At 35.9% G+C, this 72089-nt stretch overlaps 1 protein-coding gene and 1 long non-coding RNA gene across 8 annotated transcripts; one reads left to right on the top strand and one right to left on the bottom strand.

Annotated features, from left to right (window-relative positions):
- Positions 1-29092: 29092 nt before the first annotated feature.
- On the bottom strand, positions 29093-34362 carry LOC114396055 (protein SULFUR DEFICIENCY-INDUCED 1-like). 2 transcript variants are annotated; one of them, XM_028357950.1, is made up of 4 exons: positions 34109-34362; positions 32895-33107; positions 31784-31939; positions 29093-29700 (listed from the first exon to the last, which is right to left on the bottom strand). In XM_028357950.1, exons 1-4 carry the CDS (start codon positions 34226-34228, stop codon positions 29299-29301), a joined length of 891 nt encoding a protein of 296 aa, XP_028213751.1. In that variant the 5' UTR covers positions 34229-34362; the 3' UTR covers positions 29093-29298. The 2 variants fall into 2 exon arrangements, with proteins under 2 accessions (XP_028213751.1, XP_028213752.1); XM_028357951.1 differs by lacking the exon at positions 31784-31939.
- A 1169-nt stretch (positions 34363-35531) lies between these two features.
- On the top strand, positions 35532-52760 carry LOC114394562. 6 transcript variants are annotated; one of them, XR_003662790.1, is made up of 7 exons: positions 35532-36008; positions 38639-38744; positions 39931-40336; positions 40748-40791; positions 41538-41607; positions 41852-43983; positions 45359-45554. It is a non-coding gene; the product is annotated as an uncharacterized LOC114394562 (long non-coding RNA). The 6 variants fall into 6 exon arrangements; XR_003662791.1 differs by having other exon boundaries at positions 35549-36008; positions 41852-41928; XR_003662793.1 differs by lacking the exons at positions 41852-43983; positions 45359-45554 and adding an exon at positions 51143-52760 and having other exon boundaries at positions 35551-36008.
- The last annotated feature ends 19329 nt before the right edge of the window (positions 52761-72089 follow it).

Genomic DNA, 72089 nt, shown 5'->3' on the forward strand with positions numbered 1-72089 from the left:
CATATAATATCATATCATATCTTCCATATCTTTTCCTTTCTCCCTTTTGGCATCTATCAAAAGGGGGGATGCATGAGTCATGAGACTTATAATTAACTCACTCTCTTTTTATCCATAGAGAACTAAGGATCTATACAACTTAGGAGTCTTCCTAACAAGGGAAATAATAACACAATCCAGGGGTTTTGACATGTATAAACAAAAGGTTTGTTACCTATGATTCCCAAGTTTTCTTCCCTATTTTTAAATGCACATAAATACACTAAGCATAATGCAATGAATGAGTTTTCTAAAAAAACAAGAGATACCGAGTGCACATGAGCCTCTTTCTTGCTAAGAATAACAAGGGTTCCATTCTAGGAACATGCCTAAAGAATTTATGCACTTTCTTGGATTATTCTAACCTAAGGATTTATAAGAAATAAAGGATTTCCACATATGAAGCTTTGTAGAAAGATCCTTCATGAAGGGGTAAGGAATGTGTAAACTAAGAATTTCTTAGCATTTCACAGTAAAGATATAATAATGTTCACATCCTTATCAAAACTCCCTCTCATTTGGAAGCAAGAAAGACATACTTATGTTATCCATATTTTTCTAAAAGCTAAAGTGCAGACCAAAATGCTTTAATTTCACGCTTCTATATTTCTTGATCACTCTTAGTGAACAATTTCACTTCAATGAGTGTTTCCACAAACTCATATTACTCCCCTTAAGTTTTCTGAGAAAGTGCCTCTTTCTCTCAGTTTTCTGAACATCAGAAAGTGGTTCCCAATGACTCGGTTTGAATAACATGTGTTTCGAACATCTGAGCAAATGGTCATATATGGACATTTTGTTCTAGAGGTCATGTATGAGAACAATTTCACATGCTATAAGTATATGTAAATAATCTTGAACAAAGTCAAGGATATAGATATGTTCTAGCATATATGCACACTATAATCCTGATTGTTCCAAACTCAAATGATAGACATGGAAAACAACTATGAAACATCTTAATGCAGTCATGTATGATATGGTCCAATATTAAAAAATGAAGTGGTTCAAAATATATGCACGCAAGTCATAGAGAAAGACTTCAAGACCAAAACATGATGTGCACATTTAAGAGATGTAGCATTTTAAACACATACAGTAGCAACAAGAACAAGTACTACAGAATCTCAGTTTTCATGTAATTTATGTTTCACAAACACATCAAAGATGCCAATCTCGCCATGAATTGTCCACACACAATGCAAACTTTGCTTAGTCTTTTTCAAAAAGGAGTTCAAGCTTTAGATTCACTTTCACAAACAAGTTTGAAAACAAGTAACTTGAAAAACATGACAACTTGTATGTTTGCAAATCAGTTTTTCTCTTCCCAGATAGGATGCCAACTTCTCTCACTAGAATAAGAATGTGCATAACGAAGGGTCTTGTTTATGCAGCAAATAGAAACACCTTTGAATAAGCTTTTGACAAACAAGTCTTAAAAACCAATGAAGTTTTAGTTGCCCAAGGAGAATGACCTCACCAAAAAATTTTCAAAACCTTTTTCTTCTTTTTGGACCAAAACCAAGCTATATGAATATGCACTTTCAGAAACTAGTTAAAATAGCATATTCACATACAAGCTAATTCAAACAAATAGAAATGAGAGAAGCATTATATTTATCAAAAGATAAACTATATTCTTAGCACCCAACCCTCATCAAACAAGTAAATATTCAAGAGATGTTAAGTTTATAGGGTATCTCATTGAGTATTGAACCTATCCTTACCATTTATGAGTAGTGCACTATAACTGATGTAAGTTCAGCTTCTATAGTTGAGGTTTGAGTTCATAACCCTTTTTGTAGAATCTCCATGAGCCTTTGCAACTTCCAGCCATGCTCTATATCTTTAACTTCCCATTTTATCTTCTTGGTTGAGGATCTTCATATCTTCTCATTCATGCCTCCAAGTATGATGTCACACATAGGATTTCATAATCAGAAGATGTTTCTTCTGAACCTTTTTGGACAATGTAGTGACCATCTTTTTCTCTTAAGCACAGGATCAAAATGATTTTAAATGAATCTATGTGGTTGAGAAATATAGATTATTTCATTCATATGGCTATACATGAAAGCATTCTTGATCTTCAAATGGAGGATCTTGATGCATTCATAGTGACCTATTCTTCAAAATATAGAAGCTTTTCCATGTAGTCATTCATGGAATTTTACATTAGCTATAACTTAGTAGGAATGGGCTTTCAATCAATTTTGTTGTGGAAGTGAGTTTTTGTTCAAAGGACTTTTGGTTGATGCATGAGTCAGTTTCTTAGCTTGGCAAGAACATTAGCTATGATTTCCACATTGAGATTCTTTTGTGGAGGGTCAAGAACAACAAGATTCTGAACTTTAGTAGCCTCCACACCTTCATATAAGGATGGATGTCTTCATTCTGATCATCATCCTTTTGAACATCAGCTATCTGACCTTCTTTCTCTCCATTCTGAGCAGTTTGACTACCTTCATCAGCTGCCTATTCCTTATTTTGATTCTCGGAATGGGCTTTCTCTTCATGTTTCTCTTCCTTAGAATGATTTTCTGACAAATCATGGTAAGAACCATAATCTAATGTTTCCTTAGAGGCTTGTCTTCAAACTCTTCAACCTCTTCTAGTGGGATTTCCTACTTGGTTTCCTTATTTTGAACTGGCTCAGAATGGATTTCTTCAGTTGTATTCTGAGCATCCTCAGAATACACCTTGTCATCATATTTTCGAATCTAATTAGAGATCTCATTTTCTAGTACAAATGCTTCAACAACAAGTGGGGGAATATGATTTTCCTCAAAAGACTCCTTATTCTCTACCACCACTTGTATTTAGCATATAGTCCAACTCAGCATCATAAGACTAACAATTTTGGTACCCATATCTTATTGGCTCCTTAAGGGTTATTACACCTTCTTCTTAGGATAAATGTTCTTATAATAACATTCAGAGATTTCAAAATCCCATAGCTATATCATGAACATTTATCCTAAGCCTTTTGAGCACAAATAGAAAACTATGATGTTTTCTCTAACTCTTTGTTTTTAAAACAATAGATTATTTACCACTAGATTTGTTACAAACACCATTTTAATCTTCAAACAACTTTTCTAAAAACGGTGTTATAACAAACTTTGATCAACTAAACTCATTTAACCCCTTTTTGGTTTAAACAAAACATTTTCCTTTTCATCTTATAAGATATAAATGAGTTGTCTTTTAAAGCTTTTGATTTTAACAACATAATAAAATCAAACAGAAATGCTTGAAGGAAGAAATCTATCATACACACTTTCTCAAATACATATAAAAAAAGATGTTCTTTCAAAATGAATTTCACATGAAACTAATATCTGAAAGGTGTAGATAAATCTCAAACCATTTCATGAGATGGTTCAAAAAAATACCTTATCTTCCTGTTATGGTTAGACATGGCAAACAAACTCATACCCATGGGCACTTCCTTGCACCCACCCCGACTTTGATGGGGAATCCCCGCTTAGACCGGGTACGGTTATAGGTAATACCAATTTTTTTTAAACAGGTATGGGTATGTACCTACCCGTCTCGTATTTGACAATATAATTACTAAATTACCCTTAATTTATATTATGTATATTACATAATTATTATTAAACTTTTATAGTATTTAATCATTGTCTATTTTTTCTATTTTTTTAAGACTCAAACTAAAACTCTAAGGCAAACATATGTCATAAGGGATTACGATCTCTCTCTCAAGTCTCATGTTTCAAGATAGTTTTTAGGTGATAGGAATATGATTTTTATAGGAAATTTTTTATTGTGATAGGATTTTATATTGGGTTATGGCAAGTTGGATGTCTAAGCTTGAATCCTTGAATAAATAACATATTCAATTTTGTTTTAAAAAATTATATTATTTTTATGGTTTTTTTTTTGCAATTTTTTTAATTATTAGGTAGAGACGGGTATAGGGTGGGTATACCCAATCCCCAATGGAGATAGGGATGGAAAAAAAAATCCACCCGTCGAGGATGGGGATGGGGATGGGTTTGGGGAAACAGGGATAGGGAAGGGGAACCACATACCTACCTCTGCCCCGCCTCTTTGCCATGTCTAGTTATGGTTCATCATGATATACCTTCTTTTTTTGTATGAAGAATCTCCCAAGAGACTTTCTGTAGCTGCATACGTTCTGTCTTCTATCTTCTAAGCTTTTTTTTTAGTTCTAGATTGGCCACCACTTCTTCCAAGATCTTTTCCTTTCACATTGTTAAGTGTGTTCATCCCAAGAGGTATGACTCTGATACCAATTGAAGTGATTAGAACGTCACAAGAAGGGGGTTGAATTTTGACTTTGCCAACTTTTCCTAAAACTTTACTTGTCACATACATAGTCTTCGGACCCTAGTTTGGGCATGACCATGTTGAACATAAAGTTGTTGATAAGTTTGCACATATAGGTCAAGTTTGTTTTCCTTATGAAGCTTATCATCTATTTCCTATTGTCTATTTCTGGCCTCGATTTGCCATATACCATCAAATCCACATTTTTATGAGAGATATCCTCCTCCTAGTCTTTTTCAAAAATAGGACCCTCTTCAAGACATCCAGATGTATCGACGATGGTTGTTAGAGAAATCACTACATTTGTTGCTTTGACGGTGCTCCTAATACTCTTTACAAGCAATCCCCCAGAATAAAGCATAGGGACCATAGTGCCAAGCACTGAACTTTTGCAAAAAGTTCATCCATCCAATGCGATCAAAGAGACCCTTAACAAGAAAACCCTTTTTTTCAAGACTTTGGAAGTTCATCCATCGTCCAGGGATGAAAGAGTCTTCTAAAAATGCATTCTTGATATCCTTTTTTTATTGTTGGAAACACAACAACTTTGTTCCTCTTGGGTGTCATTGTTCAAAAAGATTGAAACTTTTTAATTGAAAAGATGAGATTTTTGAATTTTGACTTCTCAGATGCAAACAAAAAAGCACAAAGAGTTATGAGAATTCAAAATTTCAAAAAAAGTCTCACTAATACCCTTCTTTGCCTTTTATATGTTTTGAAAACATAGAAAGAGAAATGAACAGTGACGGTTCAAATCCCATTAAAAACTTTTCAAAAATAGTTTTCAATCATGGAAAAAAAAGGCAATGCACGTCTTAAAAAAACACTTTTCAGTTATAATTTTTGAGAACATGTGTTCCGCTTCTGTTTGTAGACTTGAACGCCCATTAGTCCAAATAGGTTAATGAAAATATATAAGATGGTACAATCTTCTTAGAATAATAATGTTGTATCATTAATTTGATAGACCAACCATATTTAAATGTTCCCTAATATAGACGAATTGATCTTTAGACAAAAGGCTTAGTGAAGATATTAGCACAATCATGATCTATGTCTACAAACTTCATATCAAAAACACCTTTTTACACATAATCATGAATGAAATAATATCTTATCTCAATATGCTTAGCCTTTGAACGTTATATGGGACTTTTAGACATATTGATTTGTCACAATATACTAGTATATTGTTCTCAAAACTAAAGTAATCTTCTAGCTGATACTTTACTCATAGCAGTTGTGAACCACAACTTTTAGTTGACACATATTCAATTTTTATTGTAGACAAAGCAATGGAGTTCTTCTTCTTACTTGCCCAAGATATCAAACAAGGTCCAATATAGTGGCGTCCACCACTTGTGCTACATCACAATATCCTACCAACATGAAAAGTTGATTCTTCTTATAGAAAAAAATTTGGTTAATAGTGCCTTCTAGATAGCGTGAGATCCTCTTAGCATATTTAAGATGTGACTTTCTAGGATCAGACTGAAATCTAGCACACATACATACATTATACATAATATCAAGTCTAATAGTAGTCAGATACAAAAGTGAGCCAATTATACCTTTGTAGATCATAAGATCTACTAGTTTATCTGATTCGTCTTTGCCCATAAGTGAGGCAATCATACCTTTGTAGATCATAATATCTACAAGTTTATCTAATTCATCTTTGCTCAGAGGATTGAAAGCATGCATAGGTGTTTTAATTGGTTTGGCACCTTCCATCTTGAACTTCGTCAAAAGTTCTTTAGTGTATTTCTATTGATGAATATATATACCTTTGTTGTCTTTATTGATCTGAAGCCCCAGAAAGAACGTAAGTTCTCCCATCATGCTCATTCCAAACTCACTTTTCATCATATTAGAGAAATCCTTGCACAGAGACTCATTAGTAGCTCCAAAGATGATATCATCTACATTTATTTGAATTATAATGAAATCCAAAGATGATATCGTCTACATTTTTTAGTTTTAACATCCATTTGAAAAAGCTTTATGTTTTATGAGCAACAAAGGAATCATGTAGTGGTGCATTACTTGATCGCACAAATAATTTAAGTCTATGATAGGGACCTTAGAATTAATTCCCTTGTTAATTATTACCTTCAATTAAGATAAGTTAAACATCATATATTAAAAACTTCAAGTTTAATATATTTGCTACATATTTAAAATATACATTTTTAGATTGAAATAAACTTATGAAGCACTTGTGTATTACATCTAATATAATCCTGATTATAAACGAATTTTGACATTTTGGTCCCCCTAAAGGTGTGTTTGATACAAGATAAATTTTTTCATGCACGTGACTTGATAACCATGATTTTTTTTTACTGCAATAATCATGATTATTAAGAATAACTAAAATCTATTTAGTTGATTATAAATATTCTTGAAAATACTTATATGTCTCTTAGGAATCAAAGATTTCTATATTATATGATCTAATAAGAGTAATAATGTATTTTTATGGCACTAAATTTTTCTTTCTCAACATGGGAAAGTTAGAAATGGGAACAATTTTGTCAAAAGCATAGGTAAAAGCATTATTGAACATGTTATTTTCTACAAAATAAAGTAAAGATGAGAAACAAATATTTTCAACTTCAAATTCTTGAGAAACTAAAAAAATCTTGTAATGAAGGATCATATTCAATATATCACTTTGAATCCCTTAATAGTTGGCACCACATACCTAAATCCGTTTATATAAAATTAAAATAAAAACACACAACTCTGTTAAAGAAAAGTTTGGAATAGAAAGTGTAAAGGAGATCTATCTTATTCTTTAGTTTTCCGATGGTGCATTACTTAATAATCGCACAAATAATTTAAAAATTGTGTTAAGGGCACTTAAAATTAATTTCATTGTTCAATGGTCTATGGCATTTTGTACCCCCTGAAATGGAAGACTCTATTTAATATAGCACCTTGAATCCTCTAATTAATAATAAGGACCGCATGTCTAACTCCATTTATATAATACTGAAAACACTAAACTCTATTAAAGAAGAGTTTGGAATAGAAAGTATATAAGATATCTAACCTACTATTTAAATTTGCGGTGGTGTGTTAGACACAAATAATTTAAATGTTGTAATAGGGATCCTAAGAATAAATTTCATCGTTAATTATTACTTCTATTAAAGTAAATCGAACATAACTCCAAAGGGATTGGTGGAGTGAAGCAAGATATGATCTCGCACCTGAGAGGTCACATGTTCTAACCCTTAGTGACTCCTTGGGTGACATAAATGTAAGTACATTTGTAAATACTTTTTTGAGTCAGGAGGCTTTTCCTACCTTGGATTGAAACACCACCCATTTCCCTAAATTTTCTTAATAAAGAAAAGCTAAATGAAACATCATTTAAAAAAACTTCATTTTTAATTTTTCTTAGATATTTAAATTATAATTGTTTAGATTTAAATAAATATTATATTTAGTATAATAACATAATGCATGTTTACATTTTGGACCATGTTAAAATGAAAGACTTCATTCAATATATCACCTTGAATCTCGTAATTAATAGTCAACACTGCTACATAAATGCATTAATATTAAATTGAAAACTCCTACCTCTATTAAAGGAAACTTCAAAATAGAAATTGTATAAGAGACCTAGCCTTTTTTTTTTTTTTAGCGGTGTGCTACTCGTAGGGGTATTTATGAGTTGGATTGGTTTGGATTTGTGGTAAAATTGAATTTGAACCAATTATATTTGATTGGATTGATTTGGTTTGGTTAGGGTTTAAAAAAATGATCAATCCAAACTGAATCTAACCGATTAAATTCAAGTGGTTTTGGTTTGGGTGATCGGGTTATGACAAAAAAAATTAAATTATTATATTTTCAAGTTTTTATTTCCACTTATTATCTATTTATACAAATATTAAGTTTTATATTAATGCAAGGTAAAAATATTCTTTGATTTGAACAACTATTTATTTATTTAAAATATTTAATTTTTCTATAGTTGCCACTTTACATATATCATTATTATTTTTTACCTACAATATACTAAAAAATTATTAAATGAACATGATCAAATAAAAATATTTGATAATATTAAATAAAATCATAAGAAAAATAAAATAAATTAAAAAGAAAGAAAATACAAAAAAATGAAGCAAAATTTAAGTTTTAAATTTAAAATATATTATTTTAAAAGTTAAAAATAATTATTGGAATGGTTTGGGTTGCTTTGGGTTGTAAGAAGCTAAATCCAATAACCAAAACAATTATAATTAGTTTGGTACAAATTTGAAGTGAAAAGAACCAATAGTCAAACTAATATGAACGAATTTAATTGGTTTAATTTAGTTTAGATTGTCAGGTTCATTAGATAAATGCAATCCAATGAATACCCCTAATTACATGATGATCAATCACACAAATAATTTAAATCTATGATAGGGGCCTTCAAAACTAAATTCATTGTTAATTATTGCCTTTCATGAAGGTAAATCAAAAATCATATATTAAAAACTATTTTATAAATATATTTCTACATATTTATAATACATATTTTTTTAGATTGAAATAAACTATTGCAATGCATGGGTATTGTAAAAAAAATTCTTAAGGGGTTTCCTAGACTATCAATGATAGGAAACAACAGGATCTTGAAACCTATGGTTCTCACAAACAATCAATAAACAACAATAGATAATGATATGTACCTTTCTCCATAGGAAGACTTGTACCTTTCTCTATAGGAACTTCTCTTCATTACACTTTGATTTCCTTGAAAGAGGAGAGAAATAAGATTTCACTTCCTTTGGCCTTTCTTTTCTGCCTCTCTCCGTTAGTGATGGCTATGAGTGAGACAGAACACTTTTCTGGTCAGGAAGGAGACCTTATTTCACGTTAGTAGGTATTAACCCCCTTTTATAACCACTACTCCCATTAAGTAGCAGTTAGCTCTAGAAACTTCTCCTATTAAACCCAATTACAATTTAGCCCTTAATCGTTAATTATTTACTTATTAGTCCCTACATAAGTCACATGCCTCTCACATGAGACATTAATTCTTACATTCTCCCACTTGGCTCATGTGACATTAATAAACATTATGGACTAAATAAATAAATAGATTAACTAACATAATGCGCATTAAAATTGACTAAATTGTTCTATACATTGGGTACATCATAATTTCATGATTAAGAATAGGAACCAATTCGAGTCATGGAGGTTGTACATCATCTAATCGACATAGTCCCTTCCATGTACTACAAATTAGTCTTCTCCTTAATATGACCATTAGTTAGGAGTACATAATTAGTCCAACATAATGTCTTCATTCAAGACAAAACCTGTTAACATTACTCTAACACAAACATGCATGCAAACATAGAGAACAGGTAATCAGAAACATATCATAATTGAGCTCAGAGTGTCAGCAAAATTACATAAGGTAAATTACACTTAATGATCATCAATAACAATAATGCCTATACTTTCAACATGTTCTATAATGTCTTGGGCAATAATCCCTTATTCAAAGGGTCAACTATCATAAGGTTTGTGCTAATATGTTCTATTGACACTCTTTGTTTCTGAACCTCTTCCTTCACGACAAAGTACCTCAATTTCATATGCTTAGCACCCTTAGAGTACTTGTCGTTCTTACAAAAAAATATTGCTGCGGAGTTATCACAATACATTTTCAGCAGCCTAGCAATACTGTCGATAATTCCAAGCCCTGAAATAAAGTTCCGCAGCCAATTAGCCTAAATTGTAGCCTCAAAACATACTACAAATTCAGCTCTCAGATGCAACAACAACTGATGCATACAAAATTACTTTCATTTGTTTTCGTTCCATATCATTTATAGGACATTGTGCGAGACTAACTCTGTCTCATTTCTAAATTAGAATAGACGATGTTAAACACCTTTCCATCTTGAATCTCTCTAGCACTTTATCGATATATATACTTTCTGAGATAAGCATAACAATCCTTGTGATCTATTATGGAATATTTCTATCCCTATCACATAGCTTACCTCACCCATATCTTTCACTTCAAAGTTTCTAGAGAGAAATTTCTTAGTCTCATGAAGAAGACCAAGATTTTTAGCTGCAAGCAAGATATCATCAATATACAAAATTAGAAAATAACCTTACTCCCACTGACCTTCAGATACATACACTGATAAACAGTATTTGCCTTAAATCTAAAGGAAACAATGGCATCATTAAACCTCAAATACCATTGACGGGAAGCTTACTTTAAGACTGTATATTGATTTTTTTAGTATACACACCATGTGTTCATTTCCTTCAACTGAGAACCTCATTGGTTGGTCCATACAAACATTCTCCTCTAAATCTTCATTCAGAAAGGCGGTTTTCACATCTATTTGATGTAGCTACTAATGCCATGATAATCTTGAAAGAATCCTTTCGTGAGACTAGTAAAATGTCTCTTTATAATCAATGTCATCTTTCTGAGTAAATTCCTTAGCAACAAGTCTAGCCTTGTAACATTCAAGGTTGCCATGAGAGTCACGTTTAGTTTTGAAGACCCACTTACAACTAACTCTCTTACAACCCTTTGGTAATTCTACAAGGTCCTAAACACCATTATGTTCCATGGAATCTATCTCTTCTTTCATGGCATTTAACCACTTCTCAGAACTATCACAACTTACAACTTGTGAAAACAAAACTGGATCATTATCATTAATGCTTAAGTTTGTTTTTGTTTCATGTAGGTATACCACATAATCATTCAAAATAGTTGGTCTCCTTTTCTCTTTGAGACGTTCTTAATGCTACTTCTTGTGGTTCCTCCATAATAGGTTCATTATGCATCATGGGTTCATTATTATGTTGCTCCTCTTCATTAATTTTGTAGCAATAACTGAAGGAGCAATCACCTTACTGTTAGAGGCATAAGCTAAAAGGACTTACACTCTAACTTCTTTAATTTCCATTTCTCGTGGAACTGTAGTCCCACTGATTTCATCGTTTTCAATGAACCTTGCATTTCCAGTTTTGACAATTCTCATACTATGAATAGAACAATAAAACATATACCCTTTTAACTTTTCTGGATAACCAATGAAATATTCACTGATTGTTCTTGCATCCAATTTTCTTTCTTGCGGATTATAAATCCTTATTTTTGCCTGGCAACCCTAAACATGCAGGTGCCTTATACTAGGTATCCTATTTGTCCACAGTTCAAAAGGTCTCTTTGGAACTGCCTTACTAGGAACCCTGTTCAACAAATACATGGCAACATTGATTATGCTTAACATCCTTTCTCTAGAAATGTGACCTAAACGTTTATGCCACAAGAAAACATATCGTTCATTCACTAAACTATGTTTAGTGCCAACATTATGATGCAGAGTTAAAACAGTTTCAGCATACAAACTTTTTATTTCCCATTTATATAAACCATCACAAGAATACCAGTACCAATGAGATGATTATGCTTAAATAAATTGAAACATCCATTACCAAAATTAAAAGAGTATGCAGTAACATCAAGTTTAGATAATGAAACTAAATTCCTAGATAAACTAGGTACATAAGGAGTTTCCAGTAAATCTAAACGATGTCCAGTGTTGAGTTTTAAACAATAAGTCTCAACTATTTCCACTAGAGCTTTCACTTCATTCCCCATAAAAATGAACTTCTCATTTGGGCTTATGGTTTGGATTGTAAGAACTCTCTGCATAATGTTAGAAACATGAGTCATACATCCAGAATTAATCCATCATGTATCATGGAAAACTACAGTTAAGTTGGATTCAAAACATACATGAGCATTAAGCTCACCATTCTTTTCGAACCAAGACTTACACTTTAGGCAATCCTTTTGGAAATGTCTTAATTTCACAAAATTGACAATTATTGCCCTTTGATACCTTTCTTCTGGATTTGCAAAGAGTCGTCATTGTTCTTTAATGACCTTTTGCCTTTATCATGCTTCTTCATAAATTTCTTTTCAAGCTCCTTGATTCCCTTGGTGGCTAACATAATGGACTAAGTGACTTCCTTGATTCTTAAGTCTCGTTTCTTCCTGAACTAACATACTGTGCAATTCATGCACATTCCATTTATCTTTCATGGTATTATAGTTCATTTAGAACAGGCCAAACTCAAACAGTAATGAGTTTAGAATAAACTGAACAAGAAAGTTCTCATTCACAACCATTATATTCCCAAGGTCTTAAGTCTTGCTGCAATGTTTGTCATCTCAATGACATGTTCATACATAGTACGTGAACCATCAAACTTCATGGTGGTCAATGTACTCATTAATGTCCCAGCAACAGACTTATCAGCTGTTTGAGAGCGCTCTCTCACTAATCACATAAATTTTTTAGCACTTTCGATTTTAGGGAGAGTTGGCTTAATATTGTCTGCAATAGTCATTCTCATCAACATTAGGCTGAGTCTGTTAGATCTTTCCCAAATTTTATAATGAACTTTCTCTTCATTGCTACTAACATCAATAATAATAACAAACTTCCAACATAGCAAGATCATGATCCAAAACACTAAGGTGAAATTGGACTTGCTCATTTCTGTCAGAGAAGTTAAGCCCATTAAAATTGGTACAGATGATGCATAAGAATCCAATGAATTCAAAACATGTATTACATAATAAAATTCACATAAGTGTTTTGATACATAAAATACTTGTCATACATATGATTCGTTCAGATAACGATCAATGTATATTGATGTTCTCCTTTGGGTGACACATCAACACACAACATACAAACATAATGATGCTAATAAAATTTTAACATTATTTGGCAATTAAATATGCACCAATTAGTAGTATCTATTTCCTTTGGGCATATAAATAAAACTAATGATACACACAAATCGCCCACAATTATATTCATTAATTATAAGAACAACTAATCAACCTTTGGGCGATCCATAAATGCCCTATAACAATGAATTTCAATTACCCATAAACCAATAACCATATAATTTAGCATCCATTATTCTATGAGTAATCAAAATAATCATTAATTTTGGAATTAAATAACCTTACAAATTTGGCCATCCTTTCTCTATGAGTGAGGCAGAGAAATAAGATTTCCTTGAAAGAGGAGAGAAATAAGATTTCACTTCCTTTGGCCTTTCTTTTCTGCCTCTCTCCGTTAGTGATGGCTATGAGTGAGGCAGAACACTTTTCTGGTCAGGAAGGGGACCTTATTTCACGTTAGTGGGTATTAACCCCCTTTTATAACCACTACTCCCATCAAGTAGCAGTTAGCTCTAGAAACTTCTCCTATTAAGCCCAATTACAATTTAGCCCTTAATCGTTAATTATTTACTTATTAGTCCCTACATAAGTCACATGCCTCTCACATGAGACATTAATTCTTACAGGTATTACATCTAACTTTATCATAAATGGATTTTGACATTTTGGTCCCCTAAAATGAGGGATCCTATTCAATATATTACCTTGAATTCCCTAATATTGGCACCACATACCTAAATTCATTTATATAAAATAAGAAAAAAAAACAGACAACTCTAATTTTTTTTTTAAAGTTTGCAATAGAACATGTATAAGAGATCTAGGCTATTCTTTAATTTTGTGATGATGCATTGCTTGAAGACGACATAAATGATTTAAAAACTATAATATAGACACTTAATATTAATTTCATTTTAAAATGGACTTTGACATTTTGGATCTCTAAAAGCATCTCCAATACTTATTGTTAAATGAATTGTTTATTTTTAGGCATTCTTGCTTAATTATTTTATCATTGGAGATGATCTACATGCCATATTATATAGGTTGCTTAAAATTATGTTCTGATTGCTTATGAATAAAAAATATTTTCTTGTCATTTAAGGATCATTTAAGGGAATAATTTAATAGTTGCTTAAAACTATACCATTGGAGTAAAATATATATGAATTGTTTAACTATGATGTAGCATTATAAGGACCAATTAACATAAGATAAAGAACTCAAAATGGATTGCTTAAATTACACTAATTGGAGATGCTCTAAAATGGGAGACTTTGTTCAATACATCACCTTGAATCCTATAATTAATAGTCAACATCACATACATGAATTCATTTATATAAAATTAGAAACTAGGCACAACTCTATTACATAGTCTTTAGTTGGAGAAAATGGAGGGGAGGGAATAAACTTTTATTGTTTGGTTCAAATTTTTGGAGGGAAGGGGAGGGAATTGAGGACAACAAAATCCCTCTTCATTCAATTTTTGCTCAACTCCAATATTGGAGGAATTTGCAAAGGAAGGGATTTAAAAAATTTAGGCTAAATATAATTTTGATCACTCTAATTTTCTAAATCTATGATTTTGTTCCTTATAATTTTTTTAATTTAACATGGTCTCCCTAGTTTTATAAATTGACAATTTTGTCTCCCTGATAGGTTATTCACAAATAATTGTGATGAATAGAGTTATTAAGTTGATTATAAATTAATTAAAAACTTTAATAAAATATTATTAATGATCCTCCACAACATTGTATTTGTCCTCTCCTCCACAAATATCTTTTCTACCTCCACTGTCACATGCGACTCCACTGACAGTAGTAATACATTAGGATTAATAATCTTTTATTAAAGTTTTCAATGATTAATAATTTTTATTTAATTTCTAATCAATGCAATAACTTATTAATCATAATTATTAGTTAATAATCTAATAAATGGTCCAAAATCATCAATTTGTAAAACCATGGGGACCAAATGTTACAATTAAAAACAAAAGAGACCAAAATCATGAATTAGGAAAGTTAGGAAACCAAAATTATAATTTAGTAAAACATATATGCATAATGACTAAAATATTCATACTAATGTTTTGAAATTTAAAATTATAAGGGTACAAAGGTAAATTAATTTTTAAAAATCATTCCCTTGTGATCAAAACAAGAAAAAGATTACCTCCCCTCTCTCCATTAAAATTCCTTTATTTTCCTCCTTTAAACATAATGTTTAATCAAATTATCTCCCTTCCATCCCTTTTCCTCCATTAAAATCACTTTCCTCTTATCCTTTCATTTGAACCAAATGGCCTCTTAAAGAAAATTTTTGGAATAGGAAATATATAAGATATCTAGTCTACTCTTTAATTTTATGGAGGTGTGTTACTTGATGATCACATAAATAATTTAAATGTTATTATAGAGACCTTTGGAATAAGTTTCATCATTAATTATTACCTTCCTTTAGGTAAATCAAACATCATATATTAAAAATGGGAAACCTTGTTCAATATATCACCTTAAATTCCATAATTAATAGTTATCATCACATTTTTAAATCCATTTATGTAAAATTAAAAATACACAACTCTAGAAGTTTGAAATACAAATTGTATAAGAAATTTAGTTTATTCTTTAATTTTGTGGTGCTACATTACACAAATAATTTAAAATCTATGATAGAGATCCTTAGAATTAATTTCATTGTTAAATATTACCTTCCATAAAGTAAATCCAACATCATATTAAAAACATCATTTTCTAATATTTTTATTTTACATATTTCACATATATTTTTTAGATTGAAATGAACTTATGCAACACATGTGTATTACACCTAACATATTCATAAATGGACTTTAACATTTTGGCCCCTAAAATGAGGAATCTTATTCAATATATCACCTTGAATCCCCTAGTATTGACACCACATATCTAAATCTATTTATATAAAATAAAAAGCACACATGTATAACATATCTAACATATTGTTAATTTTGAGATGGTGTGTTACTTAATGACCACACAAATAATTTAAAAACTATGATAAAGACACTTAAAATTAATTTCATTGTTATATAGACTTTTGACATTTTGGACCCATCAAATAGGAGACACTATTCAATATATCAGCTTAAATCCTATAATTAATGGTAAGCATCTCATACTTGAATCCATTTATATAAAATTGAAAATGTACAACTCTAGATCTATTAAAGAAGAGTTTGGAATAGAAAGCATAAAAGGTATTTCTAGCTTACTCTTTAAATTTGTGGTTGTGTTACTAATGACCACACAAATAATTTAAGCTCTAGGATAAGAACTCTTAAAATAAATTTCATCGTTAATTATTATCTACCATTAAATCAAATCGTACATTATATATTAAAAACTCATTTTTAATATATTCTTTTATATATTTGGAATTAAAATAAACTTATTTATCATATGAGTATTACATTAATGTAATCATAATGGACTTTGATATTTTGGTGTTCTAAAATAAGGAAAATCAAACTCTTGGCAGTTTATTTAAGAAACTTAATCATCTACTAAATATTTTGAATATTGTTGGTGTTTCATCTATGTCTTAAACTTACAACTTACCATCATTTTTATTTGTAAACATACGTTAATATTATTACTTTTAAGTTACACATTTTTTTTAATAATGGAGTAGTGCTTGTGATTGACAGATTAAACCTTCAAGTATATATATATATATATACACACACACACACACTAGAGATAAGTGGAAATAGATCAAACGGACAGATAGGAAATAAGAATACAATATGATCAAGAGTTAAATAGAAATTAGAATATAAAAAGAAATATGTAAAAGAATTTAAAATAAATGCAACATAAAAGAAACCGAAGCAGCAACAGAGCCGCACAGGATCGGTAAGGGGAGAGAAGAGAAGAAACTGAAATAGCGGCAGAGCCGCACAGGATCAGTCAAGAGGGAGAAAAGACATGAGAATAAAACTTTGATTTTATTGAAACCAAAAGAAAATCTTACAAAGATTTTTTCCTAGTAGAGTTTCTCTCTCTCTAAAACTGAAATCTGATTATCTGAAAGGGTGCCAAATGAGTTGAGGACTCCTTAAATAGCCATAAAATCTATTGTAGCTACAGTGCCGGTTTTGTGACCGAAACTATTTACACAGTATAGGTAATTTGTAATTAATCATCATTTAGAGAAATACCAAAACAATCGTCTTCATTTTGGTAGAAAGGGTCGTCTTCTTGTTGTTGGAGAAGCTGTAGGACTTTTTTTAGATTTTTGGCCAGGCTTTCTTTTGATATGGAACTGGTGAGGAAAGAAGCTAATTGAGACTTTTGATTGAGGAATAAAGAAGTCTCTGAATCAGCAACTTTCAGACATTTTGGATGGGCTTGAAACCAGATTTTTACTTGATCTGATGCTGCTTTTGATGTATCAAATTGATTCCACCACTTGATAAATGCATGACGTTGTAGTGATGGAAACTGCTTGTTGTTTTCAGTTTGTCCATACTTTTATTGCCATGAAAATATCCACGACAATGAAAATTGGAAAAGTATTTCAGGTCTGCAGGGATTCGTGATTTCTGAGGATTGAACATTTTTTTGAATTGATCAAACCCTTGTTGGGCCTGCTCCAGGTAGATTTCAGAAGTTGGTCCGAAAAAGTTCCACCATTTGAGGAACCAATTTGGAAAATTATAAATTGTATTAGTTTTGAAATAAATAATCCAGGAATGTTTGAATTTGCTATTTTGATGTTAGAATACATTGGTCCTAGCATCTACATAATCCCAAAAGGTGTAACCTATAGGATCAAAGGGTACAGAGAATTTTTTGGATTGATTTAGATTTGTTCCAAATTGTCTAGGTTGTAAGACCTTTAAAATCTGGAGAGTCGAATGGGTGTTCAAATTTGTGTCATTTAGGTCTTTGAAGTGTTTGATAGACACTGAGTTTGTGTCTGTCAGTATGAACTTATAGAAGATTCTTGTTTTATTGGTGGTAGTTGGTTTGAAATGGAAGCCCGGGGGAAATGCCTTTGTTGTGGCTTTGAAGGGATTTTTGTCTCAAAATTCTAGCTCCATCTGCAAAACAATTGAAAATTTATTCTTGTAAATATAACTATTAGTAGGTTTTGGTGGTGGTGTCTTTTGTTGGGATAAGGTCTGCTTTCCCTTTGGATTAACAATTGTTTTGGATCGTTTGGTGTTTTGAATCATGGTTTGTAAATCGGTTTCAAAATCATCATTAGATTATGAGGTAATATCTGCCCAAGTCTTTTTGGCGAGTTTTGGGAGTTTGGCTAGACCCATTTCTTGTAAGGCCTGGAGTGTTTCAATAGAGAAGGCATAGTCAACCTTTGTTTGTTTTGAAGTTGAAGATTTTAGCGGTTCCTGAGTAGATGACTCGGGTTTGATTGTGACTATTTGGGTCGAAGACCCTTCTATTTTAGGTTTTTAGGTAGATGACCCAGCTTGGGTTGGTCACCCAGAGGATGTGGAAGAACTCTTTTTGATAGTTGGCTCTAGTAGGGCCAACTTGAATCCTTTGCCTATGCTTCATCCATCCCTTAGGGGGCGCCTGATGCCTTAGGTAGCATGGGAATTTGTCTGTAAGAATTCACGTGTAAGATAGTTAGGTAGATAGTTTGAAGTGCCCTTGATATATTCTATGTCGAAATAAAAAACACTTAATATTGCTTGCCATCTTGCAAAAAAAATTTTGGAGGCAAGATTTTTGACGTCTTTTTATAAAATGTCTTTGGCTGATTTACAATCAACCCGAATTAAAAAAATTTGGTTTAATAAATCATATTGAAATTTGGAAATGCACAAAACAATTGCTAAAACTTCTTTTTTAACAGTTGAATATTTTAATTGTGCAGTTCCAATGCTTTGATGTGTATGCAATGACATGTTCCTGGGCATGGACTCTTTGTTTGAGGATACCACCATAACCTATGTCAGATGCATCAATTTTAATAATCTTGAATGCTTGCGGAATTGGGAGATACAAACATTTTATAGATTGGACTTTAAGTTTGATATCTTTGACAACTTGAGTATGTATGTCAGACCAAGGAGGTGGATTTTTCTTCAACCTATCATGCAATGGTTTGACAATATTGTTTGAGTATGGTACAAATTCTCCTACATAATTCAGACAACCAAGGAATCTTTGTAACAGGGTTTTGTCTAAAATTTGGTTGGGGAATTTGTTCGCAAATTCTATTGATCTATCTATTGGTATGATTGTACCTTAGTGTATGTTGTGACCAAGGAATCAGATCTTTGTTTGAAATAGATTGATCTTTGAGTTGGAGACGGCAAGGCCGTTTTGCTTGATGATATGAATAAAAGTTTACAAATGTTTAAAATGTTGGTCTATACTTTGGGAGAAAATTAAAACATCATCTATGTAGACAACGACAAATTTTGAATAAGGATTAAAAATATCGTTCATGATTTTCTGAAATTCTGTAGGGGCGTTCTTCAGATCGAATGACATAACATTCCATTCATATTGTCCGAAAGGTACTGTGAAGACAGTTTTGTACCTATCAGATTCTTGTATCTGGATTTGCCAAAATCCGGATTTCATGTCAAACTGGGAAAATATTTTTACAGAATTTAATCTGTTGAGTAAATCCTTTTTGTTTGGAATAGGATACCTAATCTGTAGAAGCAAAGCTTCATGGTGAATCAAAGGTGATTCAAAGGTGTTTTGATGATAACCATGATGATAACAAAAGATGATGACAAAGGTGATGACAAAAGCTCAAAGATCAATCAAAGAACAACTCAAGTGAATCAAAGATCAATCAAAGAACAACTCAAGTGAATCAAAGATCAATCAAAGAACAACTCAAGTGAATCAAGAACAATTCAAGAGTTCAAGATAAGAATCAAGAAGAATTCAAGACTCAAGAATAAAGTTAAGAGTCAAGAATCAAGATTCAAGGTTCAAGGTCTCAAAAATCAAGATCAAGATTCAAGACTCAAGATTCAAGAATCAAGAGAAGGCTTAATCAAGATAAGTATAAAAAGTTTTTCTCAAAAATTGAGTAACACATGATTTTTCTCAAAACATGTTTACCAAAGAGTTTTTACTCTCTGGTAATTGATTACCAGATTGTTGTAATCGATTACCAGTAGCAAAATTGTTTTGAAAAAGTTTTCAAATTGAATTTACAACGTTCCAATTATTTTCAAAAAGCTATAATCGATTACAATGTTTTGGTAATCGATTACCAGTGCCTTTGAACGTTGAAATTCAAATTCAAATGTGAAGAGTCACATCCTTTCACATAAAAGCTTTGTGTAATCGATTACACTGATTTGGTAATCGATTACCAGTATTTGTTTCTGAATAAATCAAAAGATGTAACTCTTCAAATGGTTTTTGACTTTTTCAAATTGGTTTTAAGTTTTCCTAAAAGGTATAACTCTTCTAAATGGTTCTCTTGGCCAGACATGAAGAGTCTATAAAAGCAAGGCTTTGATTTGCTTTTCAATACACTTTTACATTCATTCATTCAATCTTGAACACTTATTTCATACAATCCTTTACAAGCCTTGAATCTCTTTGAACTTCTTCTTCTTCTTTGTACCAAAAGCTTTCTGAAGTTTTCTGGTTTTCTAAACCTTGAAAACTTGTGCTATTCATCTTTTCATTCTCTTTTCCCTTTTCCAAAAAGAATTCGCCAAGGACTAACCGCCTGAATTCTTTTTGTGTCTCTCTTCTCCCTTTTCCAAAAGAACGAAGGACTAACCGCCTGAATTCTTTTGTGTCTCCCTTCTCCCTTGTCAAAGAATTCAAAACGACACAGTCTGAGAATTCTTTTGATTCTTCCTTTTCCCTAATACAAAAGTGTTCAAAGGACTAACCGCCTGAGAATTCTTTTGTATCCCCATTCACAAAGTATCAAAGGTTTAACAGCCTGAGATCTTTGTCTTAACACATTGGAGGGTACATCCTTTGTTGTACAAGTAGAGGGTACATCTACTTGGGTTTGACTGAGAACAAGAGAGGGTACATCTCTTGTGGATCAATTATAGTGGAGGGTACATCCACTAGGTTCAAAGAGAACAAGGGAGGGTACATCCCTTGTGGATCTTTGCTTGTAAAAGGATTTTTACAAGGTTGAAAGAAATCTCAAGGACCGCAGGTCGCTTGGGGACTGGATGTAGGCATGGGTTGTTGCCGAACCAGTATAAAAACTCTTGTGTGTTTGTTTCCTTCTTCCCTACTCTTTTACTTTCCGCTGTACATTTAATTCTCGCTTTTACTTTCTGTTAAGTTTCTCTTCTACTCCTCATTCTCTTAACAATTTAGTAAAAGCCTTAGAAGAGTAATTTTTTAATTAGTAAAGGTTTAGGAATAATTAATTCAACCCCCCCTTCTTAATTATTCTGAGGCCACTCGATCCAACATAATCCATTATAAGGCTTGGTTTAGTGGTTTATAATTTATGACCAAACGAGGTGTACCCCGTTCGAGCTCCGATTGTTTATTGACATAGAAAGCAGCGCAAGACCATGAACTTTTTCTCTTTCTAATTAAACCTTTGTCAAGTAAATCTTTAATTTCTTTTTGGCAATATTGAAGAAGTTCTTCATTCATTTGAATTGGTCTAGCTTTTGTGGGAATTTGTTTTTCCCTAAAATCTTTCTCATAAGGGAGATCGACAATATGTTTTTTGCGATTCCAAAATGCATGTGGCAGATTGGAACAAATGGTTAATTGGATGTGTTGTAACAAGTTTGGATTTTTTCTTTTAATTGGGGTTTTTCCAATTGTAACTGAATATTATTAAAAGAGACTTCTTCTTTTAAGAAATTAATTTGGTTGATTTTCTTTTCTATAAAATTTATATTTCTTGAAATAGGTTTAGTAGAAAAATTAAATGTAATTTTTCTTCCTAAGTGAATGGTAGTTATTCCTTCCTTGGATATTTGAAGGGGGAATAACGCTCTAATGAAGGGTGTTCCTAGGATAACTTTATTCTTTAGGTTTTTTACAAGAAGAAATTTTGTATTAATCCTAAGACCTTGATTTTCTATAATTGTGCTTGATAATTTGTAGTTAATTTTTAATTGAGCCATTTGTTGTGCTCAATTTCTCTGAGGTTTTTTCGAAGAATTTTGTAGGAACTAATCCTTCCAAAATACAATTTGAATCAGCCCTTGTGTCAAATAGGACCATTGTATCTAGGAAAAAATCATTGATAATGATTCTAATGTTTATGTAAAATTTTTGGATCTTAATCTTGTTGATTAATTCCATAAACATTTCATCTTCTAGGTTTTCATTTTTTGATAGGTTTTCATTTCATCCTTTTCTACATCCTTTTTGGATCTTAATCTTGTTGACGAAGTTCCTTGACTTCTTTTTTCAAATTATTAATCTCTGTTTGGAGATCTTGGATTGTGGTTGGTTTTGCTGAAGTATTTTCTAGTCTCTTGAATATATTGCTAACATCGAATTTATTATTTGTAATAAAGTCTTTCGGCCTGGGTTTGGTTTCCAGAGTTTTTCTCAGTTTTTCCAGGAAAACCTTCTTTTCTTGGGGGTCTGGTATGTAATTGATTGCCTCGAACAAGAGATCTTGTTCTCTTGTTAGCGTATTGATTTCTCGTATGTCTTCATCATCCGTAAATGATGGTTGGCCATCTTGTTGAATTAGATTGAGGTTCTCTTTAGAGGATGCAGAAGATGCATTTTTCGTTTCTTCATCTGAGGTTTCAATAAGTAGATTATTAATCTGCTCTTCAATTGTTGGATCTAGGTTAAGGTTTCTCAATTTTTTCTTAAATCTACAGTATTTGCTAATGTGATCTTGTTTTCCACAATTGTAACATATTATTTTGGGTTTTATCTTTGGTTTTGGAGTGTCAGCTTCTTTGCTGGTTGAGGGTTTATGCGAGTATTTCCTTCTTGGAAATCTCTTTTTGTTTAAGGTTTTATTTCCATGGGATTCTTTGCTAGGGTTTTGTTTCTTCTTTTGCTTTGGACAGGCGGGAAGTCCAAATTGTTCACAGAAAGATCCTAAATCTCTCCTTGTTTGGGCCTTCTCTTTGGCTAATTGTCTTTGGATTTTGTCATCTTGAAAGATTTTTAAAGCTACTTTCTGGACATATGAAATTAATTGACCATAACTTAAACTCTCATATGGGATGTCTCCATTGATAGATTGGCTATGGAAACTCTCATATAGGATGTCTCCATTGACAAATTGGCTACGAATTTTGTCTTTAACCTTATCCCCTAATGATCTTGGAAGACCGACTAGAAAATTTTTTTTCCAGAAAGGTTATTGGCTATCTTCTCTTGTGTAAACTCTAGTTAGGAATGTATCTCTATACCACCTAAAATTTACTAAAGTTCTACACTTAAGATTGGATAATAATTCTGTTGACCTATCTTTCCAAAGTGACAGGTCACCAATAAAATGTTAAGCTATTGTAAAAATAAGGGTATTAACAACGTTAGGAATCTCCTTATTATCGTCATTTGTAATGACTTTTCCATTGAGATCCGTTTTGACTGTGCCCTAAATTTTTTATTTTTCGTCATTAGTGAGATAATTATCCCACCATCCTTTTAATTGGCCGGAATATCGATGATTGTTTCTTCCGAACACTCATGGGATGTATGGTATGCCGTGGCTACCATTGTCATGTGTTGGAGTGTATTCATAATATTATACTCTATTTGGGCATCTATATTCCATTCATAGATGTTGTTTGCGCTGAAACTTTTAAAATTATTTTTGCCTTTTTCTTCTAACAGGAGGTCAGGGACGGTAGGTCTTTGGTAATAAAGTTTAGAGGGTGCTTTCCAATGTTTGGAATTTATTGGATTAATATCCTTCTTAGATACTGAACTTATTTCAGTTGCGTGTTCTGAATTTTGGTCACTATCTTCATTAATAACATTAATTAATTTGGAGGTGCTTCTTGTTTTCATTTTTGATGTTTCTTCCGAAGGTTGGGGAGTTTCAGGGATGACTCTAAGTAAACTATCAAGCTTGTTTAATAATTCACTATTGTTGTCACCTACTCCTTCCATAAGGGATTTGTTTTTCCTCAATTCCCTAATTTTTTGTTTTGCCTTTTCACTAACCTTAAAAGGTTTGAATAAGGATCTTTCTATAGGGACATTTGACGAAGATTCTTCATGAATTTTCTGTTTAGTAGTTGCCTTTGTTTTAATGGATTCTCCTAAAACTTGAAGGTATTTATTGGTGTAATTAGCATGTTCCATTAGGCTTTTGATGTCCTTGGAAGTTATTTCTTCATTGAAATCTTTTGTTTTAAATGGCATGGCCATGACAGGTTTATCATTACTGTCTTTGACCTTTGGCAATTGGTATTGAGTTGTTAGAGGTAATTCCGATTGGATTAACTCACCGTCTTTGATTTGCCAATTTGTAATAACATTGGTTGTTGGATCACCTATGATATCTTGTTTCCATGGGTAATCTAGGTTTTCTCTGATGGTATAGGCATGAAACCAATCAAAGAAAAGGACGTTGATCTTGACTCTTTCGACAAATTCTTAAAATTTGTCTTGGATTTGTTTTCTATTTGAACCCTTAAAATGTTGAAAAAACCATCTCCTTTGAGGTTCATTCTCTGGAGAATAAAAGTCTTTCCTAAGGGTATCCTTATCAATGCTAAATTTTTTAGATAACATCATAAGGTTCATGCATAGAAGAGTATGTTGGAGATTGGATCAACTTTTGGTCGTCCTCTTGTTCTTGATTGTATGTAGTTCTAGGTATACTAGAAGTTGTATCTAATCCTTGGAGGTTTATACTAGTAAACTAGTTTTGTTACGCAAATCTAGTTAATCCTACTGGGATTGATCGGGTTCTTACCGAAAAGGACCTTCTCGCCGATTCGTATTCAGATCTTGAGGCTTCTATTCTTGATGAAAAAGAATTTCTCCTATTAAAGGTTATTTCTACCTTACCGGAGTTATCTTGCTTAATTTGTTCTATGGTTGGAGCGGGTCGAGGAACTAACGGTGTGGCCTTGTCCATGACCCATTTTTCAGGAAGAGTTACCTCATCCCATTTTATGGTTCTTGGGAGAGAAACATTGACCTTTGTCATATAAGTGATGAACAAAGTTGTCTCTCCTCTTTGTGGTTTTAGAAGGACTCTTGATGCACAAGTGTTTATGACCTTGTACTGAATCCTATATATCAATGCTGATGGGATTTTTCTTTCTTTCATGTCAAGTCCATGAAAGTGGATGTTTAGGAACAGAGAGTCAAGAATGTTTCTATCCATTAGACTCATTATTTTGTTTGGGTAACAATTGAAATAGACTGGACCTTGTCCTAAGTTTGTTTCTACCATTCCTATTAAGGAATCTTTGAATTTGTTGTGCCTAATATCTCTAAGACACATTAAAATTGTGGCATTTATGCCCATGTCTATTAAAGGTTTGATAGCTACCTGGACACATCCTATGTGTAGGTATTTGTATTTTCGGCTGTGTTCATAAATTGAATTTTTTGAAAGTAAATGAAATTCTTCCCCGATGCCTTGTCCTAGAGGAATATTATTTCATACAGTTTTGATTATATAATCAAAATTATGTTTGTCTTTGATTGTCTCATGAACATACAGTGTGTTCTAAGGGATTTCCAGAATACTCCAGTCATCCATATTTTGATTTATTTCTTCAAATCGGACCTCTTCATCGAAGAGATTGTGTTTTGGGGCGATCTCGTGGGTCTGATTTTCTTGCTTATTGAGCAAATTAAAGTTTCTTGAAGAACTGTTTGAGGATGATGAAGATCAGTTGGAACGAAAAGAAATGCAGGAAAAAGAACATAATAAACGCGTCATGATAAATTCATCCTCTAGTATCTTCACCTTCATGAGGTTCCATAGAAATGCTTCCATAATGTTATATGTTACTAAGTTTCTTGGATCTGAAAAAATAAAAAAAAGTTTAACATTTTTTTTTATAAAAAAAAGACGAACAATATGGTTTGAACATTACTCCTATAGTCACTAGTATATTATGTCTTAACAATTTATTTGAACAGTACACCTTAACCTTACTGTCCTCCTATTCAACTAACATATCATAGTGTTGTACTTCCAAAAGTACTATTCAAACACATACTGTGTAAATTGAAAGGACTGTACATAAACGAAAAATATTTATTGTACATAACTTCACATCCATAAAATCAGTTAATATATATTCTTACGGATAATATTCCTATTCCCTATGAGGTTTTGTTCATATATATATAAACATGAATCAATTTCTCTATACTTTTTTTTACAGGAAAACATTTACACTTTCAAAAATTAAAATAATACTTTACTCAAATATATAAGAAATCTAACCTATATTTTTTTTTTAATTTTGTGATGATACGTTACTTGATTATCACACATATTTTAAAAATTGTGTAGAAACTTTTAAAATTAATTCCATTATTAATTATTGCCTCCCATTAAAGATAACCGATCAACATCATACGGCTATTTTTCTATTAGAGTCTTAACCGTAACTCATAATTTATGTGCTTTAATTCTAATTTAAATGCTTAAACCATATCATGTCATAATTTGCGACTTACCATATTTCATTTTTGAGCCTTACTACATTTTCATTGTGGACATGACTTTATAACTCACTTAAAATGTGACGTATCAATATTTACGTTAGCCACATTTGTGGTACAAGAAACTTTATTTGAGCTTGGCAAACTTCTTTAATTGAGTTAGGCACATACAAACTTTCAATGAACGTGCCAAACTTATTGAATGCTTTTAAAGAACTTGCATAACCATTCGTGATAAATCAGTCTGTCTTGATTTCCCCATAATTTATGTTGCCTGAGTGGCTAATACGATACTAATGTAGCATAAGATACAATAAAGAATTATTATGTTATTTACATACTAGTGTTACATTATTATTAGAAATTTATTTAAGATATCATTTACTGTCATTTTTAAAAAAATTTATATTTAATATGGTTTCTCTAAGATTTTATGCGGTATTAGGATTTTTATATGATTTTCATAATATTTGGGTTATAAATAGCCTTTAAATGTCTATTGCTATATAAATTAAACCTTTGCATAATAATATGGTTGACATTGTTTTACGTCAAATGTATAAATACAAAGATTATGTTATATAAGATATGGACCCATATATATATATATATATATATATATATATATATATATATATATATATATATATATGTGGACCCAATCGATTAATTTAATCTCTATACTTTTATAAAAATAGGAGATTTTAATTTTTATACTTAATAAAATAGGAAGATTTAGTTCTTATTTGGTCCTTCGATCATGAGTAAGGATTAAATTTACTTATTTTCTTAAAGCAAGGAATTAAATTGATCGATTTAAAATTATAGAAATTAAAACTTAAGTTATATATAGGAATCAAATATACATTTTACCTAATCAATGCTATGAACTTGTGACGAAACTCAACCCCTTTAAAGGGAGTAAATATAATGACTTGAATTTTAGTCTCGTTCATATAATTTTATGACTCTTGTGATAAAGTTTCTTACTCAGTAGGCAATTTGAGGAGAATGAAATTGCGTGACAATGTGTTTTGAGAAACGTAAGTTGGTGCAAAAGTGATTTGATCGAACTCATATTTTAGATCTGTTGAGTAATAATATGTTAATTCTTTATACACTCACGCCTCTCTATATCTAAAGGTTTGTTAATACTCACACGGAGCCTAAATATATGCAATAAAAATATTTTTTTAGACTCAAATCTTAACAATTTTTAACTACTTTAATCATATTTAATGATATATATTATTTCAAAAATGATCTTCAATTAATTGTGATTCTAATTTCAATTATTCTTAACATCAAGCTTTAATAAAAAAATACTTTAGAAAAATGATTATTTTTAAATGTTATTAAAAGAACTAAATAATATTAGTCAATTTTCTTAATTCCATATAAGTTAGTGAAATTTACTTATAGTATTTAGATCCCGAGGGAGTATACTTTTACTTAAAAGTATGTTAGTAAGTTGTGCCTGTAACTAATATTGGATTTGTTAAAATACTCCTTATAAAGAGAGAGAAATAACCTCCACACTTCCACTTGAGGAGATTAATATACTTCACACTTTATTTCAGACAGAAAGAAAGGTCATTTTTTTCATCAAATAACTTAGTCTTAAGGATAATGTAGCAACTTAGGGTTATTAAATGTAATTATATATTGCAGTAAAAAAAATGTAATTATACAAATAAAAAAAAGACAATAATGGAAGCTAATTTCAATTAACAAAGAGAAAAGTTGAATTCTAGAATTATCTTTTTCATTCTATATGTTATATTATTTATTATTTTATTGAATGAGTAAATCATACATTAAATATCATTACATATTTTATTAAAATTTTATGTAAAATAATGATAATAATAATAAATCGAATTAGTGATTAACACAAACACAAGTGTTTTGTTTAATAAACACCTCATGCTCCTTTTCTTCTTTGAATAATGAATAAAGGAGTGCCTAATTAAAATGTTAATAAATATAATTTATTGTTTTATCCATAATAAAATGTAGAAGTCATTAACCATTTCATGAATAAAAGAGAAAATAAATAAACATTGATTATTTATTTTTTTATTAAAAGAAAACTATAAACGGTGCACCAGAAATACATTAAAAAAACTATTTCATAAAATTATCGGAATCAAATTCAAATCAAATATGAATACACCAACCAAATATAGTCATAACTTATAATTTACAAGTTACAACGAACTAGATATTATGTGTGTTTAGAATCGTGTTTGTAATGTGCTTATGCCTAACTTTTTAGGCCAAATTAGGAGAAAGATGTAAGCACGGTCGATGTGAAAAATTACGTCAAAGAAAACACGGTATATCGACTGAAAAAGAAAACTAGATATTATATTGATTATATTTTTATTTATTGATTGCTATTTATTATTTAAATTACAAGATACAAGCAAACCTTATCCTTTTTTCCCCCTCACCATTTTAGGAAGAAAAAGGGTAGAGGAAGAACAGGCAACTAGAGAAGAAATTAAGGGGCTATTTGCAGGAGCCTAAACCTAAGAGCAATACACAATACTACAAGATAAGGACAAGTTATTAACATGCCAATTGATCTCTAAAGGAAGAGATTTCCTCAAAGATTGGAAGCCTTCTTGATCTATTTGTGTTCCATGCATCTAGCATGTCATCTATCCCTTTCACAAAATCATCGTCAAGGTCCAAATCAGCCATAAACTCAGGTTGGGGGAGATTTGCATTCAACTCTTCAAGCAATTCCTCAGCTCTTTTTCTTGATTTGATTTCATCAGACCCTTGATGTTTTCCCTGTAACACTTCTTCTAGAATGTAATAGGCTTCCTCATAACGACATTGTCTCATGAGGCATAAGCCCAAGTTGCAAGCCTTGTTGGCATCAGCATCTACCATCTGTGCTTTCTTGAACACAACCTCAGCCATCATGTAGTTTTCCTTTTGCATGTAGGCCCAACCCAAGTTTCCCTGCACCATCAATCAATATATTAAAATCTAATTTCCGGAAGAAAAAAAAAATTAGAGTTTAATTTCTCTAGTGAAAAATATTTCATTGTCCACTAATAATGACAGGTTTGACTTTTAATAGATAATTAATTATAATAAAAGTCTATAAATTCATTACACATTATAATTTGTATATTATCGGTAACTTTCTATTTTACTAAGAAAAAATTATTCAAACCTGAAAGTGTTCATAATCCTCTTCCCATGAAAGTTAAAACAATCAAATATTTTTAAGAGCTTTGTTATACAGCACGATGCTTTCTAAGAGAATTCACACCATATTCAACGCTGGTAGCAATAATTTTAAATATGAAGAGCTAACAAATGATCAGCAACAATGATGGATATGGATATGACTCTAGCAGTCTAGACACAAGAGAAGAGGACCGGAACTATAAGTACTATCGTCGGATTCAGAAACAGGAAGTAAAGGAAGCGTTGAAAAGAATGAGTAATGGTAAGGCGGTGGGGCCAGACAACATACCTATTGAAGTGTGGAAAACTCTTGGAGATAGAGGTCTTGAGTGGCTCACCGAACTCTTTAACGAAATTATGAGGTCAAAACGCATGCCGGAGGAATGGAGGAGAAGCACGTTAGTGCCAATCTATAAGAACAAGGGGGATATACAAAATTGTGCAAATTATAGGGGAATCAAGCTCATGAGTCATACCATGAAATTATGGGAAAGAGTGATCGAACGGAGATTAAGAAAGGAGACTCAAGTTACTGAGAATCAATTTGGTTTCATGCCGGGAAGGTCGACCATGGAAGCGATTTATTTATTACGGCGGGTGATGGAGCAATATCGCATGGCCCAACAAGACTTGCACTTGATTTTTATTGACTTGGAGAAAGCGTATGATAGAGTGCCTAGAGAGATTTTGTGGAAAGCTCTAGAGAAGAAAGGGGTTAGGGTTGCATATATTCGAGCTATCCAAGATATGTATGATAGGGTATCGACTAGTGTTAGGACACAGGGTGGAGAGTCAGACGATTTTCCCATCACAATTGGTTTACATCAAGGGTCAACCCTTAGCCCCTACCTTTTTACCTTAATTCTGGATGTCCTCACGGAACAAATCCAAGAGATAGCGCCGAGATGCATGCTTTTTGCAGATGACATAGTCCTCCTTGGAGAGTCGAGGGAGGAGTTGAATGAGAGGTTGGAAACTTGGAGACGAGCTCTAGAAACACATGGCTTTCGCCTAAGCAGAAGCAAATCGGAGTATATGGAATGTAAGTTCAACAAAAGAAGGAGGGTTTCTAACTCAGAGGTGAAAATAGGAGACCATATTATCCCTCAAGTCACACGGTTTAAATATCTTGGGTCTGTAATACAGGATGATGGGGAAATTGAAGGGGATGTGAATCATCGCATTCAAGCAGGATGGATGAAATGGAGAAAAGCATCGGGGGTGTTATGTGATGCAAAGGTACCGATCAAGCTAAAGGGAAAGTTTTATCGGACTGCGGTAAGACCGGCGATTTTGTACGGAACAGAATGTTGGGCGGTCAAGAGCCAACATGAGAATAAAGTAGGTGTAGCGGAGATGAGGATGTTGCGGTGGATGTGTGGTAAGACTCGACAGGATAAAATTAGAAACGAAGCTATTAGAGAGAGGGTTGGAGTAGCGCCTATTGTAGAGAAGATGGTGGAAAATAGACTTAGGTGGTTTGGGCATGTAGAGAGAAGACCGGTAGACTCTGTAGTGAGGAGAGTAGACCAGATGGAGAGAAGACAAATAATTCGAGGCAGAGGAAGACCCAAAAAGACTATAAGAGAGGCTATCAAAAAGGATCTCGAAATTAATGGTTTGGATAGAAGTATGGTACTTGATAGAACATTATGGCGGAAGTTGATCCATGTAGCCGACCCCACCTAGTGGGATAAGGCGTTGTTGTTGTTGTTGTTGTAGCATTTTGTTTAAGTTGATCATGATGTGCTTCATTTTTTTTTTATCTTTTTCATTTGAAGTTTCGATATCTAAGCAAATGGAGAGAAAAATGTCAAATTAGATCAAACAAAGACAATAATTTAAGTACCAATAATCTTGCAGTTTCTTGCTTGATGGAGACTTGGAACTTCTTGCCATGAGAGCGAGCAGTCCTCGTGGTCCTTCCATTAAAGGCCTCTCCTTGGTAAATTAATCTTAGCTTTCTCTTTAACAATTCAATTTGCTCCTCTATTTTTCCACACTTCTGTCTTTCAGAAAAACTATTGATCATATATATAATTGTTTGATTAACACATTCATTATCATATTAACTATTATTAAACAACACAGAAAAAACACTTATTTGATCCCTATAATTTTATAATTTGTATCTTTTAATCCTTATAATTTGTATTTTAATTATTTTTTAGTTCCTGTAATTTAAAAATGATCTTTTTAATCTTTATCATTTACATTTTAATTCTTTTTTAGTTCATATAGTTTGATAGTGATTTTTTTAGTTCTTATAATTTATATTTTAATTTTCTCTTAATCTTTACCATTAAAATATGAGTAATATTATTAATTACAATTAACTACAAGAATATTAACAAATAATTCGTAACTAATTTATCGCAAGATAATTTATAATAAAAATAGTTGATAATTTATAATTAATTTGTAGTTAATTATTTTTATATTTTTTTTATAATAAGAACTAAAAGGTAATTAAAATATAAATTATAAGGATTAAAAAGATCACTTTCAAATTATAAGGACTAAAAAAAATTAAAATACAAACTATAAGAATTAAAAATATTACTTTTAAACTATAGAGACTAAAAAAGAAATAAATTTAAATTATAGATATTAAAAAAATTACTTTCAAACTATAGGAACTAAAAAGTACCAATTGTGAAACTATAGAGATCAAATGAGTAATTAAACCTAAACCACATAAACCAATACTTTACCCGATCTAACTCAATTATAGTAAGGAATGAAACTAGAAAAAAATAAGTATAGAATAACACTAAATAAAAATTATGGAGATATAAGGTGAGTTGAATGATTAAAAGAGAAGAAAGAAGGAAAAGATGAGTAGTTCTATTTCCTTTTCTAACAAAAAAACTAACCTTCTAACCATTAACATTTTTTCATAAAAAACTAAATAAAATTTTTTTATATATATATATTATGAAGCATATAAATTTTAATACCTTGTAAAGGTCAAGAAGAACATTATCAAGTGACTCTTGTGAGTGTTTGGAACAAAGGCCTCTAAAAGATTTGATGGCTTCAATTGCTTCTTCAGATCTATCTAACTGCTTCATCACAACAGCCATGTCCTTCAGGGCACTGTCCACTTTATCCCCAGCATTTATTGCCTTCCAAAACAATACTATAGCTGCTTCTGGGTCCTTATCAACCAACTGAACTTCCAAGAAAATAATAATAGTATTTAGTACTACTTATTAAACTATATTAATTATTCATTCAAATATATTAAAAATCCTATATGAAGAAAATACTCGCGTCTACTGTTATTGTCAAGACTCGAGGTTTGGCTAACTAGTTAGTATAGTTGTATATGTGGGTGTTTACACGCTCAAGTGAAAGTAGATCTGATGCTCAAAGAAGATCATTATCACATATGTTTCTCATTATTAATTGATAATCATGTGATTAATGCATAATAATTTAAATTTAATTCGAAAGAATTTATAATGATATTTAGTTTTTTTTATTTATACCTCTCTTTTTTCTCTTGGTCACTATTAGAGTCTTGCTCAGGCAGTATTGTATTGAGAACTAAACTTCAAACTTGACCACCAGAAGAGAGAGAGAGATGGAATTTTACATCATATGAATAACTTCAAAAATAAAAAAGGAAATATAATCGTTGAATTTGCAAGATTTTATGAATCTTAGAGAAGCACCAGATCTGAAACATGTGTTGGAAAAGGAATGTAGGAGTTAAAGTGGAAATGTTTAGCACTTCAAGTGTAAGTCAACATTATACAGTGCTTCATTACACATCCATACTTCAGAATACGTTCTTGAGAAACAAACAGAGAACCACTTGTTTTAGCATGATGCCATACATATTGGTCAATTCCAAAGAACACTTTTTTCAGTAAAGCAATAAAATAAAAGCTTTTCCATTTCGATACGAAAATCTGTCTCACAACCCCAAAATCTACTGTAAAAACGGCAGCATATACACTTTTAATTACTCCAAATATTGTGAATTACAAAATTCTGGAACAACAAAAATCTAACATAAAATTGAGAGGAATAAATATGGTGCAGTTATCACTTTTTTGGCTATAGATAATACTTCACTTGTCTAGGAACAAAACGCACGGCATTTTTCAGATACCAAAAAAACAGAAAAGTGAAGCCAAATTGAAAAGGGTAAAAGCATATATACCTGAGCATGCTTGGCTTTGACATAAGGGCTATCTCCATAAGGCACCTTATGAATAACATGATAGAGGTCATCTTTCTTTCCTAACTTTGAACTCTTCTTGCACACATTAATTCCTTCCATATCTCTAATTTGTCACACAAATTCACACAAACTGTTTCAATTTTGTTTCTCCTCTTTTTAGGTACACATGCACCTTTTGAGTTTATTGTTATGATGAGGAAGAGTCAGAGAGAGGGGTCTCGAATGTGAAGGGGTGGGTCTATTCTCATAAAGAGAAACCAAAGACATAGGAGGATAATATATACAAGGAATCTTGTGACACACTTGGTGAATCTGGATGGGAGTGCGTCCACATTCCCTTGTGCATAGTATCACACAACAACGAATCATGTACCCCTCAAAGCTAATTGCTATGCACCACGTGTCATTTTGTATTAAATATTGTTTGACATGTCCTTTTGCTTGGAGTAAAGGATAGAGTGCGAAATTCGTACTAAGTTCACTCAGCACCCGGATCCTCTTGAGTTGAAGAAATAATTAAGTATGCTGTTTTTTTTAAAGAATTTTTAAGCAAGTAATTAATTTAATAATAATGATGATAAGCTTAATACATATTTATCAAAAATTAAATTTTGATGTATTAATGAGTGGGAGTCAATGGAATACTGTAGATATTAGAGGATTAAGTGTATGTTTGAAAATCAGATGGAAAAATATTTTTGAGGTAAAAGTATTTTTGTAAAAGAATCAAGACTCTTATTTTTTTTCTTTTATTTTGGTTTTATCTATTAGATCTGCATTGAAAAAATTAAATAGTTAAATTGTGCACAATTCTCTCTCCCTCTCTCTCAAAACGCTAATTTCCGTTTCTTCACATGGTGCACAATTCTTTTACCCTCATTTTAGGCTCTTCCTATGCTTTCTTGGAAAACACCTCTCTCTCTCCCAAAATGTTAATCTCAATCTCTGCTCCACAAAATGCTCTCTACTACAACCACGTCCGAGATCCTCCCGGTCTTAGGGCTTTTCTTGCATCTTCAACACATTTGAGTCATGCTATCCTCTCTTCGGCGTGTTCAATGCGACTTTTTTTTACCATTTGGAGGTAATTTTTTTAAAAATTATTAACTAAGAATACTTTTTGACTTAATTTGTATTTAGATGTAAGTCACGAAAGTAGCTGCGACTTTGTTTACAAAGTCGTAATTACTTTTAATGACTTGTTTTTAAATGAGAATTAATTTAAAAGTACTCTCATTTGATTATTTTAAAAAAAATTACTGCAAATGATAAAAAAGACCGTTCAATGCATCTTTGTCGTTTATCCATAATCGTGTAGACAATAAGACTATATTGCCTTAGGCCCAATTTTATTGTCACTACTACAAAAGCAAGCTTTAATAATACTGATTCAACGACCGTTCCATCGAAATTATCGTAAAAAATGTGACGATATTTTTATAAATAATAATGACGAAGGTTTTTACAAAACTGTGGATGAAACCGAAAATTGACATGTTTTTTACGGGAACCGACATTGAAATCAATAATTCAACGACAATTTTGAAAATTCCTCTTTGAAAGGGATGAGTTTTGGGTTTTGATTCTTGCACCCTCTTTCTCAGTCTCACTCGATCCCTCTCTTTGCGGCCTCTCTCACTCTGTCTCTCTTGACTCTTACACCCTAAAACGCGGTGGTGTCGCCGTCGAAGCTGTCTCCAGTGCCACTGTCGAAGTTGCCACTCTCTACGTTTCTCTCTTTCTGTTTCGCTCAACCCCGAACCTTCTCTCACTCTATGCAAATTTTTTGGTTTCTGTGAATGTTTCATTTTCTAGAACCCTCTGTGCACACTGTCTCCGGCGAACTCTCGTGCTCACAGTCTCTGGCGAACGGCTAAAGGTTTGGGTTTCTAGAACTCTCTGTACATGTGCACCAACTGTTTGATTATTTGTCAATTTTAAAAAATTATGATGCATGTTATATGTATCATGTTTTCGACTTGGATTGGAATACAGAGGGTTCCATTGGATTCGAAAATTCGCCACATGAAACTCTTGTAATGATTTACTCTGAGACAATGCAAGTTTGTGAGATTGTTATTCACAAAGCATAAAATTGGGAATTATGTTTCTGATAACTGTGAATTTAGTTATTGCTTACTGTATTTAGATTAGAACAAATGTTTCTGATATCTTGACATTACATTTGCTGTGAGTGATTAAATTCTACTTAATAGAATCTCCTGGGCTACTTGGATGTATTTTGACAAAATTTATGTGAATTTTTTTGTTGGTAACTGTTCACCCTGCTTGTTAAATTGGTCAAAAGCCCAACCAACCCAAAAGGTTGAGAATTCAAAAAGTGTTGGCCTGTTTTGGATCTCTATTTCCAGCAATTTGTATTTGAGGATCAATTTTAGGAATGGAAAGTCAACAAATTCATAAGGAGTAATGTTTTATAATGATAGTCCATGAAGTAGAAGCAAACCATAACTTGCCATCCTTTGTGAACCACTTCATTGAACCATTGTTCTTATACTCAGCATAATTTGATTGCCTTGAAACCTGCATAAAACATGAGATTGAGTGCTTTAAATTTTTCCTAACTTTAATCAATTTGTAGTTTGTGATATGAGATGGGTCAGCTAAATTAACATTTGGGTTGTTAGAAGCATTCTATGTAGGAATGAACTGAAGATATTCTCTTATCATTTAGTTTTATTCTAATGGACTGAGTGCCCAGCCAACTAGGGAGGGGTTAGGCTATGAATAACTGATCAAATACGTTACTAGCTAGTTGGAGGAAATTGGAATTGTAAATTTACAGAAGGAGTCTGCACCTGAGAATGCTTTGGTCATTTATTATTTTGTTTTAATTACTACACTTTATAGTAGAATAGAATAAAGTAGAGTATTTCATGGGAAACTGATGGTGCATTCTGCACTTGCCAGACTGTTCAGATTTAAATTTGAGGGAAAATAATTTAAAATAATAGAGAGGGGATAAGTCTAGAGAGAGAGTGGAAAAAAATTGCAGGTTTACTTGTAATCGCAAATAACTCCTCTGCAACTGATGCCAAATGGTGCTATAAGATGCTAATTCTATTATGATGAATGATGTTCACAAACTAAAGTTTGGACTTAGTTTTTAATGCAATACTCAATTTTTAATTAATAATTCATCTGCTTCTACACACAATCATTTACAAACATAAGCGGGGCTCACTTTTCATTTGACAGCATTGACTTGTAGGCTACATATAGTGAGGACATGAGGATGATTGAATACATAAATACTTGAGACCAAACCTATGCTTTACAGGCCCTTTTTTAGCAACTTATATATATTTTGTTTAGAGTCGGGGTGTGTTTTGTTAGATTTCATATTTGAGCAATATTCATTGGTATTTGGTAGAATAAACCCTCATTCCCTTTAAAACATTATTTGAATACTTAAACTTTTTAATGCTTGCTTGAAATTTCCTGAACCTTCAGTTAGTACATGTTGACTTTAATTGCACCAACTGTTTCATGATTTACAACTAGATCATATTTCTCAAAAAAAATGTAAAGATTTCAAAGGGAAACCGATAATATTGATGTTCCATGGTTGATACAGAATGTCTAGTTTCAACTGATGCACTTCCTTGTTCCTCAGTCTCTTATAGGATAGTGGAAAAATTGCTGTGTGAAGTATAATCGGGATCTCTACATTCCTGTGTTCTGATTTAGTATGCCAGAGTCAACCTTCAAGCAACTATGATTCGCTACTATGATGTTGTAGTGTAGAAAACTTCTGTTTAATGATGTTGCGAAAGTCTGCTAATTGAAGAGTTCTAATATTGTATTATAGGAAAGTTCTATATATCAATCAAGCCTTGAAATCATGCATTAATGCCTTTATATATTTGGGCCCCCCTGTTTCTTTGGAAGGTTTCTGTTAGTAGTTGAGAAATAATTGTATGATAAACCCATCATTGCAAAGGTAATATAAGCCTAGAAGGGGAACAAGAGAAGAAAATAAGCAAAGGGATGAGTTTACTGTATCAGGCCAATCTGAAGAGAGCAATAGGCCAGAAAGAGTGAGCCTACATGGGTGAAAGGGAAAGGAAGGCATAGCAAATTAGCAACAATGAAAGCAAATTGTTAGAGAACAGTTAAAGGGGTGAATAACAGAAAGGATAGGTGAAAATTGGAGAGTGGAGGTAAGATAGGGAATCATTTCCTTATATTGGAGAGGTGGTGGTCAATGGGGAGGTCAGGTAGTGGTGGAAAGGCTTTTCCATGGTGTGGGTTTGCTTCTTTGTAGAGGAAGCAATTAGGTGTCCATATTCAAGTTAGCATTATTGTAACGAGTTTTCCTTCATGTTATAGAAAAACAATAAAATACAGTTTCTTTTCTTCATCCCTGCTACTGATTTTATTATCTGTCGTGCATTTATTTTTTAAGCAATTTACTGAGGCGGTATCCAAATATCTTGAAGCAGTATCCAACCATCATCATATGATTTCTTGATGTTTTCTTTCCAGTAGTGTTTTGGAGAACAAAACAGAGAGAGCAAGACACCATAAACTTTTCACAAGTTTTGGAGGGCAGGCGCGGAAAGAATCTGCAGTGTTGTTTTATGAAGTACTGGTATGCTCAACTTGTATTTTAAGATTCTATTCATGCTTATGAAAAGTTTGGTGACTTCTGAAAAAAAATGAAAAGTTTGGTAACTATTTTTCTTATGGCAAACTTCTATCTTCAATTTCTTTGCAGAAATCTAAATTATGTTTTCTTGTCTTACTACTCTTCTTTTTCTGATTGGAATATAAGTATATAAATCTACAGTGCAAGGCAACAGGGAACTTATGTCAGTCCCTTTGGTGTTTCTTAGAAACCATATTTCATAGCGGCAGAAGAAGTCGATCCTTTCAATAATTTACTTTATAGTTATTTAATTTAATCGTTTTGCCTCCCACACGAAAAAAATTGGTTGAATGTATTGTGGCTATGTGCTTGTGTGGTGCTATAAGGATATATATTTGCCTTTTAACCATGTTGACAATGCTTGAATCATAAAGGGAAAACTTTTGGGAGAACTACCAGTCCATTCTAAGTTTAAATTAAAGTAGGACTGCAACAATTTATTTTGAGTAAATTGCACTTACATCTCTTGAGTAGGGATGTCAACGGGGCAGGGCGGGGCGGGGAGTACTCCCCCACTCCCCGTCCCTGATCCCCGCCGTGGGGTATTTTTTTTTCCTGTTCCCATCCTTATGGGGCCCTGAAATTTAAGAAAAAAACATTAACTTTAAATTCTAATATAAGTAAAATTAAAAATGACTTAAAAAGTCTCACCAACATAATATTCAAACTCAAATAATCCATACATTGTTAAACTCAAATAAACAAACATGGACAACAAGTTTAATTTTAAATAATACAAACTAGGGGCGTCAATTTGGACTCGCAAACGAAAATTCCCACAGGGACTGCCCAGTATGGGGTCCCGCAGGGACGGGGACAAGGATAAATATTCCCCCATGGGCACGATGGCGACGAGGACGGGGATCACACCCCGTCCAAGGAAATTACATAATTACCCTTATATTAATTGTTATTTTATTTTTGACTAAATGTATTTTCAATTTTTTTTTGGGTAGGGTTATCATATTCAAAAACATAGTGATTATAAATACACTCAATAGAAAAAAAGTTGTTGCTCTCACCAGGAAAAGGAAAATAGGCCCAACCCAATTTATACGTCAAAAGGGGCAGCAACACACGGACTTGGAGTGATAAACCTAAACACCCTTTCTCTTTCTCTGATATGCAGGGCTAGATCTTGGAGAGGAGCTGCTCCGTCGTGGCACAATGGTGGTGGATGGTGGCAGGTATTGTTGCAAATGGAAGCACCACCATGCGATGGAGGTGTGCTGAGATGGGAAAGGGGAAGAGAGTCGCGTAGAGGCATTGTCGATGCGACAGCTCATCCCGGCATATGGACAGAATGAGAGTGACTAAAGAAGATCGTGCTGTCGCGACACGACATCGATTGATATCATTTTGGGGAATGCACGATGTAAAGAATGGGAGATATCTACTGTGATGTTGCTGTTGCGGCAACTTTTCGTGGTGACATACAGAGCGCGAGGAAGCGAGAGAACAAAAAAGGAAAAGAAGGAAACTGCCACCATCAAATGGTTTCCGATCAGAGTTACAACCCACTGTCGTCGACGATGGTAGTGAGAACAAATTTCTGTTATGTTTTGTTTGATTTTTCTCTATTTTTCTTTTCTAATTTAATTCTCCTTTTTATGTTTATGATATCCTATTATGTTTTTAAACTCAAATAATAATTAATTGTTATTTGACTTGCTAATTGCTGAATTGAAGGACTTGAGACTTGCTGATTGTTGAAAATATTGCAAAAAAATATTTGTAGTTTGAACTATTTGTATTGTTATTGAACATTATGTTTGAACTATTGAGGATTCATCAAATTCCCTCTATTACTCCTCTTTTTACTTCTACACTAAACATTCATTTGTTTGAAATTACTTACACCTACATACAGACACACCATGTTTTCCATGAGATGGACCACATAATGAACTAATTTTAACCTTGTTTTCTGCCTACTGTTTTTTCAGGTTTTGAAAACTACAGGCTATGTAGATGTGGAGCAAAACAAATGGTATGGTGATATTGTAATCTCAAAATTCCCAAAATTAGATCAAACTTTTTGATTTGATGGTCTATTAAATGACATAGGCAGGTATCAATTAGGTGATATAGAAATAGCAAATTAATAGGATTCTGGTAGATTTTATTCATGAGCAGTAGTTTTTTTCTTTGTAGTATTATATAATCCAACCCCATCGTCACCAATAATCACACCTCCAGATACACCAACCATCATCACAGTTCCTTCTACCAATCCTGTTATTGTAATATATTATCAAGAAAATATTAGCTCATCTAGGTTGCATTACAGTGGTAACAAATGCATTAGAATATAATAATAATGTATTACTTTATTGAAGACAAAAACATTCTGGTGGTGTGGTAGAAGTTTTTAATTCTTTAGATCAATTGCATCTATAGTCCCAAATTGCAACTTGATCCCAATTACTAGAAGTAGTAGAGACAGACCAACCCAAGATCCCAAACCCTATCAAATTGCTAAAAAGATGTGATGGGACTTGCCCAAACTCGTTTTTGGTAAGACGGGGGCTTTTGCTCTTCCCATATTGCATGCCCTCTTAGAAGCACCACGCCCATAAGATTTCTTTGCTTGTGTGTTGTCTCGCACAAGGTTTAATAATTTTGATACCTAATCATTGGTGTGATTTTCATATAATTCAAATTTTATTGATTGTAATTGTTCTGATTGATATTTAACAAGTTTATTTTTCTGTTTTTCACCTTTTTATGATGTAGAGAACATGCTATTCAAATTGCAGAGCAGTTTGAAGCTCTAGGTTCTGAAATTGGTGTCAAATGTGTCGTGGTGAGTTTCAATCTATTTTTCTGAAATTATTAAGTATCTGGGCAATGGGGTACGAAGTTTTTTATTAAGTATCTGCTAGTTTTATTGCTTCCTGCATAGCTGGTTTTGTTTTGTTTTCTCCCCTAGAGACTCTTTCCAACATGATACTTAGCTTTATATGGTGGCTAGGCACTGTTTTAATGTTCTATTTAATACATGCATATTAAACAATCTATTTGATTGAGATCTTTTCCTTTTTCTCTAGCTTGTTGGAGGAATTGACATGGTACATTAGGCATCTGTAAAAAGGTTGTTGCTAAGGTCATTCCTGGTGCACCTAATGTAAGATCAAGTATAACACTCGAAATTTTGAGTACTAGGAATATACCATAAGGAAAAATCTTATTAGGACCATTCTGTTATATTTTTTGTAAATATTTGTTATTATTATTTGTGTATTATGGGTTTTATCCTAAGCATATACTTGTGTTGTGATAGTGTATGTTCTTCTGCATGTGTGTATTTTGTGTATATTATTGTTATTATTGTTGTTGTTGTTATTATTATTTTATATTATATTTGGTGTTAGAAGTGTATTAGATTGACTTTTTATAGTTTAAATGCTTGAAAAGTTGTTTAAGGCTAGTGTTAGTTTTATGATAACAATCCTAGATAGGCCAGTCATATCTTGAGTTATAGTTGTCCGTTTGAGGTATTTTTTGCGTCATTGAAAAGTTTGCTGGAAAATATACAATTCATTCATATACACCTTAGAAACCAAAATCAACTTCTATTTTAGAGAAAATCAACTCCAAAGTTGGTCATTTGATCATGAAAAATGCTCTAAGTCTCACATTGGACAAAATAACCTCATGAATCCCTTTGTTCCCCTATATATAGAGGAGACCAACTACTAGTCTTATATGCACTAAAGAATTAAGGGGCTTAGCATTAGGCATAGAGCCCCTCAGTCAATATTTTTATATTTTCCTTTGAGTTTTCAAAGCCGGGGAATTTAGATGACTTGAGATTGTGTTTTAAATCACAACTAAGTTTTTGCTATAGTAAGAGTTGTCGTGGAGATCGTGGTGGACAAAACCATTGGGACAATGTGTTCTTGGGAGTGGTCACAAGATTGTTTTTCTTTTCCTTTTTGAGGAATTGCTTCATTTGAGGTTAGGGGGAGTGAGTTCTCTTTTTTTCTTTGGTTATGAGTGGTAATGAGTCACGAGTAGATTGTATGATTTTAAGTTTATGATTATAGTATATTTATTTTCTTGGATGGGTTGTGAATACCCTAAAGAACTTTTTTTTATTATGATTTGAGTGAATTTGATTGTTGTATGTTTTTTATGTTTTTTTATTTTGATATTCTTGAAATTGAATTTGATAATTGATATGTTGGACACGTGTTGATTTTCTGATAAAAAATGTTAACTTAGAACATCAAAATGTGTACTTAAATGATGGAATTAGACTATGTTCTTCATAACGGTTGTATCCTTGGATATTATCTAGCTAATGGATTTGATTTCACTCAAAACTGATTTATATAACTCCAAATATTAATATTTTAGTGAGTAAAGGTTAAGCTGTCAGAATTATGCAGTCAGTTTGTATATTTCCTAATTTTAATTTCCTAAACGATTGAAAGGAATTTTGAGGTCAACATATAAGTTTGTATTTTTCACTAACGATAAATCGATGTTTAATGTATTTCCTATGTTATTTGATTGATTTGGATGAGTCGAGGTGTTGTGTGAACTAGTCATGTGTGTTTTGCTTAACGTGGGTGTTGAGTTATGTGGAGTTTTATTGACTTAAATTGAAATTTTGATATTTCAAGTTTTAACTAAACTTGTTCCGGTAAAATCGCGATCCTAGATTAGTTAACCGTTGGATTACTTTCAAATTTGGACTATAGGTTCCCAACTTACTCTCCCATGGTTTAACCGTTGGAATTTGTAAAATAATACTTTTTGACATCTCACATAATGTAAGAAACACGTTAAGTGCAATTCCAACTCGAGAAGGAATTGTGCTCGACGTGAAATGTCACGCTCAGCGCAAATCCCAACTCGAGAGGAATTGCGCTCAGCGCCAAAAATGGATTCCTGCTTAGGAAAACGAGTTTGTTAAGCAAGATCTGCAGATTATAAATACGATTTTCAGGATGAAAAACACGATTTTTCATTCTTTTCCTCTTCAAACTTTCACCCAAACTCTAGCACCTTCTCCACCACCCACGTACACCGGTGGTCACCACGAGCTGTCATTGCTTGCTGTCAGACTATCGCACGAAGATGAATGTTTTAATCGAAGTGAAATCCACAGAATCTACCTCAAGGATTCGGCAGAGATCAAGCTCCCAATTCTTTCTTGCGTAGTTCCTCTGAGGTAATCTTGACTTTTATGTCTTTCTCCTAGTTAGTTTGAACTTCTCTTAGTATCTCTTGTGTTTTGGGTACTGTAATAGAATGTTTTTACATTTCCTTTGAAAAATCTTTGAAAATAAGACGTTGTAAAAGTTTTTTTTTTTTATAAAATTAATATTATTTTCGTGATCTTCGTTGAACCTCGGTCACATTGATGTAATTGGAATTTCAAAATGACGTCTCTTTGTAGTAGAACTCGAAACACCTCTTAGCTCTTTATGTTTTGAAAAGGATAATTGACCCTAAATGTTATTATTAATATGTTTTTGAAATCTATATTAAATTGTCTTCGATTTGGTATATAGAATTTTGTTTGGACTGACGAACTTGAACAAGAGAGGTCTTTGAATAACGCATAGAGGAACTAACGGAGAGCTCACGATGAGAGAGAGAAATTTATTATAATTTACGGCTTTTAATACCATAGTTGGGGACAGAGAACCTAACTATGGGGATGTGTGTTTGTCTCTATTGCATGTTGGTTTTTAAGAAAAATTGTGTTTTTGACTAATGAGATGTGATATATTTGTTATTGATGAAGAAAATTGTGAATGATATTGTAACGATTGAAATTTTGGAAAAGTCTTAATTACATAAGAGACTCTGTTCAAAATTTGATATTTGTTCTATTTATTTCTTTATTAGATTTTAAATGGACATAACAGTTTATTTTGTAAACCATAGTTTTCTTCTTTAATTTAGAATTTTTTCCTAAAATATCAGTCTCATGATATTACGGATTGTTGTTGTATGAGACTTGTGTTATTTGAAGACCTACAAAGTATGAATCTCAGGCATAAAATTTATATGTATGTATTTGTGGGATGTGATTAATGATGATGTTATCGATGATAATGTTTAGATGAGGTAATGTTGTTATTAATGATAATATTGATAAAGAATGATGTTGTTATTAGTAATAATATTGATATGAGAATGTTGTTATTAATGATAATGTGACATGAGGTGATGCTATTATTAATGATAATATTAGGATGAAATTATGATGATGATGATAATGTTATTGAGATGAGATAATGTTGATGTTAAAAATGACATTGAGATGAAATGATGTTGATATTGATAATGATACTGAGATGAGATAAATGCATCATATTGAGCATGATTGATTGAAATTATGGAAAAATTGATGAATAGTTATTAAGTGTATGTTGCATTGATTTATAATTGTGTATAAGCATGATATTTGTTATCATGTCATGTTAATTATGGATATTTGATAATTGTTGGTTTCTTTTATAATAAATTTACCTTGTAATTTTTGTATCGTATGGTTGGTAACTGTGATGATTGTGAACCTTCATTCTTGGGAGCAGATGAACAGTAGTAGATTTACGTGGAGTGAGATTCGTTTGTTAGAGTCGTCATGCCGACGTGATGACGTTGAAATTATTTTGAGAGAGAGTTGTGTTTTGTTAATCAACTCTTCTGTAGCTAGTTCTATAGTTCTTTTGAATTGATGATGTATATAACAGATTTAATTATATGTATGAACTAATTTACTTTCAATCATGTGAATAATGATACACACACACACACACACACATTCATTTAAGTATTTGTGCGTTGTTTAGTGAACGTATATTATAAAAAAATTTACTCTCGTTTTTCGCAAACAAATTAATGGAGTTTTCATTTAAAAATTAAAATTTATGCAGTTTAGAGTAGTAATATTGTAGTGACCGAGGCGAGTCATTACATGCGTCATTGGCGATGTCATCTCAGTAAGAGTGATAGTGTCGAGTTGTCCATTGTGAGGCAATTCGTCGACTACATGAACCCTAGGGCTACATTCACAATGTTTTCCAAAATGTTAACACTTGCATACAAGTTTACGGGTCTAATGTGCATCGCATTTCGTGTGTGACTTTATGTATAAAATACTTCATTTGGATGAGACACGTTTGTGTTGTGAAACATAATTGTTTATAAATGTATCTTATATCTTTATAACTTTCTTAATGTGTTAAATTTATTGCGAAATGTATCTTACTTTTCGTCTGTTTGTCTTGTTTGTGTTTGAATTAAATGTCACCCTTCCAGGTGAGTCACTGTAAGGTTATGATGATGATGCTGCATGAGAGGCTTAGATCTCCACTTTATATTACTATAAATGTAGGGGTTATGAATGCTTTGAAACAATATAACATTGGGACACAAATTTTATTCATTTACATATGGATTAAATTAATGACTAGTTTTTCACCATATTGTATTTAATATGGTTTGTATGGGACTTTAGAGTGTCAAGATTTGTTTTCTTTAAGTTTACAAATATTTGACGTGTAATACTCTTACTGCGAAATAACTTTTTTTCAAAAGTCAATATATCCTTTTAATTAAATTTCGCTAAGAACGCATTTGAAAAATATTACAAGTGTATGTATCTTGGGATAAAAAGGTATTACATCAAGTCTTTCTCGCGGACTAGGATTCAAAATTAGGAAATTAGAGATTTTAAAGTCACACTAAAATAATGCCTTACATGAAGTATCTCAACCCTTGTTTTTGTAGCCACACAAATTGATCATTGACATTGTGTTTGGAAATTAGACAGGACAAGTGAAAGGTAATATGGGTATTATGTGGTTAGTTTCACGTTTACTGCATGATGTCATTTCCTTTATTCAAAAGTTTAAAGGCAGGTACGAGCAGGTGCTAGGCCCGTGATCAACAAATCATCATCCTGCGTCCGACTCAAGACGTTAAAGAAGCGCTTCTAAGAGGCAGCCTAGTATCTCTAATTCTATTCTTTAAAATTCATGTTTTTATTTATCTATTTTATTGAATTTTATTTGAATGTGCCTAGTTTATTTGTGACCATAGGAGTTAACGAAATGATGAACATGGCTAGGAATAGTTTAAATTGTTGCAAAGCTGAGCTCGCCTGGGCGAGCATGTCTGAACCAGAAATGAGGAGGGGTGAAGCCATTCTTCACCCCAAAATCTTCCCCAACATTCAAAAAGCATAGGAACTCACGGGATTCACGAGTCTAGTAGCCCTAAGTCACCTTTTTGCATTTTTGCTTCCCTTTTTTGCACTCTTGCTCACTCCCTACAAGTAAGTGCCATTTTCCTTTGATCTTTGGCTTGCCATTGCTGTATTTCAGAGCTTTGTTTGCTTGTTTTTGATAATTTTGTGAGGCAATGTATGGCTGGATTCATGCTTGTTTGTTTGAATTAGGCTTGTAGGTTTTGGATCGAGTGGCCTCAAAATAATTAAGAAGGGGGGGGGGGGTTGAATTAATTATTCCTAAAACTTTAACAATTAAAAATTACTCTTTTAAGGATTTTACTTTTGTTGTTAAGAGAATATGGAGTAGAAGAGAAACTTAACAGAAAGTAAAAGCGAAAATTAAATGCACAGCGGAAAGTAAAAGAGTAGGGAAGAAGGAAACAAACACACAAGAGTTTTTATACTGGTTCGGCAACAACCCGTGCCTACCTCCAGTCCCCAAGCGACCTGCGGTCCTTGAGATTTCTTTCAACCTTGTAAAAATCCTTTTACAAGCAAAGATCCACAAGGGATGTACCCTCCCTTGTTCTCTTTGAAACCCTAGTGGATGTACCCTCCACTAGAACTAATCCACAAGAGATGTACCCTCTCTTGTTCTCAGTCAAACCCAAGTAGATGTACCCTCTACTTGTACCACAAAGGATGTACCCTCCAATGTGTTAAGACAAAGATCTCAGGCTGTTACACCTTTGATACTTTGTGAATGGGGATACAAACGAATTCTCAGGCGGTTAAACCTTTGAACGCTTTTGTATTAGGGAATGGGAAGAATCAAAAGAATTCTCAGACTGCGTCGTTTTGAATTCTTTGACAAGGGAGAAGGGAGACACAAAAGAATTCAGGCTGTTAGTCCCTTGTTCTTTTGGAAAAGAGAGAAGAGAGACACAAAAAGAATTCAGGCGGTTAGTCCTTGGCAAATTCTTTTTGGCAAAGGGAGAAGAGAATGAAAAGATGAATAGCACAAGTTTTCAAGGTTTAGAAAACCAGAAAACTTCAGAAAGCTTTTGGTACAAAATAAGAAGAAGAAGTGTAAAGAGATTCAAGGCTTGTAAAGGATTGTAAGTGATTGATTAAAAATGCAAAACAAAGCCTTGCTTTTATAGACTCTTCATGTCTGGTCAAGAAGGCCATTCAGAAGAGTTATAACTTTTAGAAAAACTTAAAACCCATTTGAAAAAGTTAAAACCTTTTTGAAGAGTTACATCTTTAGATTTTTCAGAAACAAACACTGGTAATCGATTACCAAATAAGTGTAATCAATTACACAAAGCTTTTAAGTGAAAGGATGTGACTCTTCACCTTTGAATTTGAATTTCAACGTTCAAGGGCACTGGTAATCGATTACCAAAACATTGTAATCGATTACAACCTTTTGAAAATAATTGGAACGTTGTAAATTCAGTTTGAAAACTTTTTCAAACTCATTTTGCTACTGGTAATTGATTACAATAATATGGTAATCGATTACCAGAGAGTAAAAACTCTTTGGTAAAGGTTTTGTCAAAAACTCATGTGCCATTCAAAGTTTTGAAAAAACTTTTTAATACTTATCTTGATTGAGTCTTTTCTTCATTCTTGAATCTTGAGTCTTGAATCTTGATCTTGATTCTTGAGATCTTGAGTCTTGATTCTTGATTCTAGGCTTTCTTCTTGAGTCTTGAATTCTCCTTGATTCTTGAACTCTTGACTTGTTCTTGATTCACTTGAGATGTTCTTTGATTCACTTGAGTTGTCCTTTGATCTTTTGAGCTTTTTGTTCATCACCTTTGTCATCATCTTTTGTTGTCATCATTGTTATCATCAAAACACCTTTGAATCATTTTTGATTCATCATGAAGCTTTGCTTCCACAATAGGGGATGGTCGTAGGCCTATTGTGAAGTCTGAGATGAATGGGCATGCCATATTGTCCCCGTTCCTTATTTTTTCATGTATAAACATGTGCCCACCAAGTGTTCGGTGAAATGCCTCAATGACATTTGCGTGTGATTTTGTGAAATTTGGCTTGTGAAACGAATTGTGCACATATGGCTGCCATTGTGAGTGTGTGGACAGTTTGTAGAAGCTAGAATAAAGGGCCAAAAACATGACTTAGGCCTAGGAATCTATGGTTTTTTGGTCTTGAATGTAAAAAATGCATGAATATGAGAACTTGTTTTGTGAATGTATGAATACAGGATTTTGATGATGCCAAAGGAGAATCAAACAAGGTTGATTCAACAAGCATTCAAAGGTTAAGCATTGCTTTAAGATTAATACAAGGTTGCTTCAACAAACATTCAAAGGTTAAGCATTGCTTCAAGATTAATTCAAGGTCAAGCACACAAGATCAAGAAAAAGATAAGGCCTCAAACAATCTCATTGGTTGATCAAGCTTTTGCCTCAAAACACATTGTTTCCAACATCCAAGGCTCTGGTAATCGATTACCGGGCAGTGTAATCGATTACCAGAAGTCAATTTTGAAAATCAGCTTTTTTTAAGGGTTTTGAAATTTGAATTTAAAAGTTGTAATCGATTACCATTGATGTGTAATCAATTACCAGTAACGGAACTTCTAAAATTCAATTTGAAAAGTCATGACCCTTCAAATATAACTGTGTAATCGATTACCAGAAACCTGTAATCGATTACCAGTGAAGAATTTCAGAAAAAGATTTTTGATAAGACACATCTCTTCAAACCATTTTGAAAAGGCACGATGGGCCTATATATATGTGTGTCTAACTTCAAAAAGGAAGAGAAAGATTCTAAAGAGAACTTAATTTTCAAATGCTCTCTCAACAACTCTTGGGCAAACACTTGCAAATCTATTGAGAATTCATCTAGGAACTTCAAATTGTATTATCATCTCTAAAAGAGAGAAATTCCTCTAGGATCTTCAATTTGTATCATCCACTCTAAAGGAGAGAAATTTTTCTGTTCATCTAAGAAAGTCAGTTGTAATCAAGAGACTAGTTGTCTCTTGGATTGGGAGAATTGTAATCAAGAGGCGGGTTGTCTCTTGGAGAATCTTGAATATAAGGGTGAGGATCCCAAGGTGTGTTCAAAGTCTGTAAAGGATTTGCAGAGATAGTGGAAAATCTCAAGTGGTTTGCTTGAGGACTGGACGTAGGCACGGGAAGTGGCCGAACCAGTATAAATCGAGTTTGCATTTCTCTCTTCCCTTATCTTATTTATTTCATTGCAATCAATTTTGTCTTGCACGTTTAAAGAATATTATTAAATTGATTGTTGCTTCTTCTTCTACATTCTGAGCCTATCATTTAAAAGGGGGTTGAAGTTTGTTAGTGGGAAAATTTTGAAACTTAATTCACCCCCCTCTTAAGTTATTGAGGCCACTTGTCCAACATGCTTGTGAGGTTTTTGACTAGAATTTGAATTTGCTACGTCATGATGAATACCTTGCACCTAGGTAGCATGAAAAATACCTTTCGATAGTGTGTACGTATGTTGGGTAGGTAGCATGAGCAAAATACCTTTCAATAAAGTGTATACATTGGATAGGTAGCATGAAAAATACCTCTCAATAGTGTGCATGTATGTTGGATAGGTAGCATAGGAAATGCCTTTCGAAAATGTGTATGTATGTTGGTTAGGTAGCATAAAAGATGCCTTTCAAAAATGTGTATATATGTTGGTTAGGTAGCATAAAAGATGCCTTTCAAAAAAAGATGTTGGATAGGTGGCATAGAAATGCCTTTCAAAAAAATATATGTATATATGTTGGATAGATAACAAAAATGCCTTTCAATATATGTATATGTGTTGAATATATAACATGGAAATGCCTTTCGAAAAAATGTGTGTATATGGAAGTAGGTAACATGAAAGTGCTTTTCAAAAGAATGTATATATCATGTGGTTAAGTATCATAAGTTTTTTTCACAAATATATATATCATGTTTGTATGTGTGTGTGTATGTGTAAATTCATGTATATAGGTATGTATCATAAAATAGAGATACCCAATGTGATTGTTTTCTAAATTGCATGTTGATGCTCGCATCATTTAAGTGTTGTTTGGCTCTTGTTTGTAATGATTGGTATTTCCTTGCAAACTAACTTTGTAAGTGTGTCCTCGCAGGGAAATGGCTCCAAAGAAGCTTCCAGCCAAGAGGTCCAGGAAAGATGCCGCTGGAGAAGGTTCCAGTGCGGCCCCATAGGTGGACATGGAGTTTGATGGGCACAGGTTCCGGAGTGAGGAACACCAGCGATGATTTGAGGCCATTAAAGGCTGGTCGTTCCTCAAGGAGAGGCGAGTCCAGCTAAGGGACGGAGAATATATTGAGTTTCAAGAGGAAATTGCCCGGAGGCAATGGACTCAGCTGGTGTCACCCATGGCTAAGTATGACCCAAAGATAGTTATGGAGTTTTATGCCAATGCATGGCCTATAGAGAAGGAAGTTAGAGACAAATGCTCCTGGGTGAGAGGCCAATGATCCCCTTCGATGAGGATGCCATTAATCAGTTTCTGGGGCATCCACTGGTCTTAGAGGAAGGCCAATGCTGTGAGTTTAGCCAGAAGAGGAGTCAAGCCTCAGGCTTCAATGAGGAGGTTATCAGCCAGTTGTTGTGCGTTCCGGGGCAGGATTTTTCCTGGAGCGTAGTAGGGAGATGGATGCGGATCATGCGCACTAGCATGACCACCCTCACGCAAATTTGGATGACGTTGTTGCTTAGCAACATTCTCCCTAGCGACCATAACTTAGACCTCCCCCTACCGAAGTATCAGCTAGTCTACACCATCCTGACTTAGGTGAGTGTACATATTGCCCAGTTGATCTCAAATGCTATGTATCAGTTTGCAGGGAGCACGCCTCCTCGACACCCAGTGGACCCGGAGAAGTCCAACAGGGCCTTGGGATTTCCTGCTTTGATCATAGGCCTGTGCCAATTCTATGGAGTGCCGATCAACCCCAACAAGCTTATTAGGCCTCCCATTAGCAGAGCCTTCATTGAGAAATACTGCATGCCCAGGCAGGCACAACAGCAGGAGGAGGGCCAGCAGTAACCAACTATAGATGCACCACCGCTACCTATACAGGAGACACCATCCCTGGAGTTCATCTCCGCTCACCTGCGGAGGATAGAACTCCAGATGCACATATACATGCAGTATGTGACTAGCCAACAAGCGACTAATCACAGGGGGTAGGTGCAGCTAAATGAGACATTCTACCAGTACAATATGCATCAGCAGAGTCAAGACCCCAGTCCTTTCCCTTGGCCTACCCCCGAGTAGTTCGGGGCCACAGTTGCCTGGCCTGGAGATAAGGCCGATTTTGAGACACGGGCAGGACCCGCAGAGGCCCCTGGGGACGACGGAGGAGCTCAGGAGGATGACAATATGGCCGACGTGCTGGATTTCTTCACTTGCGAAGGCAGAGTCGCACGGCCGAGGCCGCCAAAAATAGTGATTTTGTCTTTATTTGATGTTATTGCTTTCAGTTGTTATTTTGTTATCTCATTCTGACAAAACTGAACTTTGATGTTATTGCTTTCAGTTATTGATTGTCTCATTGCGATAAAACTGGATGTTATGTTATTGCTTTCAGTTGTTTGTTATCTCATTGTGATTAACCTTACCGCTTCTAGCATATTGTTGTACTGTACTTTGCGATGGTTTGTCTGAAACGCCAAAAAAAATAGGGGGTCTTGTGTATTTTCATTCGCACACCTTTTATTCCTTAGATAAAGTGTAATCTTGGTTACCAACTTTGCCCGGGGTACAAACCATTTCTAACAAAAAAAGAGAAAAGAAATTATCTTGAAAGAAATTGATTGAAAGAAAAATCTAAAAGAAAAAAAACTAAAAGCCAACACGCTTTTGAAAGAAAATGACCGCCAGTTTTCTTTGGAAAATTCACGGGTCAGAACATAGAAAGATTTTTGAAAAAAAATGTGGGTGTGCCTGAAGGGTGAATGCAATGAAATATTTTTCCCGAAGGCCTAAATGGACTCGGATGTGTGCATAACTTGATGTCGCAACCTACCCTTCGGCGGGAGGGCGACGCGTGACTCGCGGGATGCGTGTTCCACGAAAGGAATACGCGCGGAGTCGCCACCAACGTTTATTTGAGGAAAACGTCGGAAAAACCGGAAAAGACGCGATCTACGAACTTTTTAGTGAAAGGTTCGGGAGTTGTATTTACGCACGGGGAAGGTATTAGCACCCCACACGCCCGTCCCAAGGGACGACAGCCTTTAATCGAATGTGCAAACATGACTTTGATTTTTTACGTTCCCTTTTATGTCCTTATATCCTTTTTATATTTTTTCTTTTTTGTGGTCGACAAGGGTGTTTCCCTTTGCTCCTACGTATTCCTCAATTTGGGATGAGAAAATCAGACCTACGTAGTTCTTTCGGAACAAAGTGTTTGGTTAAGTTGTTTTTTTCTTTTTTGTAAAATATGTTTTTATTGAACAAAAGGTCATTTAAGGTGTTGGACCATTAAACGGTCTTTTGATTTTGAAAGATGAGAAACGTTAAGGCGTTGGACCATTAACGATCTCTTGTTTTTGAAAGGAGAGAAACGTTAAGGCATTGGACCATTAACGACCTCTTGTTTTTGAAAGGAGAGAAACGTTAAGGCGTTGGACCATTAACGATCTCTTGTTTTTGAAAGGAGAGAAACGTTAAGGCATTGGACCATTAACGATCTCTTGGGGTGGTCGACAAAAGCGGGGCTTTTGCTCCTACGTATCCTCAATGAGGAACTCAGACCTACGTAGTTCTTTCAAAAGCGGTAAAGTCACATGTTGATTTTATGCTTTTGAACGGTCCATGTTAACCGATAAAAGCAAAGAGGACCGTTTAAGGCGTTGGACCTTAAAACGGTTTTTAGTGATTTTCGGACAAAACTTGATTTGTGAGTCTATTTTAGTCTTAGTTTCACTTTGGTTATTAATCAATTCATTCAAGGAAACTTCCAAAGAAAAACGTCCGATTGATTTTTTTAATTTATTTTATTCAAAGATATTTTGATTATTTTATTATTATTTTTCAAGATATTTTGATTATTTTATTATTATTTTACTTTTTTTGGTTTAACCGAGGTTATAGCGTGAACGATCGGTTAGATTTCGTTTTAACAGTGATTAAACGAGATTACAACACAAATGATCGGTTGAAATTCATTTTATCATTTATTAGATGAGAAAACGGCTTAAATAAATGGTTAAAGCACGTTAAAAACGGAAGAAAAGAAAACTGAAAGTAAACGAAATTAAAGTGAAAGTAGACAAAACAAGAAATGAATTGAAAGTCTCGAATTCGAAAACTTACCCGTTGAAGAACGAAGAACGAACGAAGAACGGATGAAGAACGGTGAAGAACGATGAAGAATTTCCACAGAATCGCTTACGGAAGCGTTTCGGAAGCGCCTCGGCTTAGATTTTCTTCACGGAAATGATTTTTCCAAGCAAATTCGAAAGAGAGAGAAGTGCCAAAGGGGCTGAACATTTTGAAACAGCTCCCCCTCCCCTATTTATAGAAAAAAAAGGGAGGTGCTTGCCGCCCAAAGACTTAATGAAGAAGATTTCTAAGCGCACCCGAATTACTAAGTTCACCCCCCTTTTCGTATTTTACGGAAAAGTTACGGAAGCCTTACGGAACTGTTTTCGAATTTGATTTTCATCTTTTTTCTTTTCCCTTTTACCAATGTTAAGTGGAATATGCTTACCCAAGGTTTTCGGAAATTTTACGGAAGTATTACGGAAGCCGCGGAAGCCCCGAAAACCATTTTTCAAAAACGTGGAGGAGCTTGCCGCCCAGTTGCTTCCTCCTTAAGCAACCCAACTTCCAAAATGTTCTAGAAGGGCCTAGATTTGAATTGCTATTTACACCCCTATCTTGATAAGTTCACCCCCTTACCTTTTTTGGTGATTCTTTTTTCGTAAAGTTACGGAAACTTACGAATCTCGTAACGATACTTGTTTTCTTTCCGTAATGTTACGGAACCTTGCGGATTACATAATCATCCCCCTTTTGACTTACGGAATGTTACGGAATCTCACTTAATTATGCAACGATGCTTCCATTTGATTTCCGGTGTGTCACGGAAACTTACGGATTGTGCATCAATATTTTTTGGTTTTTTGGCATGTCCTGGAATTTCATAAATTGCCTAATGATGGGTGCCAAGCACCTCACAAGGACCAAAGAATGGTCGCATGTCATCAAGCAAAGGTCCCCGGACGAAATTAGGGTATGACACTTGATAAAAGAGCATTTTTGGGAAACACTGGGTTGATTTGAACAGGGGAAAACAAACCCTAAGCCTTAGTGTTTACATGGCCACAAAGCTTTATGTATGAGTGTCCACATGGATGTGTGCTATGATCAGTTTTGCATGAATTTCTAATCATCATCATCATATGCGTGTCATGGAAATGATCTGGGGCATTCCCTTATTCCTGAACCACTTGCTAAACAAATATCCCGACATACGTCATGTCCCGCCATCCGTAGGCCTTTTGAGCCAAACCTCAACGTTTTGGCCATAACCTTGACCTGGGATGGAAATTTCCAACCTTACCATTGGAAGAAAGAATAGAAGGATATTCCCAGAAAAAGCTTCTTTTACCTTGGGTTATAAATGTGCTTTAAAAGAAAAGAAAAGAAAAAGGAAAGGAAGAAAGTCAACCAATCAAAGATTGGAGAAAAGCAAAAAAGAAAAATAGAAAAGAAAAAAAATACAGAGAGGTTTTCTTTGTACCAGACAATGTCTGAACAATGTGCAGAATTGTCAAAAGAAAAAAGAAGGGAAATAGTAACAATAACTTGGTTAAAACCTGAGGGATGCATGAAGCAATAACCTTCTTTGTTACCAACCAAATCTTTGTGTTCGCTCTTGCTCCGCATCAAACCAAAGAGGAAAAAAAACAGAAAAGGAAAAGGCCAAAACACCCAAAAGCCAAAGTTCCCACCAAAATCTAGCTTTCTAAAAAGTCTTATTGATCCATGATTACACATATTATCTTTGATTTGATAGGAAATGACTTACAAAGTCAAATCATGACATGTCTGTGGTTTGGAATTAGGATGAAACACTTGCCTATGTGAGATTTTATACACTATGAGCGGTTCTCCTCTATTTTCAATTGGACCCATTGCTTTCTTCTAATGTTCTTTTAGAGATGAAATTCAAATGTCCCAAATCTCATTTGTGATTATGAGAAATTCTATCAGCATGTTTTCCTTCCTCAGTAGTCACATTGTTTTTCTTCAAAAATATATGTTGCTCTGATCGGTTTGGAGGTTTGTTTCTTTGTTAAGCATGTTCGCGTTTTAGTGAAAGAATTTCGATCAAGACTATTAAAGTCTTCTTTGCCTTCCAGAGACAATCAAGTCTGTTGACACGCAGAGACAAATTATGGTCATCTGCCCCTTTTCGAAGACTTCAATGTCTTTCAATCAAGACTATTAAAGTCTTCTTTGCCTTCCAGAGACAATCAAGTCTGTTGACACGCAGAGAAAAATTATGGTCACCTGCAACTTTTCGAAGACTTCAATGTCTTTTGATCAAGACTATTAAAGTCTTCTTCGTCTTCCAGAGACAATCAAGTCCGTTTGCATGCAGAGACAAATTATGGTCATCTGCCTCTTTTGGAAGACTTCAATGTCTTTCAATCAAGACTATTAAAGTCTCCTTTGCCTTCCAGAGATAATCAAGTCCATTGGCACGCAAAGAAAAATTATGGTCATCTGCCTCTTTCTGAAAACTTCAATGTCTTTCAATCAAGACTATTAAAGCCTTCTTTGCCTTCCAGAGACGATCAAGTCTGTTGGCATGCGGAGACAATCATGGTCATCTGGTTTTGTTGTTTTCAAGACTATTACAGTCTCCTTTGCCTTCCAAAGACAATCAAGTCCATTGGCATGCGGAGACAATCATGGTCATCCACTTTTGTTATTTTCAAGACTATTATAGTCTCCTTTGCCTTCCAGAGACAATCAAGTCTGTTGGCATACAGAGACAATCATGGTTATCCGCTTTCATTGTTTTTCAAGACTATTAGAGTCTCATTTGTCTTCCAGAGACAATCAAGTCTGTTGGCATGCGGAGACTATCATGGCCATCCGCTTTTGTTTTTTTCAAGACTATTACAGTCTCCTTTGCCTTCCAGAGATAATCAAGTCTGTTGGCATGCAGAGACAATCATGGTAATCCGTTTTCAGTCTTCTTTGCCTTCCAGAGACAATCAAGTCTGTTGGCATGCGAAGACAATCATGTCTTCCGTTCTTTATCTTTTCAAAGGCTATCTGAGTCTTTCGTCGAGACTTCGATGTCTCCTTTACTTTGCAAGACTTCAAGGTCTTGTGTTGATATACCTGATGCCTCTTATGCCCTTTCTTTTGACAGGTTTCACTGAATGGGCTTTCGCTAGTGGTCGGTCGGATGGTGAGATCGCTCCAACGAAATTAGTGTCTTTATCTTTACTTCCCTTTTATCTCCAATAAAGATAAGTAAATAGGGGCAACTGTCATACCTTACTTTCGTCTGGGGACGATCATTTGCCAACATTTGGATTTTTGTCAGCCGTGTCGCAACCTACCCTTCGGCGGGAGGGCGACGCGTGACTCGCGGGATGCGTGTTCCACGAAAGGAATACGCGCGGAGTCGCTACCAACGTTTATTTGAGGAAAACGTCGGAAAAACCGGAAAAGATGCGATCTACGAACTTTTAAGTGAAAGGTTCGGGAGTTGTATTTACGCACGGGGAAGGTATTAGCACCCCACACGTCCGTCCCAAGGGACGGCAACCTTTAATCGAATGTGCAAACATGACTTTGATTTTTACGTTCCCTTTTATGTCCTTATATCCTTTTTTATATTTTTCCTTTTTTGTGGTCGACAAGGGTGTTTCCCTTTGCTCTTACGTATTCCTCAATTTGGGATGAGAAAATCAGACCTACGTAGTTCTTTCTTATCAAGTGATTCTTTTTTACTTTAAGAGGTGATCATTTTAAGGCGTTGGACCTTAAAAATGATCCATTTTACTTAGTGAGAAATTGAAATGACAAACTTCAAAAGCCTATTTTGTGGACGAGCTTGACTAGGTGAGTTGATTTTAGCCTTAGTTTCACTTTAGTTATTAATCAATTCGATTAAGAATGAGAAATCCCAAAGAGAAAACGTCCGATTGATTTTCCGCTTTATTTTGCTAAAAGATGTTTTTTTGATTATTATATTATTTTTTACCTCTTTTTTTATTTCCAACGTGGTTACGGCACGACCGAACGGTCGGAATTTATTTTAACCGAAGTTAACGGATAATACAATTCAAACGTTCGGTGGAAATTGATTTTATTTTTAAGTTAAGCGAGAAATGACTTAAGTAAAATGGCTTAAGCACGTCAACAGGGGGTATAAAAAGTAAACAAAACGAGAACAAAAATGCACGAAACACAATATGGACCACCATGGGTGCATAGAATGAATCGAAAAGCTTGGTTCGAGGTACTTACCCGTTGAAGATCGAAGAACGATGAAGAACGAATGAAGAACGTCGAAGAACGGTTGAAACCTTTGCGAAATTCCTCACGAAAAACGTTACGGAAACGTTTCGGAAGCGCCTCGGCTTAGATTTTCTTCACGGAAACAATTTTTCCAAGCAAATTCGAAAGAGAGAGAAGTGCCAAAGGGGCTGAACCCTTTTCTTCTTCACTTCCTCCCCTATTTATAGCAAAATAGGGGAGGTGGTTGCCGCCCAGCTCGCCCAGGCGAGCCAGGTTGCTTCCTCTAGAAGCAACAGCCTTCTGGAGGAATATTCTGGAGGGCCCAAGTGGGCCTGGGTGCTATTTGCACCCCCATTTTTACTAAGTACACCCCCTCTGCTTTTTTTTGTGATTCTTTTTTCGTAAAGTTACGGAAACTTACGAATTTCGTAACGATACTTGTTTTCTTTCCGTAATGTTACGGAACCTTGCGGATTACATAATCATCCCCTTTTTGACTTACGGAATGTTACGGAACCTCACTTAATTATGCAACGATGCTTCCATTTGATTTCCGGTGTGTCACGGAAACTTACGGATTGTGCATCAATATTTTTTTTGGTTTTTCAGCATGTCCTGGAATTTCACAAATTGCCTAATGATGGGTACCAAGCACCTCACAAGGACCAAAGAAAGGTCGCATGTCATCAAGCAAAGGTCCCCGGACGAAATTAGGGTATGACAGTTGCCCCTCTTTACTTGTCTTTTATTGGAGATAAAAGGAAAGTAAAGATAAGACACTAATTTCGTTCCTCTCGATTTGACGAGAGTCGCAGGCGACTAAAAAATCTCCACATGCAAATGACTTGTTGTTCCCAGATTTTCACAAATCGCCTAATGATGGGTGCCAAGCACCTCACAAGGACCAAAGAAAGGTCGCATGTCATCAAGCAAAGGTCCCCGGACGAAAATTAGTGTATGACACTAATTCCGCTCCTCTCGGTTGACGAGAGTCGCAGGTGACCATGACTTGTCGTTCCCGGAATTTCACAAATTGCCTAATGATGGGTGCCAAGCACCTCACAAGGACCAAAGAAAGGTCGCATGTCATCAAGCAAAGGTCCCCGGACGAAAATTAGTGTATGACACTAATTTCGCTCCTCTCGGTTGACGAGAGTCGCGGGCGACCATGACTTGTCGTTCCCGGATTTTCACAAATTGCCTAATGATGGGTGCCAAGCACCTCACAAGGACCAAAGAAAGGTCGCATGTCATCAAGCAAAGGTCCCCGGACGAAAATTAGTGTATGACACTAATTTCGCTCCTCTCGGTTGACGAGAGTCGCGGGTGACCATGAAATTTCCGCATGTAAATGACTTGTTGTTCCCGGAGGAACAAAAGGTGCAGAAGACTATGTCAGTCTCTGCATGCTATCAAGCGTTCTGTCTTACAGATAGCAAAAGAATGTTTATACGGATAACCACTCGGGTATTTCCGCGTATCATCGGGCCCGCCGCCTCTGGATGACACAAGGGTGCGGATAACCGTAAGGTATCTCCGCGTATCATCGGGCCCGCCGCCTCTGGATGATACAAGGGTGCAGAATGACCAAATTTGGTCTCTGCTTGTCATCGGGCCCGCCGCCTCTGGATGACAAAAGGGTGCGGATAACCGTAAGGTATCTCCGCGTATCATCGGGCCCGCCGCCTCTGGATGATACAAGGGTGCAGAATGACCAAATTTGTCTCTGCTTGTCATCGGGCCCGCCGCCTCTGGATGACAAAAGGATGCGGATAACCGTAAGGTATCTCCGCGTATCATCGGGCCCGCCGCCTGTGGATGATACAAGGGTGCAGAATGACCAAATTTTGTCTCTACTTGTCATCGGGCCCGCCGCCTCTGGATGACAAAAGGGTGCGGATAACCGTAAGGTATCTCCACGTATCATCGGGCCCGCCGCCTCTGGATGATACAAGGGTGCATGTCACATGACCTCAGGGTCAGTATGACAAAGATTATGGGGCGGCCGACAAAAGCAAGGCTCTTGCTCCTACGTATCCTCCAATGAGGAACTCAGACCTACGTAGTTCTGGATAACTTGTGAGACTTGAAAAGTCTCCATCGGAAAATGCTGACATCTCCGGAAAGGGCGCAGATGACCATATTGGCCTCTGCTCGTCAATCACACTTGGGGTCACTGAATGATGAGGTGCGGATAACCATAAGGTGTCTCCGCGGGCTACCAGCTCTTGAGTCATGGCAACAAAAGGCGGTATGGTCGACAAAAGCGAGGCTCTTGCTCCTACGTATCCTCCAATGAGGAACTCAGACCTACGTAGTTCTGGATAACTTGTGAGACTTGAAAAAGTCTCGGTGTTTTCTTCGCTAAAATGCAAACATGCTTTAGTAAAGAGATAAATATTCCAACTGATTAGAGCAGCATACGCTTTTTTTGAGTGAAAAACAATGCGTTTACCGGGGAAGGAGAGTCTGCTGATGAAATCCCCCATAACCATAAATGAGATTTTGGATGTTAGCATTTCGTTTCTAAATGACCATTTAGAGGAAACACTGGGTTCGACAAAAATAGAAGAAATCCACTCAAAGTGTATCAATCTCGCACAGGTAAGTGTTTCATCCTAATTCCGAACCATAGATATGTCATGACTTGACTTTGCAAATTATTTCCTATCAAATCAAAAATTACATGCGTGATCATGGATCAAATAGGACTTCCCTTGGGAATGGGTTCTTTTGGGGAGTTTTTCGGCTTTTGTGTGTTTTTTTTTTTTTTTTGGCTTTTGATTTTTTTGTTTTGGTTTTGTGCGAGGCGAACAAGTCACCGACGCACAGGATTTTGGTTGGTAATCAAAGGGAGAAGACCACTTTAGGTCATGGCTTCCTTTTCTTTCTTTTGTTCATTTGATGACAATTTTGTACTGTTCAGATATTGTCTGGTCCAAAGACCTCTCTGCACATTTCTTCTGGTTTCTTTGACCAGGAGCTTCCTTCTTTTTTACTTTCTCCCATTCTTTGGTTGGGAATTTCTTTCTTTTCTTTTTTCTTTCTCCCACTCTTTGATTGGGAATTTCCTTTCTTTTCTTTTTTTCTCTTTCTCCCACTCTTTGATTGGGAATTTCCTTTCCTTCCTTTTTTGCTTTCTCTTTGATTGGGAATTTCCTTTCCTTCTTTTTTTGCTTTCTCTTTGATTGGAAATTTCCTTTCCTTCTTTTTTTTGCTTCCAAGGGTAAGGTTTATGGTGAGTCAGGATTTTGGCTCAAGGCTTGTAGAATGGCTAGACATGATACATGTCAGGGTTTGGTTTGGTTCAAGGATAAAAAGGGATGCCCCACATTATTTCCATGACACAAATGCAAAAATGATGATTTGGAAATTTTATGCAAAACTGGTCATGCATGCACCTATGTGGACACTCAAGTGTCAAATTTTTATGGTCATGTGATGCTAGGGCTCAGGATTCATTTCCTCTATTTTAAATCAACCCAATGTTTCCAAAATATGTTCTTTTATCAATTTGTGCATTCATCCGAGTCCATTTCGGGCGTCCGGGGAAATTTCATAGCATTCACCCTTCAGGTGTACACGTTTTTTTCTCTTCAAAAATCAGTTATGATCAATGAATTTTTTTCAAAGAAAAGTTGGAAATCATCTCTTTTCAAAAGCATGTCGGTTTTTAGCTAGACAACTTATTTTCTCTTTTTCCTCCTTTTTCCTTACTTGCTCTTCCCCTTTTTTTCTTATTTGCTCTCTTTTTCTTTACTTGCTCTCTTCTTTTTCTTTTTGTTCTCTTTTCCATTTCATTCATTCCATTTTTTTCTTTTCTATTTTTATTTTTATCATGATTTTTTTGTTTATTTTACATATATATTTTTTGGACGATGTTCCTAAACGAAGAACTCTACACGGTTCCAGAATTTCAAACACCATCGATAGTAATGATATATAAACACTAACGCAACAATCTAAAAAAAATGTATGCGTTGTACAAATGACAATCGAAACAACAAAAACAAACATTAGTCTCTCAAGTCAAAACAATAACATAGAATAAAAATGATAAAAGAAATATGAAAGAAAACATGAATCTGGGGATCTCCCAGTCACGTATCTCCACTCCCTCCCAAGAAGTCAAGCAAATCGGCCATCTCCTCGTCCTCGTGGGCCTCTTCTCCATCGTCGGGAGCTTCTGGGGGTGCCTCTCCTGCTTGGGCCTCGGGCCAATCTCCGGGCCATGCAACCTCTGCCCTGAACTGGTCTGGAGTAGGGCATGAAAAAGAAGCGAAGCCCTGGCTCTGCATGCTAAGGCTCATCTGGTACAGACAATCATGGGTCTGTACATGTGCTCGGTGGTTGGCCGCCTGCTGGCGAACCAAATGCCGTAAATACTGCTCCATGTCAAATGCCCCAGCCTGGCCAGCCTGATGAGGTGGTGGTGGCGCGCCTGCGGCCTGTGGAGCATCACCCTGAGCCTGTCTCTGGGTACAGTACTTCTCAATAAAAGCCCGGGTGATGGGCGGCCGAATCACCTTAGTAGGTGCAACGGGGACTCCGAACGACTGGCAGAGTCCTGTGATCAGTGCGGGAAATCCCAGGGCCCTGTTGGACTTATCTGGGTCCAAAGGGTGCCTAGTGGGCGCCATACCTGCAAAAATATAGATGGCATCAGCGATCAACTGAGCCACATGGATGCTCATCCGTGTCAGGATGGCGTACACCAGCTGACACTTCGACATGGGAAGGTCGGAATTATGATCGGTGGGCAGGATGTTGCTGAGGAGCAACGTCATCCATATCTGGGTCAGGGTGGTCATGTTGGTGCGCATGATTCGCACTCGCCTCCCTGCAGCAGTCCGGGCAAAATCCTGCCCCGGTATACATAGCAGCTGGGCGATGGCCTCCTCATCGAACCCATCAGACCGGTTCCTCCTCTGGCCATACTCACATTCCTGGCCCTCTTCCAACACCAACGGATATCCTAGGAGTTGGCCGATAGCGTCGGCATCAAACGGGATCCACTGACCCCTTACCCAGGATCTCATGTCACGCACGCCCTCCTTTGTTGGCCAAGCATTGGCATAAAACTCAAGGACTATTTCTGGATCAAACTTGGCCATGGGAGTAATCAGTGATGCCCACCGCCGGCGCCCTATTTCCTCCTGGAAATCAGTATACTCGTCGTCCCTTAGCTGGACGCGTCGCTCCCGGAGAAACGACCATCCCTTGATGGCCTCGAAGCGCTGCTGGTGTACAGCGCTCCTAAAGCGGTGACTATCATACTCCGGAGCGGAACTAGTTCCTTCGGCTGCCTTGTCCTTCCTGGACCTTTTTGAGGCAAGCTTCCTCGGGGCCATTTCCTGCGAAGGCAAACATTTGGAAAGTTAGTTTTACCAGTGGGACACTACTCTTAAAACAAAAATGGCATACAACCTCCTCCCATAAATATAAACATCAATGTAAATTTAGAGCAAGCTTATGCGCATATTTCCTTACGAACGTTCACTTGCACAAGACATTCTATTAACTAAGAAAAATGCACCCATATACAATCAAGGCAGCTTCGTTACCTAGATTATTTACATGTACTTCCAAGGTGTATTTGTTACTTACATTACACACATCTCCTTGGCTAAATTTACATACATGCATACTCAAAGCATTTTGGGGTACCAAAAATTGCACATGTGCACATCTTGGTATTTCTAATACCTATACATACACAAACTTCATGATGAATCTTGACTATCTACACAATAAGGTGCTACATTTCATGCTCTTTTCAAGTTTTTGCTACCTAAAGCCGCATGCAAATTCAAGTATATTTTCCTTTGCTGACTAAAATTGTATTCAAATTAAAAGGTATATATTTTTTTGTAATGTATTTTCTTTACATAACATGCAACATATTTATATATATTTTTTGTGAGACATTTTGACTACCAAAAATTATATGTACATACATCCAAGTATTTTGCTATCATACCCAAAGTGTAAATTGCCAAAGGTATTTTGCTACCTATTCTAAACCTACACATTCATGACGAGCACAATTCCTAAACATCTAGGCGTAGGGAAATTATTGTAGTGTGACCCATAGCTGATTGCTGGCCAAAAAGGGTAACTTTACCCAATATGCACCTCCTCTTGTGTTCTTTTTGCATAAAATTTTAGTTCCTAGGCCTAGGATATATGTGGGGCAATTACTCTAGCCTTTTTCGGGAATGAATACATATTCCAAAAATAGAAAATATGTACAAACCAAAATGCCCCATGGGTTGTTTCCTTACAAAAGTCACGCGCTAATGCCATTGAGGCATTTCACCGAACACTTGATGGGCGCGCGTTTAGGCGTCAATAGCAAGAGAACGGGGACAATGTGGCATGTCCCATTGTTCCAAAATGCATTATAGGCCTAGGGCCATCCCATACAAACCCCTAATTCAACCTAATCAAGCAAGAAAACAAACCAAAATTGCCCCATATATTTGAGCACACTCCCACAATTTAGAGCACCAAAAGGAGATCAAAATACACCAATGAAAAGCTAGAAAGCTTAGGGATGGAACACTTACTTGTTGGTGATGAACAAAAGCGCAAAACGGAATCAAAAAATGCGAAAAAGGATGACCCTAGGGCTGCAAACTCGTCAATCCCGTGGGTATGGCTTTTGAAAGGGGGGAAAAGAAGTTTTTGAATGCAAAAACGTCCCCCCTTTCGTCATTCTTATAATTTGGTGCAGGGGTGGCTCGCCCAGGCGAGCTAACCTGCACATTTTTTTTTTAAAACAAACAAATAGTAAAAGAAAGCTGCAAAATATAAAGGATACGGGGCTGCCTTGCAGCGACATTCTCTGCTTGTTTCGCGCAGAGAAGGGGCAACGATTGGTCGGTCGTGACCCCATCCCCACTTGCATCCGTCCTTAAGTACCTGCAAGTAATAAACAACCAGGTATGGCCAATCTTGACCGCGTCATTACCTTACCTTGATTGGTTTCTGCCGTTCATGTTTTGTCTCTACCCCAGAAGGTAGCCCAAGATGATCCTGCCCCTGTTTTACCACAACAATATGCATGCGTATGCGTATGCGTATGCATGAATGTTTTCAAACGCAGCAAATTTAGGGAAAGTTGGTTCAGGTTCAATTCTAATTAAGCGCTTGGGGCATCCCATGAACTGAGCGGAAGGGCTCAGGTGATCACAGATTAACGCAAGGTTTGAAACTAACGTGAGGACTAAAGCCTCGAATCCACGTTCATTTCTTTGAAAGATTGTAACGAGAGATACAACAGACAGGAAATCCCTGGGGGAAATCCAGAAAACGCATAAAGATAAAGAACACGCAGCGACATCCTTAATTGCCCCAGCTTCTAAGCATAATATTGTTTGACGACATCAGAGTTCACGGGTGAAGGTAGCTCTTCGCCATCCATGTTGGTAAGCACCAGGGCTCCTCCGGAAAAAGCCCTCTTCACAACAAAAGGCCCTTCGTAGTTCGGGGCCCATTTCCCTCGATGGTCCTTGACAGCATGGGACACTTTCTTTAGCACAAGGTCTCCCTCATGGAACTTGCGTAAGCGTACTTTCTTGTCGAATGCACTCTTCATTCTTTGCTGGTATAAGCGCCCATGACTCATGGCCGTTAAGCGCTTACCCTCAATGAGGTTGAGCTGGTCATAGCGCGTTTGAGCCCACTCTGATTCCTTTAATCCGGATTCTGCCAAGATCCTTAATGACGGGACTTCTACCTCAAACGGTAACACAGCCTCCATCCCATATACCAATGAGAACGGCGTTGCCCCAGTTGACGTTCGCACTGAAGTCCGGTAACCGTGTAACGCGAATGGGAGCATTTCGTGCCAATCCTTGTATGACACGGTCATCTTTTGGATAATCTTTTTGATATTCTTATTGGCCGCTTCCACGGCTCCATTCATCTTTGGCCGGTAGGGTGTGGAATTGTGATGCTGGATTTTAAACTCCTCGCACATTTCCCCCATCATCTTGTTATTCAGGTTGGTGCCGTTGTCCGTGATAATCTTCCTTGGCAAACCATATCGGCAGATGATCTCTTTCTTAATGAACCTGATCACCACATTCCTCGTGACATTGGTATATGAAGCCGCCTCGACCCACTTGGTGAAATAATCTATCGCTATGAGGATGAAGCGATGACCATTCGAGGCCTTGGGCTCGATGGCCCCGATGACATCTATTCCCCACATGGAGAAAGGCCAAGGGGCGGACATGACATTCAGAGGATGTGGTGGGGCATTGACATTATCTGAGAATGCTTGACATTTGTGGCATTTCCTCACATGGACACAACAATCACTTTCCATGGTAAGCCAGTAATAACCTGCTCTTAGGATCTTCCTTGCCATAGCATGCCCGTTGGCGTGCGTTCCAAACGAGCCCTCATGGACTTCCTCAATCATGTGATTTGCCTCCTTGGCATCCACACACCGCAGGAGTGTCATGTCGTGATTCCTTTTATACAGTATGCTTCCGCTCATGAAGAAACTGGCTGCCAACCTTCTCAATGTCCTTTTATCGTTGTCGGCAATCTCTGGCGGGTATTCTTTGCTTACGACATATCGCTTGATGTCGAAATACCAAGGCTTTCCGTCCCGTTCCTCTTCCACTTGGCAACAATGCGCGGGTTTGCCACGACACCAAAATTCAATGTAGGGTAGATCTCCGTGCGGTGTTAGCTGGAACATAGACGCCAACGTAGCAAGTGCATCCGCCATTTGATTTTCCTCGCGGGGAACATGATGGAAGGAGATCTCATCGAAGGTCTTAGCCAATTCCTTGATATAGGCTTTGTAGGGTATCAGCTTGGGATCTCTAGTTTCCCATTCCCCTCTCAGCTGATGGATTACCAATGCCGAGTCGCCGTACACCTTGAGTAGTTTGACATTAGAGTCAATTGCTGCCTGGACGGCTAGGGCACATGCTTCATATTCGGCCATGTTGTTGGTGCAGTCGAATCCTAGCCTGGCTGTGAAAGGTACACATTGATTGTCCGGAGAGACCAACACTGCCCCAACGCCATGACCTAGAATGTTTGACGCTCCGTCAAACCATACAGTCCATTTGTCCCGATCTTCGTCCAATTTTTCCTCGAACAAGGCCATGATGTCCTCATCCGGAAATTCAGGATGCATGGGCTGGTAGTCGTTAAGAGGATGTTGAGCCAAATAATCTGCTAAAGCGCTTCCTTTTATCGCCTTTTGGGTGACGTAGACTATATCAAACTCAGATAGCAGGACTTGCCACCGGGCGATTAGTCCCGTGAGAGCTAGCTTTTCAAAGATGTACTTAACCGGGTCCATTTTGGATATCAACCAGGTAGTATGGCTCAGCATGTACTGCCTTAGGCGATGGGATGCCTATACTAAAGCACAACACGTTCTTTCGAGCAAGGAGTAATTCATCTCACAGGTCGTGAACTTCTTACTCAGGTAGTAAACAGCGCGCTCTTTCTTCCCGGATTCGTCATGTTGCCCCAGCATACATCCCATTGACTCGTCCAAGATTGTCATGTACAAAATGAGAGGCCTTCCAGGTACTGGTGGCATAAGCACGGGAGGATTCATTAGGCACTTTTTGATCCTTCCAAAAGCCTCTTGGCAATCCTCATTCCAGCGATCAGTTTGGTTTTTGCGCAAGAGCTTGAACAACGGCTCACAAATGGCTGTGAGCTGCGATATGAATCTGGCAATATAATTCAAGCGCCCCAGGAAACCTCGGACTTGCCTCTCTGTACGGGGTTCTGGCATCTCAAGGATGGCCTTCACTTTTTCGGGGTCTACCTCTATCCCTTTCTGGCTTACAATGAAACCAAGCAATTTCCCTGATTTGACCCCAAAGGTACACTTAGCGGGGTTCAACCTTAATTGATATTTCTTAAGCCTTTCGAACAACTTCCGCAGGTTGACAAGGTGTTCTTCCTCAGATTTAGATTTAGCAATTATGTCGTCCACGTAGACCTCGATCTCTTGATGCATCATATCATGGAACAAAGCTACCATGGCCCGTTGATAAGTTGCCCCGGCATTCTTGAGTCCAAAGGACATCACTTTGTAACAGAACATCCCCCACAGGGTGACGAAAGTAGTCTTTTCCATATCCTCGGGCGCCATCTTTATCTGATTGTAACCAGAGAAACCGTTCATGAAGGAAAATAAAGCAAAATTGGCCGTGTTATCTACGAGGATATCGATGTGTGGTAAAGGAAAATTGTCCTTGGGACTGGCCCGATTCAGGTCCCGATAATCCACACACATTCGTACTTTCCCATCTTTCTTAGGAACTGGTACGATGTTGGCAACCCATTCTGGATACCGAGCGACGGCCAGAAATCCAGCGTCAAATTGCTTCTTCACTTCTTCTTTTATTTTCAAGGAGGTTTCGGGCTTCATCCTTCTTAGTTTCTGCTTTACCGGGGAACACTCGGGATTTAGAGGTAATCGGTGCTGTACAATGTCAGAACTCAAACCGGGCATATCTTGGTATGACCAAGCAAAGATGTCTTGGTAATCTTTTAGCAGGATTATTAATTCTTCACGGATAGGTGCGGTAATACCTATACCTATCTTTACTTCCCTCTTTCCACTGCCAATTCCTAAGTCTACTAGCTCTGTTTCTTCTTGATGAGGCCCCGTTTCTTGGTCCTCATGGGCGACCATTCTTTCTAGTTCTGGGGGAAGTCCCACATCCTCATTTCCTTCATCTTCCGTTTGATTCATTTCTTGCTCGAAGTCGATAGGCGGGTCCCAGGTATTAGTACCTTCGGGGGACTCGTCATCGGATCTGCCGTTTCAGAAAAAGAAGTAAACATGCAAATGAATGAGAATGGGTAGAGACCAGGAACAGATGAAGAAAGATCCTCGTATTATAAATTCAAAAACAAAAGACACAAAGCCTTAACAAAAGGAAAAACTCTAAAGCCTAGGCCCAACTATAGAGCTTTTAAAACCGTAAAGGTTTACATTATGCTCGTTGCGTAAATGCCGGGGCGTTCTTCCACTCGCCAATTTCCCAGCCGGAAATCAGGAGGGCATGGTCGTACCAAATCCAAAGTACTCGGAACATCATCTTCGCATATCGCGAACACTTGACCTTTGTCTCCCAGACCCGCGCTTATAAAGCTTCTACTTATGTGGCAGGGCGGGCTTCCTTCACTTTCTTGTCTCCAACGCGAGCTTTGGCCACTGTTCTTCCTTCCCGCGATGCTTCTTTTCATGTCCGCCTGAGTGGGCTTATAGCCTAAACCATACTTCCCACGGTTTCCTTGAGTATTTATCAGGCTAGTTATGCCGCCGTTGTCTTTGCCTAAACCCATCCCGGGTTCATAACCGTTCCCCAACATAACTCGGGCCATCATTACCGCTGCATCGGACAGGCAAGGCTGCCCAAAGAGGGAGTCCATGGAGGAAATGCTGACCACCTCAAAAGACTGGAAAGCAGTTTCTAACGATTCTTCTGCGGCTTCCACATAAGGCATGGAGGATGGGCAGCTTACCAAGATGTCTTCCTCGCCTGACACGATGACCAAGTGCCCCTCCACTACGAATTTCAGCTTTTGGTGGAGTGTAGAAGGCACAACTCCCACTGAGTGGATCCATGGGCGCCCCAACAGGCAGCTGTAAGGGGGGTTAATATCCATTATTTGGAAGGTGACTTGACAGGTGTGAGGGCCTATTTGTACTGGGAGATCGATCTCTCCCCTAACCTCTCGGCGAGTGCCGTCGAAGGCACGAACCACCATTGAACTTGGTTTTAAGTGGGAAGCATTGAATGGTAACTTCTCCAAAGTGCTCTTAGGCATCACGTTTAAACTGGAACCATTATCGATGAGCACCTTGGCTACGATATGGTCCATACACTTGACTGATACGTGTAAAGCCTTATTATGCCCTCTCCCCTCGGCGGGGATTTCTTCTTCGGTGAAGGCAAGATAGTTGTTGGCAGTGATATTGTTGACCAGCCCTCCGAAACCTTCTACCGAGATATCTTGGGCCACATGAGCCTCGTTCAGAACTTTTACTAGCAGAGCCCGATGAGGCTCGGAGCTCATAAGTAACTCCAACAGCGAGACCTTGGCCGGGGTTTTGTTGAGCTGTTCGATAACCTTGAATTCGCTCTGCTGAATTATCCGAAGGAACTTGCTGGCTTCCTCTAGCGACACCTCCTTTTTACCATCCTTTTTCTCCGGGGGGCCCTTTGCCGGAATATCTTTATTCGAAGCGTGGGGTGCTTCGCCATCTTGTTCCTCCACCACTTTTCCTTTTCCCTTGACGTCCGCGGGTTGGACTGGTAGGTCCGGAGGTGCGAACACGCGACCACTACGGGTCACACCACTCAGTCCCGTGATATTTGTTACTTTAGCTGACAGCGAGCTGACGTCGGTAACTTCTTCTTCCTTCTCCCTCGGAGGTGCATATCTCCACGGGACCGCGTGGCTATTTTGGTACGGGAAAGGAACAGGTTTGGCTACTAAGGGGTGTCCAAGCTTTTGCGAAGCTGCGCTTTTAGTGAAGTATATCACCAAGGGTTTGGGCTTCGCAACACCGCTCCCCTCCGTAGATTGCATGCATATATGCTGCTCTTCTTTTCCTTCAATGCCGACTTCCAGTCGACCTTGATCTATCATCCGCTGTAACAATTCCTCTACTCCCAAACACGTCTCCATGTCATGCATCTCGCCGGAGTGTAGCAGACAGGAATCCTCCTTATACCCACTATGGGGAATCACACCTCCTTTTTGTAGGGCCTCAAAGATAAACCTCCTAGGGGTTGCCACATCCCTTAAAGGTTTAGACCTGTGCGGCCTATCGGACTCAACTGCATTAACCGCTCCCCCTCCATGATTGGCGAGCGGGTTGGTTCTCACATTGGGCCGATCCTCTTGGAAAGTCAGCCATCCGGCATCCATTAAATGTTGGACCTTGTATTTAAGGGCCAAGCATTTCTCGACGGAATGCCCCGGGACACCCCCATGGTACTTGCAAGTTGCGTTAGGGTCATACCACTTCGGGAAAGGGGGTTCGAGGACCCTTCCGGGAGTTACCACGGCCAAATGATTGGCGATGAGGGATGGCAGAAGATCTTCGTACGTCATTGGGAGTGGGGTGAATTCCGGAAATGGCCTCGGAGGGAAGTTCCTTGTCGTGTTGGAATTACCGGCCGGTCGAGTCGTGTTCGGAGTTGGAACTTAGGGAGCTTCCCTCTGGGTGGGTGCCTTAGGCTGCACGGGTGTTGAACTAGAGGCGTTCCTAGTATGAGCCGAGAACTTGGGGTGATGTTGCGCGTACTGATGGGTACCATGAGGTGTTTGCTGGGGTTTGACCCACCGCGGGTGTTGAAGAGACGGCATGGGCATCTCCCTCCTTCTTTTTTGCCCCCGTTGCCCGATTCTTTTGGCATTCGCATTTGTGGAGGAAACGTAATCAAACTTTCCTCTTTTCAATCCTACCTCGATTCTTTCCCCGGCAAACACTAGATCCGCAAAGCTGGACGGCATGTAACCTACTAGCTTCTCATAGTAGAACACTGGCAGAGTGTCTACC

The sequence above is a fragment of the Glycine soja genome, chromosome 18 (assembly GCF_004193775.1).
Source record: "Glycine soja cultivar W05 chromosome 18, ASM419377v2, whole genome shotgun sequence".
NCBI lineage: Eukaryota > Viridiplantae > Streptophyta > Magnoliopsida > Fabales > Fabaceae > Glycine > Glycine soja.

Excerpts from the sequence above, each read along its gene's own strand:
- LOC114396055 (XM_028357950.1), bottom strand. The coding sequence starts at position 34,228 with ATGGAAGGAATTAATGTGTGCAAGAAGAGTTCAAAGTTAGGAAAGAAA. Across the intron at positions 31,940-32,894 it reads TTCTTCTTGACCTTTACAAG|AAGTGTGGAAAAATAGAGGA; the intron begins GTATTAAAATTT and ends TCTGAAAGACAG. Across the intron at positions 29,701-31,783 it reads AAGAAACTGCAAGATTATTG|GGAAACTTGGGTTGGGCCTA; the intron begins GTACTTAAATTA and ends TTGATGGTGCAG.